General features: G+C 41.1%; 2 protein-coding genes across 6 annotated transcripts; one reads left to right on the plus strand and one right to left on the minus strand.

Annotated features, from left to right (window-relative positions):
* The first annotated feature begins 4,848 nt into the window (after positions 1-4,848).
* Positions 4,849-22,490, plus strand: LOC135223865 (protein LSM14 homolog car-1-like). Of its 5 annotated transcripts, XR_010316604.1 has the most exons (9): positions 4,853-5,280; positions 10,477-10,649; positions 10,930-11,260; positions 14,309-14,447; positions 15,830-16,312; positions 16,828-16,980; positions 17,126-17,248; positions 20,384-20,580; positions 22,340-22,490. XR_010316604.1 is itself a non-coding variant. In XM_064262764.1 (8 exons), exons 1-7 carry the CDS (start codon positions 5,160-5,162, stop codon positions 17,244-17,246), a joined length of 1,521 nt encoding a protein of 506 aa, XP_064118834.1. In that variant the 5' UTR covers positions 4,853-5,159; the 3' UTR covers positions 17,247-17,248; positions 22,340-22,490. The 5 variants fall into 5 exon arrangements, 4 of the variants coding, with proteins under 4 accessions (XP_064118835.1, XP_064118834.1, XP_064118833.1 ...); XM_064262764.1 differs by lacking the exon at positions 20,384-20,580; XM_064262765.1 differs by lacking the exons at positions 20,384-20,580; positions 22,340-22,490 and having other exon boundaries at positions 4,849-5,280; positions 10,930-11,104; positions 17,126-18,450.
* LOC135223864 (alpha-mannosidase 2C1-like) lies at positions 21,271-57,030 on the minus strand. Its single transcript, XM_064262762.1, has 17 exons — positions 56,774-57,030; positions 56,015-56,256; positions 55,381-55,522; positions 54,834-55,029; positions 53,949-54,150; positions 52,884-53,141; positions 28,575-28,723; positions 28,123-28,278; positions 27,469-27,702; positions 27,147-27,316; positions 26,627-26,833; positions 25,939-26,177; positions 25,261-25,568; positions 24,775-24,950; positions 22,976-23,057; positions 22,322-22,453; positions 21,271-22,018 (listed from the first exon to the last, which is right to left on the minus strand). The coding sequence occupies exons 1-17, from the start codon at positions 56,910-56,912 to the stop codon at positions 21,841-21,843; spliced, it is 3,210 nt and encodes a 1,069-aa protein (XP_064118832.1). The 5' UTR covers positions 56,913-57,030; the 3' UTR covers positions 21,271-21,840.
* Positions 57,031-57,251: the final 221 nt, after the last annotated feature.

Consider the following 57,251-nt stretch of genomic DNA (forward strand, 5'->3'; position numbering starts at 1 on the left):
TCATTTTATTCTTTTGCTAAAGGTACGCAATGACAGGTACTTACCAAAATTATTAAGACAGCATATTGGCACAAAAAAAAAAAAAAAATAAGTAAAATTTCTTTGTAGAGAGGGTATGACCTACTATGGTAGGTTGAACAACCCTTTCCAAGTTCTAAGGAAGATGACACTTCAGTCCCTGATTGTGAATATGACAGACATCACCAAGTAAATTAGAGCTGTATTCCTATTCTATCCATATAGGGTAGAAACATCACAGCAGGCCAAGCAGGACACCTACAATCAATGCAAGCCACCCTCCGAAAAAGTACATTATAACGCGTCCTGACACCCGAGATGGCCATCAGTCGCGACTTCTTGTTGGTGAGAAACGGAGCTAAAGACCTCTACTCTCCTTTCGAAGTAAGTATTTTCTCCAAAGTTAGAAATTAAGGCCAAATTTTAAGATTTAAACAGAGGGTACTGAAAATGGCGCCCACGGCAGTGGAAATCTCACACCAAAACGCTTTAGAAATTTTTACTTACAACTAAAAATGTTTCGAAGATTGACGCCATCTCGATGTTTACGGAGTCGCTTGTGTCAACAAACTTTCCATTTCCTGTGATAAATCCGACACACTTGTACCCACGAGACGCTGTAGCACTTTTATCACAACAATAAATAACGAAACACGATTTCTCATCAACAACAAGCCAGGCGTAAACAGCTGTTTGGGTAGAAAGATGACGAGAAGCGTGCTCTTGGCTAATTTTTAAATAAGTAGTAAAACATCATTTTATTTTACATATTTATGATGATTAATTTGAAAATATTCGTTATTGAAAAAGTAACTCGACTCTGACTCAAATTTAAGTAATTATTTTTCTGAATTAGAACGTTCTTTCAAGTTTGGTATTATGACGTCACGACATCTTGACTTTCGTACCTATTGTATAATTGCTATACTCACTGTCATTGCAGAACAGTTTACCAGTTTATTCATGCAGATTGTTATCAGCTATACATGTAATTGTTATATCGTAATGCGCATATATATCTTTATTATTTACTCTTTGGATATATGAAGATGTTTTACTGCTGGATTATTGCCGTAGTGTGACGCAATCGTTTTCGGTCCATGGGCCTCTGTCTGTTTTTTCGCACCATAAGAATTATGGGGCCGAATTTGCAATGACCAGAAAGTCGTTAAAAGAGGAAGTTAGCATTGAGGGGCATATGTTTTGACTGAGAAAAATACAAATTTATTCAATAGCTAGCTTGTAAAAAATACTTGGTTATAAAAACTTGATTGACAACTAAGCAGCATGTCTACTATGGGTTTCGAGACAGTGCAGCACGTTTTTGGGCAATACCTATTTCTGTAACGAACACTCTTAACAGAACGAGATTTTGCTATAGTGCATTACACCCAGTGCCGTAATTTATAGGGTATCGTGAATCACTAATCGTAAAAGAATACGACACTTGTCCTTGTACCAAGAGAACAAAAACTCCATTATGCAGAAATGGATACGAACACGCGTATAAGCTGCAACCTACCACTCCCCAACCCCCCCAACCCCCCCTCCACCGCCATCCTTTTCTTCTTCGTTCCTCCGCCTTCCTTTCTCTCTCTCTCTCTCTCTCATCTCTCTCTCTCTCTCTCTCTCTCTCTCTCTCTCTCTCTCTCTCTGTTGCCATTCGGTATGTGTTGACCCTCCAAACTGGGGTATAAGACTACACACAAAACGTTGAAATTGGTGAAATTAGGCTATGTATTGGAAGTATATATACATAAATTATAAAGCAATTTTATCATTATTGCATTACTATGACAACTAGAATTCATGGAAACAGTTTATAACCTGTTAAGCGTCACCCACGTAATAGTACGTTTACCGCGATCTACTCGGTAGCGCCTTCAACGGATATTACGTTCAAGACTTTAACTGTGCTTGTCAAGCCGTCAGCCCCGTAATAATACGTTTACTCATATAGAAAGTGTAGGAACATCATTTGGTAACACTCTCAGCACATGGGAAACTAATTTCCAGCCTGGCAACTCTTTCCTGGTGGTCGCTTATGCTAGAAAACTGCCTGTCCCTGTTGGTTTTCTTTCAATAAAACGCTTCGGGCGTTTATCGAGACAAATTGGATTTCGCGTCTTTCACAATGAATGTCCCAAAGAGGAGGCATATTTTCTTCAGGTGAGATCAATCAAATACTAGATGAGGAGTGTGATATTGATAACCTATTTGATGATGAGAGCTCTAGTTCTGAATCCTCCAGTGATGATACAAACTTTTTCAATTGCGGAGTGAAGATGACTTTCTTTGCCGAGTGACTGACTCCGAGAGAGAGAGAGAGAGAGAGAGAGAGAGAGAGAGAGAGAGAGAGAGAGAGAGAGAGAGAGAGAGAGAGAGAGAGAGAATTTCCTACAGTTAATTACAGTATGAATAACAAGCATAAAAATCAATATTAACTTTGAAAAACTATCATCAGTGCTATGATCGCTGATTACAAAAAAAAGCGTGACGGTACGTTAGCAGCGAGCTCATCAGGGGCGGACGCATAACAGATGATAATGGAACGCGTATGTGTGAAGCCTCCACTATGTGGCAACGATGATTTGCCATTCTTAGCATGCAAACATTAAAGGGTACATTTATTTCTGGCATACGATTATTAAAGAAATTCAAAATACTAATAAAAGACTGAAATCAATGAAAGTGCTAGCAAAACAAAAAAGCAAAAAAAAAAAACGTAGTCGTTCCTCTGCACTTTTCCGTATTCGTTCCTCTATGGTTTTTTCGCAGCCAGATGTTTACGAAACGTTATAAACATTTGATTTTATCTACTTTAGAAATATCTGTAATTTTTCGGGTAATTTGGTTGCAAAAAAGGGATAATATACATGAATTAATCAAAATTTTTTTAAATAACAAAGTAAATTTAAACTAAATAACGAGTAAAGTAAACAGTTTAAGGGAATAAAACTTTGCAGTTTCGTCGTCTGTCGTCGTCTGCTGTTCGAAATTGTGTTATGGCGCGCACGCTTAAGAAACCAGACAGCAACGTGTTTTAAAGTGCAATGTGGAGTGAACTGAGACCAAAATGTGTATAATAACAATCAAATAAGCACTGTGGAGTTTCAGTTGTGATGGCAGTAAGGATAAAAACCGCCACTTACAAGGTAAGAATGAATTCAGTTCAACCCATAACCCGGAATAACAAGTTTCATACTTTCACTAATATAGGCAACAAAATGTTGTTTTATTGTGCTGATTACAACTGCAATCTTGAGTAAGATCAATAAACGTTACATACATACGCTAACATTGTTCAAATGAGTGCTGGGAAGGCTGGGGAAAGATGGTGGCCGTCACTGATGAGAACCGTCCATGCAAAACGTAGCCGCCATATTGGATTTCAAAACTGCCTTGAAAACATATTTTACGAAGAGCTCACATGCTTATTTTAGTTCGTATGGGGCTTTCATATATCACAATATGTTGACGAAACTTCAGTCTTTTAAATGGTATGCTTAGAGTTGCAATTGTATTCATGTTTCACCAATTAAATATCGAGTGAATAAGACCCGTCTACCGTGATGAGGGTTGGCCTGTCGTGATGTTTCCCCCTAATCCAGCACCATTTCTTAAACCTTAACCCAGCCTGGGGTATGTTACCCAAGGTATGGTGGTAGCCTAATTACGAAAGTTAACAGTAAAAAAATATAATTCTAACTTGCCTGATGACCCGTTTCATAATTAAATGAAGCTCTTGTCTTAATATATAAGCAATGACGAAGACTTTTTAACTTATATAGGTAAATAAATTAGGTTACTGCAGTATTACGTACCCTATGCAATTAGGCTAGGTAGGTAGCCTGCAACCGAGGTTAGGTAACCAGTCACCTAAAGGAGTTTGTAACCTTAATAAACGCCTGGTATAAATTGGCTTATATAAACACAAAATACGTTACAAGTATAATTAATTCCTAAGCTGCCTTAGCCCCATTTTAGTATGAAAATGACTTAGAAAATAATAAAGTATTATCGAGTCCAACCCAAAACTACCTGATAGGACTGTACCTTAGCCGGGTTACGAAACCGTCTCTTTTCCTTCCCCTTTCGCACCAAAACTTCTCCAAAGATTTTAACGCACGGAGCGGACAAACCACAAATCAGCACAAAATCGACCGAATTACTCACCTGGACATTAATCCCAGAGGCTGGAAGCTTTAAAAGTCCAGATCGAGCTATTCGGGTTGCCGTCGCTGCCATCCCTCTCAATGAGCAATACGCAATCGTCGTAGGGCAAAAGTAATCGTCCCCGTCAGTTATGGAGATGATTGCCAGTGCACAAAGTACTCATATTTCATGACGTACGACGCCCATGGACTTGATGTTTTTAAACTATGAACACCCTCGTGTTCTGCATGGTATTTTCCAAGGGAATAAATGGACCTCTGGCGTTAAATATACGCTGAAAATGGGTGAAAGTATAATTTTTTCGATTACTCTTGTCATGTGTATCGAGAAAAATGTCAGCTGTTTCGTTGAAAATCTTAAGAAGGATTTCTTCAGATGACATGAAGCAGTTTATTTTCGTCATATTTATATAATTCCATAACAACTAAACTATTTTGAAATTCATTCCGATGTATCTTAAAAAGTGTTGTTGCTTACAATGGAAATTTTGTCAAGAAAGTTAATTAGAAATTAGTAATCCTTCCTATTATCGTCATGAATTTTATCGAGTGAATACTGTATATTTTCCTGACAACAGAAATGGAAAAATTATACGAAAATATTTCACATATTCATCAACTTTCTAAAAAAGAGGAAAAATATTGGAACTTCAGGGATGACTGTGGACTGTGGTGGATGTTGAAGTGTATAGAAGACTTTGCAAAGCGCGCGGCGGTGCAATTCCTTCATTTCCGTTGCTGGAGAAGCGAATTAGATCTTAAATACGTGAAATATATTTTGACTGAGTTAAATTTTCGCGGTCAAAATCGAAAATATCGTCAAAATATTCGGCTCCTCCGGTGCTTGACCCGTGACGTCACAGACCGGTAACCTTCGTCGGGACACAATGACTGGAGATCTGTTCAAATCGTAGCAAATATCGTGAGACATCGACGCTTGTTTGTGCTATCCGAGTGACCGCCACCATGAGTGGGCCGATCCCGTTCCTGGGCAGTAAAATTAGCCTCATCTCGAAATCGGAAATCCGCTATGAAGGGATTTTATACACGATCGACGCTCAAGAGTCGATTATCGCTTTGGCCAAGGGTGAGTTTTGTTTGTTTACAAGACGCTGCTGGGCTTAGCCAGCCAAGTGTCAAAGGGGGGCGAGGGGAAAGCCGCCTTCTCCTGCCTCCCCCTCCTTCTTCCAATTTTATGATTTTATTTTAGATTTTGTGGATGACGCTTCTTTAATTATTCCTGATTTTTTAAGCGTTTCGTCGCTCGTTTTATTTTTGGGCTTTTGCGATGTAGGAGGTAGCCTCTCACACTCACTCACTCTCCGTCCCCCTCTTTCTCTCTGTCGGTTTTCCGAATGACGTCGAAAACTTCGTCGAAATTCGACAGACGTAGAATATTCACGTCCCTTTTTCTTGCATTTTCAGTCGAAGACGCCATTCATAACGAAGAGAAATTTGAATTAAACGCTAATTTTTCTATTTTCGTTGTCATTCCGATAGGCATACGCTACGCTAACCCGTTGGAGATACCTAGGCCTAATTGAGTCTTGGACCTCTGCCGTAACTACTGTGGCCGACCGTAATTTATATTAAATTCGATCAAGGTTATTTGTTTTACGCAATTTTTAATAAAGCTAGTTTATAAAAAGATTATTTTATTAATGAGTTTAGGCCTACGACCTACTATTCGGGAAATGGACCTAGGCTAACTGTCAATTTTTATTATTATAGGCCTAGGCTTTGATTTTTGGGGATAGGGGGAGACAAAGTAATTATCAACAGAGGTCATTGGGTCTGACCTGACTATGGGCTCTCCTCTTAAGCAGTCTTTAGCAAAGTCTTAATAAAAGCATAGGCCTACTTTAAAGTTGAATTTTGAGTACCTACTACCTAATTTGCAGTAATGCTGGGTGTCGACACCAGTTCCTGTGTGGTTTTTAACGCCCCAAATAATTGTTTGTCATTTCCTTAGTCTTATGGTTATTTTGTGCTACCGAATTAGTGTACAAATCAATGGGCCTAGCTAGGCTAGCTACCAATTTTATTGATGTGGTTTGGAAGTCGCGTAAAGCCACTGGTCCAATTTTATAGTCTTGAGACGATCTAGCCTAGTCGTAACGAGTATTTTTAATGGTTACATTGAGCATATACTAGCTACTCTACATGTTGTGATACATTATGCAAGAACACTTATAGTGATCATTTAGTTTAATTAGGGTATTATATTCAAGAACAGTAAGGTATTAGCATTTACCGCATTGGCTTATGGTACCTTTTTAGAGAACAGTTATAATAAGCTTAAATTTACTTATGGTACCATTTTGCAAGAACAGCTAGGTATAAATGGCCGTAAGTTTACTTTAGGTGCCATATTTATTCATTTATGATGAGCATAAGTTTACTTACGCCATGGTACTGTATTAAAGAACATTTATTAGTATTTACTTTATGGTAACATATTCAGGAACAGTTATAATAAGAACAAGTTTATTTATGGTATACTATATATTCAAGAATAATTAGGTAGTAGCATCTACTTACCATATTGTTATATAGGCTGGTGACTATAAATATATAATTAGTATTTACTTTTGGTAATATCCTAGTATAGTTATAATAAGCACAAGTTACTTAAGGTACTGTATTAAACTACTTTTATTAGCATCTACTTATGTTACAGTATTTAAGAACGATTGTTTGTGTGTACTTATGGTACCGTACTCAGGAACAATTATTAGCTTCTACTTATGGTACTATATTCATGAACAGATAAGCTACCTTATGGTAGCATATTTAGGGATAATGTACCAGAGGGCAGTTGATCGACAAAGTGAGGGCCAAAGCCATGAGTGTCGGAGCAGAAAACTAGTAATGGAAGATTTTCTGAATTTTAAATTAAAAACTGTTTAAACTGCCATCATCTAAGTTATATAAAAACTGGTTAAACCGCCATCATCGGAGTTACATTCTGCTGTAGTCTATACTCTGTTTTTTTTCCATCTGTCCATCCGCCTGTGGTGTTTTCGCATGGTAACACTGCGTCCCGGACTTTAGATAGGGTAAAAAAAACCGCATGGTACAGGGGTGGACCATGTTCAATCAATGTGTACAACCCCAAGAAAAGTACATTATAACGCGTCCTGACACGCGTCTGATGCCCATCTCCGATGTCAGGACGCATTATAATGTCCTTTTTAGGGGGTTGTACACATTGATCGTACATGGTCCACCCCTGTACCATGCGATTTTTTACCCTAGTTACGCTATGTGTAAGTTTTAGGTAAATAAAAGGATATCTGGGTGTACATTTGCAACTGAAAGTTTTGATAAATTACTGTATGGTAATTACACTGTTAATATTTGAAATAAGATTTTACTATCATTGTTGAATGTAAGCTGAATGTAACTGTCTAAAGCCCGGGACGCAGTTACCATACAAAAACACCACAGGCGGATGGACAGATGGAAATAAACTAGAGTATAGGCTAATGTGATGCTTGTGGGAAGACGTTGAATAGGCAAATGAGGTGGCAAACTGCATTTTTGGGTAAGGAGAATTACAGCCACAAAATCTTAATTTACGTTTGACACAAAAAAAACCCCGCAAATATATGACGCCCGTAAAAATGCTTATACTTAGAAGACTATTTTGATTGTTAAAACTCCAAAAATTCCTCTAAAAATGCTTGTCCTTGACTAATTTAATAGTTGTATTGTGTAATGTAAATTTACTCGGGAAAATACAGTAAATGTTGATTACTTCTTTATGAAAATTCTATGAATACTGTGGATATATATTTAAAGTAAAAATCTGCGAATAGGTGAAGTCGCAAATTCCGAACCGCAAATAGGCAGGGGTCCACTAAGACGTTATGCAGTATGGGTGAGATGATACTGAGAGGTCTATAGTCTTGTGTTCATCCCCAAGGGGTTGGTAGTAGGCTATATATATGGCAGAAGCAATTTGGTGTATGCAACTTGTCTAGTGCCAGCCCCTCTGGAGATTTTTGGGGGGGGAGAGTTTCATGTTATCTCTGTTAATTTATCTAATCTTATCTGTCTGAAAATATCAATAAACTCAGTAAACTGTCTCTTTTGCATTTATCAGCACAGCAACATGCTCTGGCAATGTTTAAATAACGAATAAAATATATTAGTGACCTACAAAGAAGTTAAACTCAACACTTATGATTAAAAATTAATGCCAGGTACCTGGAGACATTATGGAGGTAGTAGTCTAGGTAAAGGGTTGGGAGATTGAGGTTTTCAAAGTCCTATTTGGCATAAATGTTTCGCTGCAGAAACCCCTAGGGTTGGTTGTTAACAAGTAATTCTATGCCAGGTTTTCTATGGGCTTTATTACTAGTATAGTCCATCTTTGGTTAGGCTATTAGGTCTAGGCATAGTTTCAGGCGATGTATTACCCAGCTGTGTAACGAGGATACTAAAGTAATAGTTTAGTTAGCCTACGTATAGTTGCTGGCAATAGGCATTTAAATGCCATGCAAAATATAATGTATGCAAATATTGTAACGTAAATCGGTTCCTTAACTTTTTCTTTATAGAATGTTCCACAAAAGACCATCCTAGTCATTGGATGTGTAAAAAGCCTGCAGTAGTGTAATATGTTGAATTAAAACTTCTTGCAAGAAGAACTATCATTCCATTGGGTGTTCTGAGCTGCTCCAAAGCTGACAGATCTTGTTTAATTTTTTTTTTTTTTTTTTGTTTTTTTTTTTTTTTTTTTACCACAGGAGATTATGTATATATATGGAAAATTTATGTACTGCTTAAAATTGCACCACCTTGTTGCAAGATTGTTTGTAGGTATAGTTCTAGTAAAATATATTGCCCTATTGCACCACCATGTTGCAATAATGGTTGAGGAATAGTTGTAGTACTAAAATATATTAAGTACCCTATTTATGTCTTGTAAACGGATAGTCATTTACATATGCTGGTACTGGAAGGACTGATATCCAGTGTTAGGTAAATGTACAGTGCTGTACTGTTCAATTTTAATAGAGTACAGGACTATAAAGGTAGATTGAATGATTGTTCAGTCGCTCGTAAAGTGTGTGTAGGTTTCCCTATCAGAAAGAAGATTCCTTATTTATGAATGTAATCCAGTACAGTATACTGGTGTGAAGTTGGTTGCTTTAGTCTGAATGTGTTCAAAATGGTTAAAAGATATACTTTTGTGATAAACTGCAACACGTAGAGCTTGGTTTTTCTCTTGAGCAAGTTAAATTAACATTTATGGTATGAGGATATAGTGATGTAATCATACAATACACATGCCCTGAAACTTCCTGAACTGTTTTCATACAACTGACCTTTGTTTAAGACTTGGGACTGATGGCGAATTAAATTACATACTGCATTGAATAAGTTCTTGCATATTTGAGAGTAATTCCAGGTGAATGTAGTTTAGCCCCTAAATAAACTTGGCTACGTCATAGGCACAGTTACCCAACCAGGTGTTACGATACTTGCCTGAGCATAGGAATTGATGTCTTGGAGAATTATCCTTTAAACAATAAAGAAGCTACAGGAGATTTTTGCCATTATTGAACCAATGAATTGTCAAATAGATTTACAGCTAATTCATTTACGTACATTAGTTCTTGAATAATGAGACTTACGGTTAGGATTGAAAAAGCAATTAAGCTTGCGCTTATGCCTCAATCAAGCTGGCTTGTCCCAGACATGCAGAAATAATCTATAACTACTTTATAACTTTTCTTACGTGTTGTATTTTTCGGTTTACTCTTCCAAGTTTTGCCATTAATAATTCCTAAATTTATTTTTTTATTTTGTTCTTTATTAGATATACTATTATACAAAAAGTTGACTTCATCCTTACATTGTAACATTATCCGAGATGCTATTTTCAGACTAATACTGTACAATATACATTTTATTCTTTAGTCCCCTTTAGATGATGTGCTGTACTGCAATACCTTTTGCTTAGTTATTCATCTCTCCAGAGACCCCCAGTATGCAACCCAAATTGTGCTATTACTGTACCTGTACTGTCTTTCTGATATAATTATTTATATTAATGAATAAAATAAGAGAAAAATTACTCTGCTTTTCATTTTGTATCTGTCCAGGAGCATTATTTTGGTATATTTTTATGATAGGTCTCCTTCAATAATGCCTTTTGAAATTAAGTGTTTTTAACCAGCTACTTCAAATACATTTTTTAACATTCTAGGTTTTCAATTTTTTAGGTACTAAAGAACATTACTTTTTTTTTTTTTTTTTTTTCCATTTTCAGTCCGATCGTTTGGTACGGAGGATCGGCCAACAGAGATGCCAGTCCCAGCTCGGGATGAAGTCTATGAATACATTATCTTCAGAGGGACAGACATAAAAAAGATTGAAGTATGTGATACTCCAAAGCAGCCAACACTTCCAGGTGGCCTACACAATGATCCAGCAATTGTTCAAGTAAGAGGGACAAGTGAACAAGAATTAATGTTAACAGATTTAGCTTCTAAGTTATGGGATTTGGTAATTTTTTAATTGTTTTAAAATCTTAAAATAGTCTTGTAGGTTCTTGAAAGGTCTTGTTAATTATATTATATATATTTCCACATGGTTTTTCTCATTCAATAGCACTGTAAAGCTAGATATTGTTTAATTATTTCTAAAAAAAATGCATTTACCACATTATTGATGTAAGAAATGTTTTAAAGATGAAGGATAAGTAGAATTCTGTACATTCCAGCACTCTGCTCCAACCGTTCCATCGTCCTTCCAAGCAGCGCCCTTCTCCCGTCAGTCTCTTGGCCCCATTGGAGGTGGGTTGGGTGGCATTTCATACGGTGCCTACGGACAGTCAATGACCCAGCAGGGATTACCTGGAACAGGTGGTTTCCAGATGGCCTCTACATCACAGCCCAGTGAGTTAAATACTGTGGCTGGTGGTAGTGGGGTGGGTAACCTCGATCAGCAGTCTAACACAGCCCCAGGGGGGCCAGTGCCTGCTCCAATAGGTGCCCCACCCCAGTCAGGTACTACTGCACTCCAGTCTGGTACTCCTGCACGCCATCAGGCAGGTAGGAACAAGTGCCATTTATGCATTCAAGCTTAGCTCTGACGAGGCTGCTGCTGTACTGGCTGCTTTTGATAGTTGCATCATGCCAGCTTAAATATGACTCACGTGTGCGACCTCATTTGGCATTTGTTCCTAGTAGTTCACTAGTGACGGTAGTAAGTTAGGTTAATAGTCAACACAATCCACATTGAGCCTGTTGAGACAGGCTGCTGGTGATTACTCCAGTTTTTAAAGGGAGCGACGGTTTATTTTGGTAGAAATACTAGTAATATTAGCTACTACTAGTAGTACAAGATAGTGGCATGCATAGTAGTTTTGAAAATAGTTCAGGATTTTACTGACTTAGTTTTGAGTAGAGCAGTTATTTGATTTGTACATCTTGAGATTTTGTGTAGTGATTTTTGCATAGCAGAAAAATAACTATTTAGCCGTTCAGGTTACCCCAAATATTTTAGCATAGTATGATTAGTTATTAACTGTAATTTCTCAAGATTAGAATATGGTAAGTTAGATCAATTTTTTAGTTTAAATTTTCCATTTCCAAGGAAATTATTTGTATCGCATGAAGTAGTACATATCTATTTTGGGGGAAAATCCGTAATCCTTTTGAAGGCCAAAGTTGAAAATACGTACAGTACGTATTTTGCATACAGTTGATTTTCATGAGTTAGGTGAAGGCATTGTTGATAGTGCTGTCATTTACATGTTACTGTAATCTCCTTGAAAAGTGATCACTTTTTAAGGTCAAGGCATTGTGGTGTTAGATACTGTGAAGACCATTTGCTTGGGTTTTGACAGTGGGAAAGACTTATTAATTAATTTGAAGAAAAACCAAAATTAAATTTTTGTAGATCAGTCCACCAACTTACAGGTGAAAGCTGCTGCCATCTGGTCAGTCTGTGTTAAGCTTAAGGGCTGATGCAAAGCAGACTTCTTAACCTCCGTCATGGTGAAACTTGGTCCTGTCCACAACCTTGGTAAATTATAAGAATGGAATCATTTGTTTTGGTGATAGAAATATGTAGTTTGATGTGCTGACAGTCTGATATTCTTAAGAGTTTGGGGAACCAACATGAGTCAACATGTCAATGCCTCGTATAGTCTTTTGATAGAGCTTCGTCATTATGCGGTGGCCACCCACATCAGCAACTCCCTTGATTTCAAAGTCATTGAAATCTTATCTCTGTGGTGTGTAGTTAATTTGAACTTCCCACAGCAATTTGTCATAATGTGATTTTTTTTAAATAATTATAGTTTGTATACATTCCTGATTTTCAGTCTTTGAAGAGTCTATACTTGGCCTCTCGACTCGCTGCCACGTTTATTCTATTTCTGAAGGACCTCATGGTTGCTGATAATTTCATAATCTAGGAGAACATGACCTGCAAGTCATGTTGGCTTGCTATCTTTAATGAGAGTAGATTTATGCCTTGAACGTTTACTTATTCTGCGTTTGGAATGGGACTCTTATCTTGGAAGATCTCGAGCCAGATTTTTCTTATGGCTAAGTTAATGTAATATGATATTTGTTGTTGTTGTGAGGGGTTTAATTTTTCTGTTCCATAAAACCATTTTACAATAAAAACTTATTTTTTTTTTTTTTAAGGAAATGTGTTCTTAAAAATTTGTCTGGTCTCCTCCTCAACCATAGCCTGATAGTTTTTATCGGAACAAAGAAATTTTGAATTTTTTTTTTTTTTTTTGAATTTTTTTTTTTTTTTTTTTTTTTTTTTTTTTTAATAGATGTTACGAGACTTACAGCCTAATTATTCTTATTTTCTTTATGAAACACAACCTAATCAGAATGTCAATTGAATGTCGCTCTCTGTTTCAGCCTAAATATTCTTATTTTCTTTTTGAAACGCACATAATCAAAATGTCGATTGAATGTAGCTCTCTAGTCCGAGTTTTATCTTTTATAGCTAAATAGGTTTTGAAGGTGCAAAAGGTAAAATGTTTAGGTTCTATATCTTGTGTAGTATAGCTCCCAAAAGATTTTTAGACTTTTTGCTACAGCTTATATTGTAGTGTGTATCGGTCTTTGATCATAACTTCGTAACTTCAGAAATGGGTTCAATTAAGCTTTTGTTGTGAACAAAGAATATTTTTTGCAAATTTTACTGGTTGTCTGTAGAAAGATAATAACTAGTATAGCAATTTTACTTCAACACTTTTGCTAATTTTCACACTTCTAATCATCTCGGACAAATTAATTATATTCACAAAAGTATGCGGAGGCAGTTAGGTTTTGGTGGGAATGGTAAAGGGTGAAAGAAAGTGAATTCTGGGGAATGTAGGGTTGTAGAAAGTGCCATAACTGAAATAACTAGTTCCTAGTTGTGGTAATAAATGAAGGGGCAATGGAGGAGTGTGTTAGACTATTATTACATATATTGTAGAAAGTAATGTCAAAAATCAAGGCTCACACTTATTGAAAGTGTGTTTTTTCATGATCAAAATAAATGAGAGGCTAAGTTATAGATAGAGAGGCTAAGTTATAGATACTAGGGTGGGGGAGGGGGAAGAGACCAAGAAAAACGGCAGCACGGCTTAATATGTACCTGAAGAAGTGGAATCCTACAGTGCAACGCAAGACACTTACCACCTACAGTGTGTGCTGCACAAGTCACAGTATGCAAGTTAAATGGTTGTGATCCCACTTGATGTTCTTAAATGGTGAAGTATTGTAATCTTAGGGGCTTACTGATGAAATGGAAGCCCATGGATGAATCTGTAATTTATGTAAAATGGGTGGAGCTGACGATATTGCTTAAATCTGTTTGTAAAACTGAATTCCTACATTTTGTGTATACATATTAGTTGAAGTTCGAAATTGTTAGAAATCCAGAACCACTCAACGTTATCTATAAGTAGTTTGGTTTGGCCTTTTATTACATAAATCTTAATGTAGCTAGTTGTGTAAGCGGTATTTAGTGTTTGAACTGTAGATAAATAGATCACAAAAGATAGTGAAAGACCAGTCAATGTAGGGGACCATAGTAGTTACTGCTAAAGGTTGAAAAGTGTCATTTAATGTTTTTAATTTCAGAAATTATTGTTGGGTCACGTTCTTCTACCCCAACTGCCCGAAAGTCTCCTGTATCTGATGCGGGTGTCCAGGTTTCTCCGCCTCCAAGAGATGACAAAAAGAAATCGCCACAAGGGCAAAGACCAATGCAGCAGGAAGGGTGGGTTTGGACAGTGGACTAGTTGATTGAAAGTACTATTTAGCAGCTTTAAACAGAATGTATTTGGTGCCAGGTTTCTTGGTAGTTTCTAAACATAGTATTTTCTAAGATGTGTTAATTATGAAAAATATTAAATTTTAATAACATTGTTTGGACATGTTGGAATCTGTTGAAAATTTTACTGCAATAACTTAGTGTTCCTCAGTATTTATGGTAATAATTATACTATAACCTATTGTTATATTTTGTATTATGGAAAATAGCCTAAGGCTAAGGCCCCACCGAATCCGTCGCGGCGCGTCGCGTGCGTCCAACACGGCTGCGCGTCGCGTGCGTTTCGATCAACTGTCATAGTTCAAACACGAGTGGCCCCACATGGCGCATGAGCGTGCGTGGCGTCAGGTGCGTTATCGGACTAGACGCACAAGGAACAGAGTTTTGTTTTTAGCCGCACGTGGACGTGCGTCTCCGTACTGGGGTCCGCATGAAGGAAGAAATTGTTAGACCTACAACAACCTACATTTGAACCACCTGCCCAACTTTGAATTATAATCAAATGTGATGATTTGTGGTTATGATAAAGGATTAAAGTATCTTTTTATATTCTAATGGATACATTTATGTAAATATCTTTGTTTCAGAAGTTCCTGTATCAAAGTGTTCAGTTCACACACAATTCTACGTATCTTAATTTTTGTATTAAATAAAATAAAGTGCAACTTTACGAATTTCGAAATCGGTAATCCTTCCCTCAGAGTTACTACAAGTTTCTTACATTGATACGGATCTTCTGTAATTGGTATCAAATTTTGATATTCGAGATATAATCCCCTCGCGAATTAAGTCAAAAGGTTTTCGGCGTTATCCAACAATATTAAAATAAAAAAACTTGTCTGGACGCTATCGTCACTTATGAAAGAGTTTTGCATATTCTCCACTCTTTCCTCTTCTAAATTTATGTCATAAGTCCAGATTTTCCTACTGTTCAACCCCTCTAATTTGGTTGACAGCACAGAGTCAGAGGAAAACCTTGCGCGCTCCCTTCATAACGGCAAGTAATGCTGAAGTTTGAATTGTCCGTCTTATAACAGTCACTCGTTTGTCTGGTTGGGCCACACGCGCAGAAGACGGACACACTTGAAGACTGATAGCCGTGTTGGACGCACGCGACGCGCCGCGACGGATTTGGTGGGGCCTTAGCCTAAATCCGTCTACACTTTTAAATTAGGAAACTCCCAAAGTAGTTCTGTTTTCTTCAGAGGAGACTTTGGTTGAGGGTATTTTAACTTGAGCACTGAGCTGAGTTTGAGGAAATGCAAAATTTAAGTTAGTGTTGCAGTTACATGCTGTAAATACTTATATAATTTTAATTTTTGTTATAGTGGTCAGAGAAGCAGCAACCAGGTAGGATCCAACAGAAAGAATAGCCAGCCCCACCAACAACAGTCGCAGCCAGTGCAGCATAATGCCAGCCAAAATCAGTATCACAACCATTATCCGTATCAGCATCATCCCATGCAGTACCAAGGCAGAGGTGGTGGAATGGGTCGTGGTCGTGGGACAAGAAGACCAACAGGTGCTAGAGGAAGGGGTCAAGGTTTCAACCAAGCAAACAGACAGAGACAGTTCCAGGATCAGCAGATCTTCGAACAAGAATATGATTTTGAACAGGCCAATGAGGAGTTTGAAGAATTGAGGAATCAGTTGTCCAAGACCAAGATAGTTGAGAATGGGGAGAAGAAAGATGATTCTGGCCATGAAACTGGCACTGGAGATGAATCCACTGAAGATCATTCAACTTTTTATGACAAGAGCAAATCTTTCTTTGACAGCATCTCCTGTGAAGCTATTGAACGAAGTAAAGGGTAAGTTGTTGGGGTTTTTTATGGGAACTTCTATGGGTTAGGATTCATTGGATGTGCTTGAGGGTTCAGTATGTGATACTTAGTCTCATAAATTAGTTAATAGCCCTTGGAGTCTGCATGAGGCTACAAAGTATGAAATTTTTGAAGTTGGATATTTTCAGTTTTAATTTGGATTGTCAGGATGTAATGTTTAGGGACAGACGAGATGCATTAGAGGGAAAATGTGCTCTTTATTGGTACTTGGTAAACAGTCAGGTGCATCTCATTGTTTTCTCACATATCCATTTAGAATTAAAGTAATGTTGATTTTAAGCATTTAAGAGAAAGAATGGGGTATTTGGTTATTAGTTATTTTCTTGAGCTGATAATACAATAAACTGGTTAATCTTGAGGTAGTCCTCTGTTCAAATACCACCCAAGTAAGTATCCAGTATCTTTGTGGAACTTTGACCACAATGTACATAGGTGGTTTTAATTTGGGCCAGGATGGACCTAAAGTTCATGGTTGATTGCAGGAAAAGTCAACGTCCAGATTGGAGGCTTGAAAGAAAGATTAATGTTGAGACATTTGGTGTGAGCTCAGCAAGAAGAGGCTACTTTCCAAGAGGAAGAGGGGGCTATTATCGTGGTGGATATCGTAATTATAACTACAACCAAGGATATTACAGGTTAGTCGTTCGTCAGAAATTAAATTAAGAGTTTTTTTTAGAATTCCTTTTGAAGTGTAATGGTAAAGAGGTTGTTTGATAGTGTATGTTTTTGTGGGAAGTGGCAGTTTTATACAATAGTTTTAATATTTAATGTTTATTTTAGGGGGGGTGGTGGAGGCAGTGGCAGTACTGGTTACCGTGGAAGAGGAGGTGCATCCAGAGGAGGTGTAAATGGAGTGTCACAACGAGGAGGGGTAGTCAGGAATTCGACCCCAACGAAGTAGTTGTAAATAGAAAGCTGCACCAAAACTTAATCTAAATTAATTTTTTTATTTTTTTAGTTTTTAAGGATTCATTGAAAGAAAAGATTAATTTGCTTCTTTAAAAGGATCTAATCAAAGCTTCAATGATAATAGCAATTGGACATTTCTTAAGGGAATTTGGTAACTACTTAGTACATTTAATGCAGCAGTGTAACAGGTGCAGTATTATTGATGAGGTCAAAAGTTCTAAACTGTTAGAATTATGCAAGTAAGCTCTTTCTGTTGTAAAGGAACCTCTATAATTTTTTTTTATTTTCTTTGGAAGAGAAATTACAAATTGAGATTTTATTTATGGATGTTGTGCAACAAGATGTGGATATGGTATCTGGAGTCAGATATTGTACAGTTTGATCAAAGAATTTAAATGGAAACTTGTCCTTGTTCAATTTGGAAAGAAGTGACTGTAATGGAGGGTTTAGGATTGATAATGGAAACGGAATATGTTGGCATATAACAAGGGGTGTGGACCAGATAGAGGTTGGAAATGGGAAAGAGATATGTATATATTGGAGGCAGTGAACAGGAATGTTTCAATTTTTTTTTTAATAGAGCAATGAGCACTTTCAATTATATTATTGAGGTACAAGAACCTTCATCAGTCCATCCAAGGGCTGTGGAGAGTAGAGGAAGCCCATCAGATTACAGTTCCTTTTATTTTGTATGGAATATGGTTTGTAAAACATAAAATGTACAAATACTTGTAACCTGGTGTATGGAAACTGATAGTGCTTCATGAAGCTCTGCAGCCTGCCACCAAGTTAATGGAATGTTGTAACAGTATTTATGTCAGGGGGTGGGAAGATTAACAGTATTTTATTCATGCTACACTTCGATAAAATGACTGCAGGCGTTTTAACAATAAACCCCTTCTTTTGATATGGGCAGGCAGCGATTGCTCCAGGATGAGATGAAATTGAATTATTCGTTATGTGGTTAAGAATTGAGTGTAGCTCATTTCAAGGCTTTAAATTCATTGTGGTTTGCAGTTTCTGTGAACAGTTACTGTCCCTGGTTTTCATTGGTCAAGCATCCGGCAGCATTGGATTAATTACACAGGGATAGATAATGGACATCCCACCTAAGTCCAAAGGTTTTGTGGTTATCACCTTCCACAGAAAAAGAAGTGCTTTGAACATCTATTTTTACAATAAACAGGAAAGCACCAGACCTGGGTTTTTTTGCCTCCTAAGGTATGAAGAACTTTATTTGTATTAAAGGAGTGTTGGTTGGTATAGTAGCACAAAAAATATTGCTATAAAAGTTGAAGGTACCTGTCACAAGATTACGTAGTTGGATATTATGGCAGAAAAAATTACTATTTTATTGTGTCGGATTAAAACCATTGAATTTACCCTTATTTTTGAAGAGTAGCCCATAAAATTATTACAAAAAAAGTTGAAAGAATCTCACAAGTGCTGGGCTGAACAATTTAGTAAGGTTTATATCCTTACTTCGAAAGTTCGAGTGTCAGACCCGTTAAAGGTCTTCATCAGTGTGGAATTTCAAATTAATAAGCTATGCTAATTGAAAGTACCCATGAATAATGCAGAACATGTAGGAGTGTTAGGCCCTGTTAATTCTAGCAAGCACTGTCTGACGGACAAACACCTCCCATAACCCATTCCAAAATGCTGACCAACAGAGTATTGAACTGGAGTGGTGCAATTGTCTGGTAACACTGCTTCAGAAGCAAGAGAAATGCAGCTAAAAGTGTCCGCTAGTGTGGACAGGCCTTAGAGAGTGAATTTGTTATAAGTTGCCAGTAAGAAAAGTTATGCCACCATTTGTTCTCTTGAAGTTTTGGAATGGGAAAAAAGATTCTAGATGAACGAAGGGTTAGGTAAGTAACAAATGAATTGCAAGATTTACAAAGCTTGCTCGATAATGTGTTGTTTAAGGGAAAATGTGTGGAGTTGTAAATGTAAGGAAAACTGACTAGGCAAAAGTATGTGTATCTGTGTATGATGTAGCACAAGTAAATGAGTTCTTTATGTAATTGAGTGGGAGATTAGAATGTGCTTGGCAAATGTTCAGACCACCTCAGGGTAATATGTGATAGGAAGAACATTGCAGCTGTTGGTGCCTTGTGAGTTGGATGACTGACCTATTTTGATGAGAACTAGGACACTGAAGAATCGTTATAGTAAGTCCCGGTAAGATGGCGCCAAAACTTCAGAGACCCTCCGTTGTGCAGCATAACTGATTCAAAGGTACCGTATATTGGCAGGATAAAGGCAGTAAAATAGCCTTTTGGTATACTTTGTGTGATCTTTCTTCACATGTAATTTTGGGGTTAGTTTGAAATGTTAATGAATTTGAAATCTAGGCTAGTTTTGAGCAGGTCACTAATGGTATCTGGTTGGTTGTCACATCTTGCAGCCTCATAACTGATCCAGCTGGATCTACCCAGCCTCAAGTATGGACACTCGTTGGCACTGTGAATTGCAGATCGGCATGAACCAGCTATCGTCTCTTTTTGGAGGCGCCTTGCTGGTGTAGCTCATGTTCCTGTTGGCTCGAAATGGGAGTGGTGCTGTCAGTGCACTTCACGTGGTGAATTGTAGCCTTTACCAAATGTTTGCAGCAGCATTTTGACCCCTTAACTTTGCACACTTTATAACTTAATGGTTTGGCCATGGAAAGCTGGGGCGGTAACATCCAAAGTTTTGTCCTTTGTCACAACCCTTCATTGATTCAATCCTTGAACCTTGGTGTCGGACAAAAGGTTGCATTTCAATTTCCCATTGGTTGCTCTGGCTGGATGGTGGAGGAGTTCTAGAACAGTAAAACTAATTGGGTCAACCTCATTGTATGTACACTAAGTTCCTTTAGTCAGAGTTAAGCATTGAGAAAAATTGGGCTATTAACTTATTCCCAGTTTTACAGCCATTCCCCAAGTTGAAGGCATTTGTTATGATATAATGAGGTTGTCACTTAAGGTGATCAAGGATGTACTTGACTGACTGCAGTTGCATGATAAAGAATGAAAATTTTTGAGAAGGCCAGGATTCCCCAAAATTTTATTGAAGTTTCTTGGCTTCCTTGTACAATTTGAGGATGCATTAAAATTGCCTATAGTTTGATATTGACATTTTCAGGAGGGGCTAATATATGGAGGAATATGACCCTTGGGAGAAAATTTTATCTTGCCACCTCGCATCTGCATCCCTACATGACTTGCCCTCAACATTGTAAAGAGTTTCTCAAGTCTATGGACGTCAGCGCTGCTGCTGCTGCTTTCTCGTTCTACTTGCGTTTCACCCAACAGACTAATAGCTTTCATCCAACTCCCAAGGTGCTGGAAACGTGATTAAAATGAATAGCCACATCACATACCGAGTAGGCAAATTGTATACGAGAGATTTGACAGATTTTTGGTGAATATAGTAAACGGTAATACATCCTATCTTTGGCTTGGCGGGAATAAATTCCCCAATTTTGTTAGCCAGACAGTGTTGATTAACCTCGTTGGTCCCAGTACATGACCTTTTACCTAAACTTCGTCCATTCCCTGACTTAGGGTTTGCCTCATTATCAGTTTATGATTGCCTTATCTGACCACTTGTTCATGACACATACGCCCTTCCCTTCTTATTTGAATGTGTTCTAGTCGTTAGTCCTTCCATCCGTCATTCCCACATTTGCTGCACCTAATTTGGGTGAATCTCCATGCAAACAGTTTGTGCTGCTTGGTAAGTGTATAAGGTATTTTGTCGCTTGCTTTTTAATTGCAGGCTGACCTTAAAAATTTAGTACATTTTCCTTATATGATCTCAAGTTTTCTTGGCAGTGGAGCTTGTCCTCGAGCTTCTCTCCATCAAACCCAGACATGTATAGGAGAGCAAGTGTGTGTGTAAGCTTGTGTATTGATTTTACAAATTTAAAGAACTACTACTGTATTAGACACGTTACAACATAAAATTCATGTGTCTTGGTTACTGATGTTCATTGTACACTCCAAGACAAATAAGGACCAGCTAAATAATTTAGAATTCTGAAATTTTTATTATTGGGTTTTACCAGAAGTTGTAATAATTTTTCATGAAATTTATAGTAAACATTCAACAGCTAATGGACATCTACCAAATATGTAAGAAGTAATTTGTTAATTACCAGTGATGTTATGAGAGAGAAACCAACTCTGGTCTATACATACTCTATTTTTTCAGACCATAATTACATACTACTTGGTTGTCCCAAGCATCTTTAATCCTATTTTAAACTAAACTGCTTCCATAAATTTTCAATAAAATTATGACTCATTAGCAGGAGTTTCAAAAACAGTGGTTGGAGATTTTACTGATACATTGTTTAAGCTAATGCAGATAAAAGGTGAAAGCTACTCGCTCACAGTAACGTAAGTCTGGAAATGGAGAAGCATATCTAGTTATGTATGGGTACATATTTTTTTAAGATTCTACAGAGCTTTCAAGAATTTGTCAATTCCCCTTTTCAATTGTAGACTTGAAAAGGTTGAATTGAACAGATTTCCAAAAGCTCTCTTAGGGATTTATCTTGAAATATAACTGTGGATAGTATTAGCAGATCTTCATCTTCACTGAAGCACACTGGTAGCTGTGCCAGGTGCTAACCTCAGGCCTTTAATGGAAAATGGTGTCAAGCTAACAGGAATAAGTGTTATCCCTCCTTCTTCAGAGAAAGGTACATCAACTCCTGAAGCTTCCATTCCATTGCTTTCTTTGACAGAGGCTACTGCAATTGACAGCTTCACACTGAAATTGATTCACATTGTAATTAGAAGACAGGCTAATAATTTCCAGAATTATTTTTAATAGAAGCAAGAAAGTTTGCTTATTAAAAGGAAAGCCTACAAAAATAACAAATCACTATCCAAATTCATAGACGTATAATCTGGTACTGTATGAAGATTCAAAGCAAATGCAAACTAGTAAAATAAAATAAAAAATGCTGTGCCATTTTACTATTAAAGGGTTTAAACCGGACAACTATTGCAAATTCTTCAGTCTCTTGCTTTTACGAAATAGTTTTTGCAGGTATATTTAAAGACAACTTACGTTATTTTTGATTTACAGCCATGGCTCTCAAACATGCGAATGATGATGTCTCCTGAGCCATCATCAGCAGGTTTGATTGTATGGAGGACTGCCCCATCTCCCTCTACACTCACCCAGGAATCTTCAAAAGTCCTATAGTAATAAAGAATAATTAATCAACCGTTTAACATTAATTGAAGAACTTACCAAAATATCTACAGTGGTGTAAATTACCTAAAATTCTTAGATCCAACACTCCAGTTATAGTACTATACTATTTCTAAAACTAATAAACCTTCACAAAGGTGCATCTCGAATAGCTTACCCTATTTATGAATGAAAACTTAGGAGATGCCCCTTTTGCTATATTCTTAACATTAAAAGTAAAAGGCTCAAGATATTTTTGATGATTAACAGGCTTATTTTTCAGAAAAACCTAGAAATGAAAAAATCTGAACCTGACAGTTGCAACCATACAGGTTTTAAGCTTCTGATGAAAGGAACTTATAGTCATGGGTGCCCACACCAAGGGCCCTTGCCTTTCACTAAAATCCTGCCAAAAATTTATTTACTATATAGCTTTATTCATTAAAGAGATGTAGGCACTGATACTGTTTATGGAATAAACCTGTAGGTGCCCCTGCTTACAGTAATTGTAGTACAGTATGTACTCACACATCCAATGGCAAATCAAATTTCAAGAGAGGATTGTTGAACTCGTACGCCCGTCGCACTACTTGTGCTTCCTGTAGGGTACCTGAAAGTAATAAGAGTAAGACCTTTGATCCACAAGCGTAATTCTAGCAAATACATTAATCGGCAAATGAACTCAAAGACGTGGTTCGGAAGTCACGTAAAGCCGTTGGTCCCGTTGCTGAATAACCACCGTTTCCATGCAACGTAAAAACACCATACAAACAAACAAACAAAATCTCGCCATAAAAAAATTTAGGGACGTCACCAACAATTCCAGAGGGCTTCTCGAAAAAGCTCCAATAGTAATACATACCACAAAAAAAAAATCTTAAGTTCTAGCCCCTAATAATTAGGAAGAGTGCTGGTTCCCCCATACAACCAATGCTTGCTTATTCAGGAGGGCAAGCCCCTCTGCAAATGTCCATTTCCATAGGCAACATGGAAAAATCTCTTGGTGAAAGGAAGACTGGCACATCCTTTATGACCTTTGTTACAAAGAAGGGGTAATGGGCCTGGGAACACCATCCTTGAATCTTTTGCAACACTTATTTCCAGGTCAGGCAAATTAAAACTTGAGACTTCACTAGACAGTCACAGATAAACACTTGCCCTCCCCTTGCTGTGCTGTGGCAGAAAGTAATCTCAGGTAAACATGGAAAGATGAGATAAATCAAGAAATAGACCTAATGTAAGGTTAGGCAGACATGCATAACAGGAGAGGAGAGAGCTTGTTTTACATCTCATTCCTATAAAGTGAAAAGCTGACATTACCTTCACGGTGATTCATGGAAAGTTCTTGGGTTAATAGCCTGTTGGGGTCTTCAGCTGAAGGCTTTATTAAAGAAAAGAAACACCCAACAAGAAAATGCAACATTTCCAATGAAATAAAAGCCTCACTTCTTGTACCCCAAAAATGTACATTTATACTTTTAATACCATTAATACATTTGCTAGAACTTGTCATCACTCTTATGAGGAGCGTCATGCATTAGAAAAATTATAATGAAGCATCAGAAAAATAAATTTATTTGAAATTTCACATTATCAGAAAGATGGTCATATCTAACAAAGTAAACACTGTATAACTTATCCCCTTGAATTGGTACATGGAGGTAAAAGATAAAACGACAAAAATACAGAAGTATAAAACAGCGCACTGAAATTAAACTAGAAGGAATACAGTAGTACTAGTTTTAAGTCGAACATATTCAAAACATGCTTTTAGGAAGTGGTGGGATTAATCCCACTTTATGATGTTTGAACAAACTGGAAGATGGCATTATACTCTGTTTTTTTTTCATCTGTTCATCAGCCTGTGGTGTTTTTGTATTGTAACACTGCGTCGCGGGCTTTAAATAGTTACGGTATGTGTAAGTTTTAGGGAAATAAAAGGATATCTGGGTGTACATTTGCAACTGAAAAGTGTTCTAATACTTTAACTGTATGCGAAGTACACCGTTAATATTCGAAATAGGATATTAATATTATTGTTGAATGTAACTATCTAAAGCCCGGGACGCAGTGTTACCATACGGAAACACCACAGGCAGATGAAAAAAAAAACAAGAGTATAGGTGCTCATTATTTATTCATTGTTAAAGGTATTGGTGCCTTTACACACTTCTAATTGGAAATACAATATGTACTTACATTAAACCCTGCAAAACTTGTGCCTCTATTTACAGATTACAGAACATGATGACTAATACATGAACATTATTACAGAAATGAAAGAATAAGGAATTAATGGTCCCCCAAATCAAGAACAGAAAACTTACCCTTGTGAGGCATAACAGCATACTTGAAGGAATGATCTTTCATGTCTGCTGTGTAATCAGGTGCTTTCGGAGATCGTAAGAGAGAGAGAGAGAGTTGATGACCACGGGCCATCCAGCCATATTTGCTTTCATTCAGAATGGCAAAACCCCAGTCTGGTTCAGATATATCAGCCCACCTAATCAAGAAAAACATTGTTACTACATGATCCCAGCTGAAATGTCGAAATAGTCATACAACCCAAACAATTAATGTTATTTTAGCCAATTACTTTTTATCAAGCCTGTAATACATTTATGAAAACCAAAAGCATTTTGCTGGTATCCTCTGTTTTCCTAGTATAAACCAATTTGCAGATTTTCCCAGCTACACTATCAACTTGTTTAGGTGACAAATTCTGTCCACACACAAGTATTTTAATAGAAGACATGAATTATGGTTGTATTTTAAGCAGCTTTACATTGGGTGACTGTATGCACAATACTTACTTGTGGCCACAAACTTCATATCTGGCAGTATCCCAAGAGGTATTCATATGAGTTGGCCTTTGCAGATGACCAAACTGAATATCAAAATTTGCCTTGTTAGTCTGAATACCTGTATCAAACACAGTTTTGAGGATTTTGTGGTCCTCATGCCAGGAGACTGATGTGCTGAAGGAGAGGTAGTGAGAAGCAGCAGCAAGTTCTATTTCTTGGGTAAAGGAAGAAGACTTGCTTAATTCGACTCCCCATCGGAGCTTTACCAAGAGTGGCCCACTTTCAACAATGGTTACTGGTGTAATGGAGTATGTGCTCTGTAAAGAAAGTAACAATTTCTTTTTTATCTTGTTCAGTACAATAAATTTTTATAAATATACACAAAAGCACCTTCCTGCTGAAAAGCCATATGAATGTTTTGAAAATAAAGTTCAGTAATTTGTTGTCTATCCTCAATTTACAAACTTTATTTGCTTATGCTGGTTAATTAGATACTATACCCCAGAAAACATAATTTTCTTGAACAGAGGCTTTGGTAAAATAATATCTGCTGTTAATTAATGACTAATGCATAGTGCTGACATTATATGGAGTGTATCCATAAGAGACCAATGGGCTTCTGAAAAGTGTCCAGTAAATAATGTATAAAATTTACGTGGCAAAGATAGGCAGTGTAAATAAACTTACATCTTTAGCATTCACAACTTCTGGAGTTTCAAGGTGGTAGTCCATGACGTCCCATGCATCCCAGTACAAAGGCTCATCATCAAAGATTGTTACCTGGTTCCCAAATAACTGGGTACCATCCGTGTGACGGAAAACATCACGGTCATCTGCAGCCACTTTTAGACTGATAAGCTGTCCAGTGGAGGTAATTTCAGCTTGCACGATACCATTGTCCAATACAAATACATTATCCACTTCATCTGCAACGACAAATAAATGTGAAAACTTAAAAACTAAATTCATACCAGACAACATAATTCATTTAAGTCTGAGTATATCATCATTTCTTTCAAATCTCTATCATCATTATTCATTTGTTCTCAATAACAGTGATATGTAATCTCAAGATAAAGCAAAACATAGAAGCAGCACTTACTTGTTACTTTCTGCAACCATTAAAGCACAGACTTCAATCATGTACAATTATTTGTAGTAGTACAATATTTCTCTATTTTAAAATTAAATTATTTTAATTTAAAATTGCCTTTTACCTGACATGTTTGAATCAAGCCACACGACTGTTCCAGAGTAAATCAGTTTACTCTAGCAACCACACCTGAATTCCAAACTTTTCCCTGGACTTGATGCATTCTAGCTTCCTTGATGGAGTAGAATGAAAGAAGAAATTTGTTGTCTCATGTATACTTACTGACAGTGACAGGGAAGGGAGGTGTTCCTGCTTCAACCAAGGAATATCCCATAGATGGAGCAGAGACAAGGACATACTCTTCAGCACCATCTTGTATCTTTTGTGTGACAGCCCCTGGTTTCACGGTTCCAACTGGGAGCTTCAACACTTCATCCCTTGACCACTGTAAACTATTAACCACCACGTGTGACGTTGTCACGGTATCTCCTAAAGTAAAACAAATGTTAAACTAAGGGGTACTCCACACAATATATTGTTAATGCACTTGTGGTTTGCCATCTCCTCAAGGTTGATAATAATGTTCTACATTAAATGGTGCTAAATGTGTAAAGTAAGGTAAGTAACATCCACTTTATCATACAGGTAACCAAGTAACGGCTTATCAAAAGGAAAATGCAAACATACCCAATAAATGATACAAAAACACTTACATACTGATTCAAATTTTTCTTACTTCTTTAATATTCGTATAACCACAATGAAAAAATAAGAAAAAAACTAGCTTTTTTTTTTTTCTTACCAAATATTGCCTTAATGGCCTCATCTCTAACAGAGGTAGCTGTTAACAGGGCCTCATTGTATAATTCCTCAGCTTGAGGATATACAATTTCAATTGAAGAGCCTGGAATCACATCATGGAACTGGTTGAGAAGCACTTTCTTCCAGCTTATTTCCAGGTCTGCCAGCGATCTGGAAAGGTAACCATATGAAACAAATTATTGTTTGAATGCCATATTATGATTACATATTTTTCCATAAGATGCTGTAACATCAAGTTAATACCAATACATAACTGAATATTTGGGAAACACATGTTAACAAATGTACCATCAAATACTTACTGTTGAAGGAGTGGTGAAGTAACTGATATTCCTAACAAACCAACGGCCATCGACAAATAAAATTCTGCATCTCTCAGGGCAAATTCTACTTTCCGACACAGTCTCTTCATGGCAGCCTGGGTTGTGTAAGTCCCATTGTGAAGTTCAAGGAATAGCTCGCCAACCCATCGACAAAAGTTGTGCTTCTCTGATTCTAACCGCTCAAACATCTGGTCAGGGGTCATCATTTCCATCCTGGTTGACAACAACCGCGGCATTAGAAAGCTACTACGTTATCCCTAATACATGGCATAAACTAACAGTAAAAATGATCAGAACTGTTCTTATCTTTCAATAAGAAGATAACGCACCACTGTATTGAATATAAACCGATACCAAGATTTTAGTGGGTGTCATATGAATAATTAACTGACCCAATAAGGGGGCAATTATCAATAAGCCTATTGGTACTAAAAAGCCAGCATTATACAAAAGGAGAAAAGCAAAGTAAAATGAAACTAGGGCAATATAATCTCTATGCAAAAATGGACAGTATATGTATGAGCTATGGATGGCTGTAGAAAACATATTTTTCTCTCTGACTTGTGGCTATATATTTAACCAATCAAGAATAAATGATGGGTGTAGCTTTCCATGAAAGAATCTCATATTTACTTCGGGCAGCCATCAGTATCGGCTAATCTTCTGCGTCTTTCCATCATGTCCTGTGTTGGGCCTCCACCTCCATCACCAAAACCAAAAAGGAAAGCAGAAATTCCTGTTCTGCCCTTGTCCTGCAAGTTCTTCTCAGTCCATAAGGCTTCTTCTACCCTGCAGAACATCCAGTTAACATTTGCATTAAAAGTGAATTTGCAAACATCACACTGGTACATATATACAATCTCAATATCAGTATGTAACTTATTCAAACTTCTAAGAAATACATTAATTACATACTTGCAACATTAAAACTAGGTGCCCGATATATACGTACTATAAGCAAAACCAATACATTTACTTTTAGTATCCCCTGCAACTTATGGGAAATAGATACCAAAATAACTGGACTCACCAATCACATACAGTACCAATTGCACTCACAAAAACAATACAATACTTAAACTTACGTTAGATTCATATGGTATGAATCTCCTGGAGGAAAATGAGCTAAAACACTACTGCCATCTATTCCTTCCCAAATAAAGTTGTGATGGGGAAATTTATTAACCAGGCTCCAACTCATCTTCTGGGTCAAAAACCGTTCTAATCCAACATGCTTTAAAAGATGAATACATATCCTATTAAGATTTAGTTTATAAGTACAGAAAAGAGTATTTTAATTAATCATTTAGCAACCACGGGTGAACAATAAGTCAAACATTTTTACTGGGCACCAAATGCCTCAGGGTCTCCACTGTATTCATACTATACTATACTATACTAGTACTACCTCTCATTTACTTTCATAGTTGACACATTCCGCAGATTAACCTAAACTACCAACATTTCTAATTTTAGTCTTTATTTCTAATTTCATCCTTTTCTTCAAATGCACAGACTGATGAGATACGCTACTTGAGGCCATTATCTAGCTCAAACCCAATGGAAAGACATCAAAGTAGGAAATGTAAAAAGTACGTAATATATGCAGTCTACGTAACTCTCAATGAAGTGATAAAAACCACTCTAGGTAATGAAGCACACAGGAGTCGGGAAAAATGGAAGCATGGAACTATTTCCAAAGTTTGGCTTTAGCCAGAAAAGCTAACCAAAATGATCTGGAAAAACTCTCACCTTCAGCTCTACCAGACAATGGACCATAGGCTCTGTCGTGAATTTCGAACTGATCATTCGAAATCCCCGCCATTTAACTTGACAAGTGTTGCGTTAAATTGGGGCAAGACTGAGGGATCTCGCGGGCGATTCATTGAACAGACAGTTTATGACGCAATTCCTAAATGCATGGCGGGGAAGGAGCGCGTCTTATAGAAAAGAAGACTTTATGAATTTTCATTAATAAATATAATTCGCTGATCACTAGTAAGAGATAAATTATCTATGTATAGATTTGGAGCCAAGGACTCCATAGTCATTCAAGAATTTGCAGATTACGGCCTTCAGCCAGAACTTTAAGTCAATTCCTTGATCTTAAATAATAACGTAACAGTCATATTTCACATTCAAGAATAAAATAGATTTAGTAATATACGTAATGTCGAAATAATCGATGGTTCCCGCTTGAACTTCAAGGATTCTGTAGTTCACGCGGGAAAGCGTAAAGGCGCTGTCACACTAGCGAAATTTCTGTCGACTTTTTCTGAGTTTGTCGTCGACTTTCCAAAGAAGTCGACGTCATTCCGTACTGTGGTTGTCAGTTGTCACACGCGTTCTTCTTCATACCGTGGTTGTCGCCGTCAAAACGTAAACAAACCATCTGAGTTGTGTCTTCCCGGAATGATAAAACAACTATGCTTTGTAACACAAAGCAAGCAGTGGGTCGTGCTTGCATGTTTTTAATGATGCTGCATAGAATTAAAAAAGAAAAAAGCCTTTGGGTTCGGTCTTGGTTAAAAAGACATGAAAAGTTTTATTTTAAAATATAAGCTAGGCCTAGCCTAGATAGGCTATTCGTAATCTTGTTTACACATCCACAGTCAGACTGTATTACAAATTGAGCTAGAGAAACACTGCCAAAATTTTAAAGATTTTTGTTTATATTATTTGCAAACAAAAAATGAGAGCAGACCTAGGTTATATATATAACAATCTGATATTCACGATATAGCATGCTTATCGGTTTAAAGATCAGCAAGTTCAGGAAAGTTTTCCCTGAGTCGCATGGTGATCTCTAGGTAATTTTTTTCATTTAAGACCCTTTTTCATAAAACTATCATGCTTATGGTCCCATAAGCATCGTCTCTCCCCCATATCTTCGACCAAAAACTGTTCTGGCAGTCTTGTCCACTGTACCAAGAACTTCATCCTGCATCTGATGACTTGAAATGCGCGCTCTCTGAGATATAAACAAACAATAAAGTCGACGGTAGCGATGGGTTGAATTCGATCGGTACCGTTTCAAAATTCGTGACGACGACATCAGAAAGTCGTCGTCAAAACATGAAAAGTCGACGTCAAATTCAAGTCAGCGGAAATTTCGCTAGTGTGACAGCGCCTTAAGTTTCCTTTGAAGAAGGGCGAAGTGACGCGTCAATCCTGCCCAGAATCTGATTCGTGTAAGTACTTTAGAAATTTGTCTCTCTCAATTATCAGACTCCCAGCTGTCGCCATGCATTTGCTAGTCGAATTCCGTCTTAACAGTAAGTTAACTTTATCCACGTATATATGTGCCATCCCTGCGATGAGGGATTCGATTTATGCAGCAAAAGAAAGCTGTCGGTGCAAAGATGTTATTTGTTTGTGATATTGAGTCTATGGGTCTCTAATTGTGCAGATTTTTCGTCCAGTTATGGACTTAGTGTTTTGCCGACACGTGACTTCAAAGACCCTTTGTGCTACCCCATAAGAAAGCCAGAAAGTTTTCAGTTTATTTGTATTAACTGCGTGAAAGCAGTACGAAACTGCGTGAACTGTGGAATTCTGCTAGGAACGTTAGTTTCGGTGTATTGTTATTGTATTTAAATGTTTATTTTTTCGTAATAAAATTATGTTGACCAAATTTTATTGTATCTCGCCCCAAGAGTTGTAGAGTGCGCGCCTCCTCAAGGCCTTGTCATCTGCCCACAACATCCGGGCACGAATCATATAATACAAATCGAGAAAATTCCCGACATTTGGTCCTTCGAACCGGATGACAAGTGCGCTCTAGATCTTGAAGGGAAATTTCAATAAAGTTTGGTCTATAGGGTAGATAGGAGGAAACGACCTAGCAAACGATCACCCCAAAACCGTTTGGGATAATTTACGTACTCTTATTGAACGCTTGAGGTAAATTTGTGACATAATTGCTATCTGCGACGCAGAGATCAGAGAGTATCTCCCTGATAATCGTTTTACTGTAAATTCTGTTGAAAATGTCAAGAAGGTAAAGAACTTTAATGCGAGAATCTCCAAATACTGCTACAATCGGTAACGCATTCCTCAATCGTTTAATGAGATTAACCAGGAGAGAGAGAGAGAGACAGACAAAATAACTAGGCTCAGCTTGTTCCAATGTGCAATTAGCCCCACAAGTCACTATTCTTTGCACCCCGTCTTTATAACGTAAGAAAAATCTTCATTTCCTAGTTTGCAAAACCCCCCCTTTGAAGTAGAGTAAATAATACAAAATGGCAGTGGCTATGATTGTTCACTTTGAGGCTTCGCTGAGTCTTGCCGCGGACTTACTTGCCGAATCGCAGCGTGCGTTAGTAGAAACTTATTCTGAAAGCGTGTACCAAAATTTGGTCACACAGTTGAGACAAGAAAAAAGTCAGCTTCGAGAGCTGTACAAACGTCAAGTCGTTAAGTTAGAATCTAACTTAGATGCCAGAATCAGGCAAACCTTAGCAGAAGCTGTGAGAGCTTCTACCCTTTTGTTGAATCGAATCGATAAACTGAAAGTCATACAGACAGGGAATGTTTCCCTCCCCAACCCCAAATTGAAACCGCTGCTCTCCCCACCTTTGAAGGGGAAGTGCAGAATATGCTTCTTACAGAGAATTGTTCACGATCCACGTGGGATCGAAGGGCAGATTTGGACGACGTGTCCAAATTTACTTACTTATTAGGGACTCTGGGCAGGGATCTGCTTAGGATTGTTAAATCCCTAAGTGTAACTGCCGCGAATTACCAGGTAGCGTTAGATCTCTTAGATAAGCAATATGGTAATGTACACCAAACGCTCGTGATCTTGCATCGAAAACTTGCCAACATTTTTGTACCCTCGTTGAACCCCGTAGAGCTGAAGAAGTTCAGGTTTGAGTTAACAGTGATCATTGAGCAAATAAAGAGGCTCAGTACTAATGATATAGGCCATGGCATGGTCATGAGCCTTATCAATCAGAAGTTGTCAGAAGGTAAGCTCTATCGAAAGGTGGTCGAACACCTCAGAAAATGTGACTATAATTTAGAAGAATTTTTTGAAGCTATAGACTTCATAATTCACACGTTGGAAGATGACGCATTACAGCGAGGCGAAAAATTAGAATCTGATAAGAATAACGATGTCAGCGTTAGGACCCAAAACGAAACCTATGCAGTAATAATTCTTGTCCCTTTTGCAATGAACGGCAACCCGCCTTCACGATGCCGCCAGAGTAAGTGACGAGGCTGCCAGACCGCCGCATTCTACTTAGGAAGGGCCTGTGTTTTAATTGCCTTCAGTCAGGTCACCGTAGTGATAGATGCACTAACCCCAATTCCTGTAAAAGTTGTGGAAATAATCATAATACTTCCATTTGTGATAATAGCAGCTTTAGAAAAGCACATTCAGTTCCCTCCACTTCGTCCCGAAGTAATCCCAGTATAGTAAGTAACAGTCAAGCTACAACCTCCCGCCCAGTAGTAAATGCGACGACCAGGCAGCACGATAGAAACCCCCGTCCGCCCAAAGCGAAAGTAGAATCACAACCGTGTAAGAGCGCTAAAGTAGCCCAAACGTCTAGTGTAGATCTTCCCTGTACAATTTTGCCAACGGCCATGGCCGAGATCAGTCATAAGCAAGGGAGTAAACGAGTTCGCTTGTTTTTGGACACGGAGTCAACGAAGTTTTATCTCTGCTAAAACTGCTAAGCAGTTAGGCCTGCCGGTGGTAGGAAGAGTGGCATTAAACATTGCTCCCTTTGGTTCAGCAGAAATGATTGGCCAGTATGACGTAGTGAGTTGCCGGGTAGAAATGGGTAATAGAATTGTTCGAATGAAACTAGTTGTTTACGAGAACGTAGACGTCCCAATTCATAACGCAGGTTATGTAAGAGTAAGACAACACCTAGTGGGGAAAGGAGTCACGTTAGCAGATCCTGACAGTAAGAGAGATAAGTTAAGAAACGTGCACATTCTTGTGGGTGCAGACTATTTTAATTATTTTATTATTGGAGTAGAAAGGATCGATGGGATAAGTCTTTTTCTGACCCATAATGGCCTATAATTTGCTTCTAAAGTTTCGAATGAATAGATAGCCATGCTTGCAGACATAAGCAAAGCATTTCATAGAGTACTGTTAGATCCCCGTGATGCCAAATATACAAGATTCCTGTGGCGAGAGGTAGCAGGTCGAGTGCTGACCTTCGCTTTCAGAGTCGTGGTGTTCGGCATGACGGCTAGTCCCTTTTTGTTACAACAAGTGTTGAATCATCATTTGTTCCGATACGTAATACAAACCATCGGTCCTTTAACAATAGGAAGTAGCTAGCGGCAGCTGGAACGGTCGTAAGCTTCGAACAAGGGGAGAACGGTAGTTAACTGCTTGTCCGACAGTCGCAGCGGCTGGGAGGTAAACAAATCACTTTTGCTTTAGGCCGCGGGTGTGAAGGACGTGTTCGTCATCGCTCTCTGCCCGCTTCAATCGTCCTATCTTTGTTTATATTGTTTTCTACTAATGGTTTGTTTGACTTGAAAATGAAACTGTAAGTACACTGTTTTCATTTTCATTACTTAATTATGAACCAACATGGAGCTATCGCCGTAGATGCAGCGATTTCCTCTCCACTACTACCTCCACGGCCGCTTATGCTGCTCCCCCCCGCCTGGTCTTCACTCCCCATGCTGTGTCGGTGACGCCGTCTGCTGCTACTAGGGCCGCCGCCGTACCGAGGGGGGGTTGCCGCCGCCGCCTGTTTTCTTCGTGTTGCCTGCCCCAGACTTCCGCTGTTCCAGCAGCTCGCCCCTGGACCGGCCGCCAGTACCCAGGTTCCCGCTGGCTGCCGATGATTCTACGAGGCGATCGCTGGGCCTGCCGTACCTGCCGCTGATGTGATTCCCGCTGTTGGCTTGGCTGTCCCTTCTGGGTCTACCGCTGCCGCTGTTCCTGCCGCTCCTGAGCTGGTTGCTGTTCCTGTCGCTCCTGGTTCCTGAGCGTGTCCATGCTGGTCCTGCCCACGGTGTGTCTTCCCCAGTCCCAGGTCCTTCCGGACAGGTGCAGTCTGCCGTGTTGCTTCGGCAATAGCCCCGCTCCGCCTGGATGGAGACCTGACGACTGTCCTGCGTGAGCTGACGGAGAGGAGAAGAAGGAGTGTCATCTCGTTCTTCATCGTCTGCTGCTGCCGCCTCTTCCCCTTCGACTTCTAAAGGCCCCATAAGCCGAAGAAGAAGAAGGCTGCCTTCCCCCCTAAGAAGTCTCCTTCGGGAACTTCTAAGGGCCCGTCCCACCCCCGGTGGGACGGGGGGTCCTTCTGCTCCTTCGGGAGCGGGGCCCGTCTCCCCTTCCGTAAGGAAGAGATAGAGACTGCCAGAGGAGTATCGGTTAGCTCTGGTACTTCCTCGCCTGTGCTAGCGGCGATGCCGCTACGCCAGGTTCCGGCTCGGTCTCTCGTTCGCGAGAGATCCCGAGTGGACGTTCTCCCTCGGGAGACCGTGCAGTCAAGTTTCGGCGCCAAGACGCGGCACGGAGCAGAAGGCTGGTGAGAGCCGCTCAGGTGACTCGCCATGCCAGCGGCCGCTCTTGCAGCGACCAGCTGGTAACCCGGGTTTTCCCCCCTAAGAAGGCTCCTTCGGGACCTTCTAAGGGCCCGTCTCGCTCCGGCGATTCGGGGAGCTCTTCTGCTGGTCCTCCTGCTCCCTCGGGAACAGGGCCCGTCTCTTCTTCTACCAAGGAGAAGAAGACGGGGACCAGAGAGTATCAGCTTCGGCTGGCACTTCCTCGCCTGGTTCTAGCGGTTCTGCCGCTAAACCAGGATTCGCCTCGGCCTCTCGTTCGCGAGAAGTACCGAGTGGACGGTCTCCCGCGGGAGACCGTCCAGCCAAAGTCTTGACGCCCGAGCTCGCTCGCCGTCAAGACCGAAGCGCGGAGCAGAAGACTGGCGAGAGTCGTGCAGACGACTCTCGCAGCGACCAGCCGGCTGCTCGAGCTGACGTGACGGTCTCCAACCGGCCACGCGCTGAGGCGAGGAAGGGGTCCCCGCGGCCGTCGGTGCCAGCCGAGCAGCTGGTACCGGCGGCTCGACGCGCCGAGAGGACGCTCATCCGGTCTCACCGCGACAGCGAGCCTAGCAGGTCACCTGACCGCCGCTCCCACAGGGACCGGGCGGATAGGGGGACCAGCAGCAGCTCCTCTGCACACGAGATCGGGGCCGCTGTTCTCGGTCCAGCCGTTTCCCTGGGAAACGGCTCGACTAGGCCTGCAAAGTGGCGATCGCCTGCAGCCCTCCAAGCCCGCTGGTTCTGCCAGCGAGCGAAAGAGGTGCGTCATGTCTTCCTCTCCCGTGCCTGCAACTTCCTCGGTTTGCACCAGGAAGAGCGAGGCAAAGCGGGGTGATCGTGAGGGGCATACCCCGCACGATCCCGTCACGACGCCGTAAGTACCAGGTACGATCTTTGGACCGACCAGGACGTACGCGCAAGTGGCAGGAGGAATCCGAGAGGGGTCTATCGCAGTTCCTCCTCCTTAAGGGGGAGGTTCTCGGAATGCTCTTGTTCGAGGGGCTTGACGGTCCTACTCTGCAAGAAATCTATGACTTCCGAGATCCAGAGAACTTTGTCGAGGGTTATGGCGCTGATTCGTCAGCGCAAACGACCTCGGGGAAGGATTGCCGCTCCCACCAGCAGGGCAGGGCCCACGTCTCTGCTCGAGTCGTTTTGGGGCCCGAGAGGGAACCCAAACCGACGGTGGGTCTGCCGCGATCGGAGCTTGCCGATTCTGTCTTGAACCAGAGTCTCTCGTCTCCGGACAAGAAGGCTCTCTCAGTTCTGGCCGGTCGATCAGGCTACTTCCACCTCCTCTACTGCGACAGCGGCGTTTTCTACGTGTCTTCGGACACCGTATTTAATACTCCTTCGGTCCTCCTGAGAGGTTTCGACCTCTGACGAGGACTGGAATGAGTCGGAGGACGGTATCGGCTCTCTCCTGTCAGGTGTCGATCAGCCCCACCCAGACGACGTTCACAGTGGCGGCAGACCCTTACCTACAGTGAGAGTTCGTAACCCTCCCTCCTCGGGAAAACTTTTTTCTCCTGACGATACATTTTCCCAGACTCTGAGAGGCCGGCGATGGCTGCTCCTACTCTTCTCCAACTGCTAGTTCCACTAGGAAGGAGAGTGAGTATCCAATTCCTCCCCCATTCCTCTCTCCTTACGGCTACGAGGGAAGGGGAGGGAGGGAATCCTACAGAGATTTCTCTGTAGGATCCCACGTTGGGTACTGCGCTACCGGGGCGACCTTCGGGTCCTACCTGTCGTAAGCCCCGGTCGTTGAGGAGGGATCTGCCCCATTCTCGATTTCTAACGGGAATCGAGAGGACCACCAGCCGATATCGTTGACGAATTCGGTGGGGTTTCGCAGACTGCTTAGAATTCTACGGAATTTCTAGCGCATTCAGTGTTTTCAAGTTTTTTAACGATCTCCAAACACTTAGGCGAGACCACGGTCCAAAGTGAGCGAGACGAGAATCCCCTATATGTTTTACACTATATCGGGAACCTCGCCTATGCTCGAGTTCCTGGAATTTCTAGCATTGGAAGAAGACTGCTGCTGAAAAGAAGACTATCTCACAGTAGGTGACCAACCTGGAATAATGAGAAGAACGACGGGAATATCCAGTTTGGCTTGAACTATCGTCTTAGTATTCTGTTCACCATTGAAGCTTTCCTTCGAGAAGACTTCTCCTTCACCTCTCTTTAATAGAGATCGAAGTGGTCGATCTCCAATCCTTATTTTGTTTTCTTGAAGGAAAGAATTTAGGATGGAGATCGTTGTTCAGAATCCTACAAATATACTACGTATATTAACCTCGCGACATGATTTCTGCTAAGGCAGTTGAATTGGTCCGAGGGTAGGCGCATATCCTAGTTAATCTACTGGATTGCGACTTAGACGAGAAGTATTCTAATTGAACTGCAACTCGGAGTTGCCTGCAACCTCCCAGGAGTTTTCAGTTTCAATTTTATATACTTATGGTTTTGTCACGACAACAACCATTTCAACTTTTATAGTTTACCGAAATTCGTTTTCGCCTAAATATAATTGCTCGAGCATATCTTTTATGCTCGGTGGTTCTAGCCGAACGCATTCCTTCGTGGAATAATGGATTACCTGGCAACTCAGGATGACGAGTCACGAGAGCCAGGCTCAGCTACTGTATTGAATTGCCTGATAGCAGCTCAGTATCAGCTGGGCCTCCGAGATGCACGGTCAGTTATGTCTCTCTCTCCCCTGCTTTGATTGACTACCGAACCGTATCTCTGCCCAACAATCATGGACTTAGGTCTCTGATTTAACGGGGATTCTCGCAATAATGAAGGACCATCTACTGCTGTGACGCTAGATTCCATCGCCTTCGACATTGCAAAAATTTTCAACAGAGATATCTCTTGGACCTCTTTCATCTTTCTGTTTACCGCACGGTAACAGAAGTCCTGTACAAGTCCTCCCGCTGCATCGCACTGCGATAATGCGAATGATTTTGCAGACATCTGAGTTTGTCTCAAAATATCTCTTATTCGTAGTGTACAATTGTTCATGTTCACCCGAATTAACAGATGTGTCAAAAAGACATCGCCTACTCTCCGACCTGACAGCTCTACTTCCAAATGTTCAGCCCCATGAGAAGCAGTTCTTCAGGCTGCTTTCCCCTGTGTTTTCATTACTGAAGAACGCCCCGCTTTCATTGCAACTACGACTTCTCACCGGACAGCAATGAAAAAGCGGTTTAGCGTTTTCAGTCATTTGTAAAGCACAGGTTATGAATCTTGAGAATCCTTCTCTCGATTCGTCTGTGAAGACGTAGGTTGCATTCAAATATCTACCTTCGTCTTCAACGGTACATAGTGTTGTTTCTCCTTAGCTGAGATTCAAACAACTATGAGATGTTTTGCCTTCAGGGACCTCGTCTCTAGAGGCAATTGACTTTCGCCTGTTGGGCACATGCCTTAAGAGAATCATCACCTCGCTGTCCGGCATTGGTGACAAACAAATACATTATTTGTTGGTCTCTCGGCATAACCCTTAAAGGCGAAGGTCACGTGACTTACTCGGATGCTTGGACAACTTGCCTCCTACCAAACGCAGTCAGTCGGCAGCTGTCAAGAAGCGCCCGAGTCAGTTTACGAACTACGCTGTTTTGAGTTAGTCGGTTTGTTACAAGAGCAATCATTACTTCGTTTTTAATAGTTTGTCACAGTACCCATACCATCGACACCCACTATGGAGTGTCGGTGTCCTATCCACTACCGAGAACTTCGCTGCATGGGGATAGGAGGATGCGAGAGACTTCGTGGCAAACGGACAGACCAGTATGGGTACTGGACATCACTGAAGTAGAGAAAGAGGATAGGTCATGCGACTATTCCCTTCTTTTCCTCTGAGGAACTGCATGACTTCTGCTGCGAAGTCAAGCATCCAGGGGACGGGGATCCGTGACGCTCGATTTCGTACCGAACTTCGTAGCGAAGACTCGGGACCCTTCGGTCCTGAAGATTGGTTCGAGTCGTTCACAGTCCCCTCCCTAATGGACTTCACCGCCTTCGATGCGAAGGAGATGCTGCCTTGTCCGCAAGAACTTCTCCGTGGCGCAGGTACTGAAGGCAGGGGCTGGTCCAACCAGACCACATGCCCCTCCTTCTACCTTCGGGATATTGCCCACAGGGTCCTTGGATCTTTTCCCTGGGACCCATGGTGGCTGCTCAACACATTGTGTAGCGAACCCAGACCCTCGCAGGCTGAACAGCATCGAGTCCTGGTGTGACCGTAAGAATGGAATGAGTGATGAGAGCGTGACTGGCTCCTCTTCCCATCTTTTTCTTCCCCTCTACCTGTGGTTAGAGGGACACGGTCGTCACCCTGCTGGATAAGGACAAGATGCAGGTGAGCTACTCAACAGAGCCCCATCCTATCCCTTTCACTAGGGATAGGAGCGTATATCCACCACTTCCTCCAACAAGGGGGAGGAAGTGGATGCCAGCTTGAGACAAACCCATACTTTATGTTGCCTCTTGCAAACAGGAACAAGTTCTTGCTTGCCTGGTACGAAGAGATACGCTTGGCCTCTCTCTTAGTACTCGGCCCAGAGGTCTGACCATTGATCCTGCGTTGCACACCCCGATCATCGGACAGAGGCTTGGATCCCTCCCTCGCTCTTACGACAGGGAGGGCATTCCAGGGATGGACGAACACCAGTCTGTTCATCAAAGACTCAGATTCCTCCCACCAAGAAGTGAGTCTTCCTATTGTTAAAGGACCGATGGTTTGTATTACGTATCGGAACAAATGACAATTTGTCGAAAATTGCATTTTCATACAATCAACTTACCTGTCAGATATATACATAGCTAAGACTCCGTCGTCCCCGACAGAAATTCAAATTTCGCGCCACTCGCTACAGGTAGGTCAGGTGATCTACCGGCCTGCCCTGGGTGGCAGGACTAGGAACCATCCCCGTTTTCTATCATATTTTCTCTGTCGCCGGTGGTATCAACATTGTTGTTATTACCTCCTGACTTAGATTCATTTTTCAACATTTGATCAACGTTTTTTTCGGCTTTTTGGTGACGTATTTGGATCGTGTTTTGCATTCGCTACTGTGGACTGTTTTTGGAATAACTCTTTTGGATTTTTCTCAGTATGTCTGATTCTAATGTGAGTGTGAGAATGTGTGTGAATGTAGGCTGCAGGGTGAGGATACCGAAAGCTTCGGTTGATCCTCACACTGTATGCCGTAAATGTAGGGGGGGTTCAGTGTTCTGCTATTAACACTTGTAAGGCATGCGAGGGTTTGAATGCAGAAGAATGGAAGACTTTGACTTCTTATTTGAAGAAGTTAGAGAGGGATAGAGTTAGACGACTGAAAGGTGTGAATTCAAGGCCTATTGATATCAGACTTTCACGGATAATTCTAACCCTACTACTGTAGATTCTCCCTATAAATCTCATTCTCAGAGTGTCTTTTCGGATTCGGCATCGGAAATCGCCAATCTGAAAGCGACTATTCGAGACATGAAGTCCAAGATGGCGGACTCGAAAGGTAAGGCTAGTGATAGTGACATTTTAGTGAAGTGAGTCCCATCAGTGTTGTGGAGGGGGCGTTGATCGTCCCTGCGGCGCTCCCAGGCCTAGACCTCTTCCAAGCTCACATGCCCAGTAGAGAGAAGGAAAGTCGAAAGCCTTAAGGAGGTCGTGGGGAATCCCCAACGGTCAGACGTCCCTTCAGCTAGCTCTGCTTCATGGCAGCCAGCTCAAGGGCGCTATAGAAAAAGCGTCCTTCGCGAGTGTTTCTCGTCCTCTCCCTCTCCCTCACCTAAACGAGGGTGGAAGGAGTCGGACTTATCGAGACCGCTGAAGCGTCATATGAAGCAAGACATTGATTCCAGCCCAGAGCGCTTCTCGGATGACGCCCCGTCTGCTATTAAGAAGGCGAAGGTGGCGTCAGCGTCTCCTGACGCTTATGAGGAAGTACCCCATCATGCTTCTTCCCCGAGTGATGACGAGAGGCGTCATGCACTAGATGTAGGAGAAGCGTCAAGAAAGATAATTATGGCGGTTCAGGACAACTGTCATCTCTTGTGGGAGTGTTAGCGCCCCGTCGGAAGGACGTGACGCTTCCAATTAAGAAGTCTCGTCTCTCGCTCCTGCTCGAGAGAAACGGGGGCTGACGAGAGGGTTGTAAGACAAGAGAATCGAAAGACGTCTTTGAGAAGTGAAGCGTCATTTCAAGCGGATCTTAGACGTGACGCTCCGTCCAAGATTGTGACGCCGAGTAGGAAGCCCTTAGAGAGCGAAGCGTCTTCCAGACGCGAAGCGTCATCAAGACGTCAACAAGAGACGTCATATATGACGCTCGGAGAGCGGGAAGCGTCATACAAGACGTCTTCTAAAGCGCGAGAGAAGCCGCAGGTTGTGACGCCTTCCAAGTCGATCAAAACGGGAAAAAGGAAAGACTTTCATTCCCTTAGCCCCTCTCCGATCAGGAGTTTGTCTCCTCCAGAAGGAAAAGTTCTGAAGGAGAACAGAAACTCAGGATTATCACGAGTTGGAGCAAAACTCGATGATGACGATCATGGAAGAGAGGGCTTGTCGAACTATAAGGTGTTGACTACCCTGCTTTTGGAGGAATACGGAGACGAGTTGACTCCGGCTGCTCCTCCTTCTCCGCGCTCGCTCTTTTCGAGTGCGAAGGCGAAGAAGCCTTCGTCTTTTCTGAAGATGAAGCCCACCATCTCGATGAAGCGGGCTTTAAACGCCTTAGATTCCTGGATGAAGTCGAAGAAAGACTTAGTCAGGACAGTATTTTGCATGCCTCCAGCAAGGTTAGCTGGGAAAAGAGGCATATGGTACAAGACGGGGAGGATATGGGTATCGCTCTCCTTCTACAACAGAGGCAGACTTTTCGACGTTAGTTGACGCTTCAAGGCGTCCTAGTCTTAATTCTGGCTCGGATTACATGGAGTATTTCAGAACTGATCATCTCCTCAGGGACTTTTCCATGTATTGGAAGTCTTCAACTTCTTAGATTGGTCCCTTGGGGTGATCCAAGAAAGCTCACGATTCACAGGGAATCGAACCTGAAGCCCTGTTATGCATTTTGTCTTGCAATCGACAAAGCGGTACAGGATGGATCTGTTGAAGTCGCTTCATTATTTGGAACAGGTCTTTTAAAGAAAAGGACGGTGTATGGCGCCTTCTTAACAAAGGCAGTATCGCATGCACAGAGGGCAGCTCTACTGTATGCACCTCTATCTGACTATTTGTTCCCCTTCTCAGTTAGTGAAGGACGTGGCTCACTCTTTAACTGAGAAGGCGACGCAGGATCTTCTGACGCAGTCAGCTAGGAAGGAAGAAACCTGCTTTAGTTTCTGCAAGAAAAGAAAGCCTAGCACTTCTATGCAGCCCTTTCGAGGTGGTCCGATCTCCAGACCTCCCGCAAGAAGGAAGGCTCCAGAGAAGAGAGGTAGGTCCGCCTTTCGTCCCTTTAAAAAGGGAAATGAAACATTTCTCCTCCAAACACCAGTAGGTGCCAGGCTCCTGGGATTCGTGGAGGCCTGGACACTGATAGACGCAGACGCGTCTTCACTAAATATCATAAGGAAGGATATCGTATCCCTTTCCTGAATACTCCGCCCCTAACGTCAATACCAAGGGAACTATCAGCCAAGTACAAGGACCCTGTGCTGAGGGATACTCTTCGATCGATGGTGGAACAAATGTGGGACAAGAGTGCAATAGAACTAGTACTGGATCAAAACTCCCCGGGGTTTTACAATCGCCTTTTTCTAGTGGCGAAAGCCTCGGGAGGCTGGAGACCAGTACTAGACGTCAGCTCTCTGAACAAATTTGTTCAGAAGGAGAAGTTCTCCATGGAGACTTCTGCTTCAGTCCTAGCGTCATTACGACAAGGAGATTGGATGGTGTCTCTAGATCTCCAGGACGCCTACTTCACGTCCCGATCCACCCTTCATCGAAGAAGTACCTCCGTTTCATGACGGGGGGAAGGATCTTTCAGTTCAGAGCCTTGTGTTCGGCCTGTCCACAGCTCCTCAGGTCTTCACAAGCCTGATGAGAATGTGGCGAGATTTCTTCATCTCAAAGGAGTGAATGTCTCTATGTACCTAGACGACTGGCTCATCATCCAGCCAGATCGGAGAGACAGTGTTTGGAGGACCTAAAGTTAACTCTCTGATTTGACCAAGGCGTTTGGGATTGCTGGTGAACCTCGAGAAGTCTCAGCGACCCCCAGACAAGACCTAGTCCTATCTATCTGGATTCGGATGGATTCTCGGGGTTTTCGAGTTTTTTCCTTCGCAAGAGAGAACCGCAAAAGGAAAGGTTTTGAGGATAATCTCTCTCTTCTTAGAGAAACATCAAACGTCAGCGAGGGAATGGTTGAGCCTTCTGGGGACGCTTTCCTCGCTGGAACAGTTCTTCCCACTGGGAAGACTTCATATCCGTCCACTTCAATTCTTCCCTCAAGAAGTCTTGAGCTGGAAACCGGACAACTGTCGGACGTTTTTCCCATTCCAGTGGAGATAAAGGCACACCTACAGTGGTGGTTGCTACCTCTGGAAGAGAACAAAGGGATCTCTCTAAGAACACAGAACCCAGGACCTAGTGTTGTTCTCCGACGCGTCGGAGACGGGTTGGGGAGCGACATTAGGCTCAGAGGAAGTGTCAGGCACCTGGGAACCAGCACAGGTGTCCTGGCACATAAACTGCAAAGAGCTCTTCGCCGTACACCTGGCATTGAAGAGCCTAGAACCTCTGGTGAGAGACAAGGTAGTGCAAGTAACGTGACAACACCACCGCACTTGCCTACATTCGAAACAGGGAGGGACACACTCCTCGTTCCTTTACGAACTCAACGAGAGATCTATTAGTTTGGACGTCTCACAGGAACATCTCCCTGCTGACAAGGTTCGTACAGGGAGCAAGGAATGTGAGGGCGGACAGGCTCAGCAGGAGGAACCAGGTCCTTCATACAGAATGGACTCTGCACGAGGAAGTATGTCTCGATCTCTGGTCTCTGTGGGGAACTCCTCATGTGGATCTCTTCGCAACATACATTTCAAAAAGGCTACCAGTGTTTTGCTCGGTCGTGGAAGACCCAAGAGCGATTATGGTAGACGCCTTCCTGCTAAACTGGTCTCGAGTGTACGTTTACGCTTTTCCCCCATTCAAAACTCCTGGGGTTAGTAGTGAAAAAAACAAAAAGTTTGTGGCGTCAAAAGAGACGAGGAGTGACATTAATAGCCCCCTTTTGGCCGGCCCAGGAATGGTTCACGGAGGGAGGTGGTAGAGTGGATCGTAGACTTTCCAAGATCCCTACCAGGAAGGACGGATCTTCTCAAACAACCACACTTCAGGAGGTACCATCAAAACCTCCCCGCTCTCGCTCTGACTGCCTTTCGACTATCGAAAGACTTGTCAGAGCGAGAGGCTTTTCTCGCGAAGTGCAAGCGCGATCGCGAGAGCTCGCAGAACCTCCACTACGAAAGTATACCAGTCGAAGTGGGAGGTCTTTAGTAAGGTGGTGTAGAGCCAAGAAGTTGTCCTCCTCCTCTACCTACTATATAGCGGAAATTGCTGATTTCTTGCTATTCCTGAGAGTAAAGTCTCATCTAGCCGTATCCACAATAAAGGGATACAGAAGTATGCTCTCGGCTGTATTCAGGAACAGAGGTTTAGATCTGGCAAATAACAAAGATCTCCACGATCTCGTAGATCTTTTGAGACTTCAAAGTCTAAGGAACCAGTACCTCCGAACTGGAACTTGGACGTAGTCCTCAAATATCTGTCTTCGGATAGATTCGAGTCCTCCGCATCTGGCATCATTTAGAGACATACGAGAAAATGCCTATTTTCTTTTATCGTTTGCGACGGCAAAAAGAATTAGTGAGGTTACAAGCTCTGCAGGATAAAGTAGGATTGCAAGGGAGACTCGGCTATTTGCTAGTTTAAGACCCTGTTTTTAGCGAAAAAACCGAGAAACCCCACGAATCCCTGGCCTAGGACATTCGAAGTCAAAGGAATGTCTAGTCTCGTAGGCAGAGAAGCAGAGAGGTCTCTATGCCCTGTTAGAGCTCTGAAGTTTCTATCTTCAGAGGAAGCGTCAGTTGGGAGGCTCTAGACAAGGTCTTTGGTGCGCGGTAAAAGACCCCACAAGACTGATGCCAAGAATGCTCTAGCGTTCTTTGTAAGAAACGTCATTACGGACGCTCATAAGGTCTGTCCTGACGAACAATTACAAACTACTGAGGGTAAAAGCTCATGAAGTAAGAGCGGTTGCGACGTCTCTCTCGTTTTATAAGAATATGTCGTTTAAAAACATTTTAGATACGACATATTGGAGATGCAACTCAGTATTTGCATCTCATTACTTGAAAGACGTGCGTGTGACGTATGAGAAGTGCTTTTCTCTAGGTCCTATCGTATCGGCAGATACGATTCTGGGTACGGGAGCCGACACCAACCTACCTTAAAATGTATATACTGTTCTTCTGTTTGGATATGGTCGAGAATCTCTTCGAACAATGGAGGATTCAGGCTCGCACGGGCGGCCGTCTATGTTGTTCATAAGAGAATTCTCGTCAATATCCAATTAGTTGAGTATAATTTTTTTTTGAAAAAATTATGTTATGTGTGCGTTAGTGGTTTTTGAGTTACGGTTTTTGTTGTGACGAGTTCGGGGATAAACTCGTAACAATCCTTTTGTTCTAACACATGGTTAGGATCAGGTGGTCGGGATGGTTTTGTGTGCTCCTTCATAAGGTTGATTGTCTATAAGTGGATCAGCACCATTGAACAAGTCCTTTTAGGCTCTGCTGAGTAAGTGCGGTAAGACCCCCATCGGCAGACCCACAAGAACTCTTGGCCATAGATCATATATCTCGCTAAAGTTTCTTGAGGTGATGCAGACTACTGGGCAAACAACCCACAAGTCTACCACCTATCAGGTAGGAACCAAGGTTTTATTTATACCTACAACATATGTTGTTTACCTGTCTATTCCATATAGTAGCTGTCTCTTACCCTCCACCGAAGGGTGCCAATCAGCTATGTATATATCTGACAGGTAAGTTGATTGTATGAAAATGATATTGTTATGTTACAATAAAGTTTCATACATACTTACCTGGCAGATATATACAATTAAAGGCCCCACCCAGCCTCCCCGCAGGAGACAGGTGGAAGAGAGAAAATATGATAGAAAACGGGGATGGTTCCTAGTCCTGCCACCCAGGGCAGGCCGGTAGATCACCTGACCTACCGGTAGCGAGTGGCGATTTCGAAATTTGAATTTGTGCGGGGACGACGGAGTCTTAGCTATGTATATATCTGCCAGGTAAGTATGTATGAAACTTTATTGTATCATAACAATATCATTTTTCCTAACTATACAAACCTGAGGTCCTTCACATATAGTCCCTCCTCATGCCACCCCTCACTCTGCGTATTTTGCATGGGCCAAAAGCAAAAGTTATTTGTTTACCTTGTCGGACAAGCAGTTAACTACCGTTCTCCCCTTGTTCGAAGCTTACGACCGTTCCAGCTGCCGCTAGCTACTTCCTATTGTTAAAGGACCTCAGGTTTGTATAGTTAGGAAAAATGCAATTTTCGACAAATTGTCATTTTAAGTTAGAAGGAAGACCTGAATTAAGCAAGTCCTTTTATGTTGATAACTATGTCAGTACATTTGACAGTTTGGAGGAGATGAAAAGGGAACAAGAATCTGTGCACGCAATTTTGGATAGGGCCAGAATGCCGTTAGAAGGGTGGGCAACAAACAGTATAGCCTTTGATAGCGAGAAAGAGTGGAAAGAACCTGTGAATGTGAGCGTGCTCGGGCCGAGATGGGCTCGAGACGTCGACCGTCTGTGTGTGAAAGAGAGTGAGAGGATTCGTGAATTGGGGGAGGGATGGGGACTATCTCTGTTAGTATCAATTTACGACCCACTAGGTCTAGTCAGTCCTTTATTTGTTAGGGGAAAACTGTTTCTCCAACAGCTTTGGGAACAAAAGATTGGATGGGATAACTTGTTATGTAAGGAAAAGGCTAAAGAAGCGCGAGAACTGCTAGTAGAATTGAAATCAGTCTGTGAGTTAACATTTCCGAGAGCGGCAGGAGTCAGAAGATCCGAACTCCATATATTCACTGATGCCAGTAGTAGGGCATACGGTGCTGTAGCATATGTCAGAGATGAAGAAAGTAATGTAAGATTACTCACCAGCAAAACGAGAATCACTCCGAAAGGGATGCTCAAAATCACCATCCCTAAATTAGAACTTTTAGCATTGTTGCTAGGTTGTAGGCTAGCAAAAACAATTAAAGGGCTAATAGAGCCGCAAGAAATTAGTATCTGGTCAGATAGCAAAGTTGCCTTGGCATGGGTGGCATCCCCGGATGCCAAGGACAACAAAAATATCTTGATATCTAACCGTGTGGCGGAAGTTTTTTTTTCTCCGCCAGGGTTGTGGCGGAAGTTGTTTTTCTCCGCCAGGGTTGTGATTTCAGATTGAAGTATGTGCCCAGCAAACAGAATCCTGCTGATGTCTTGTCAAGGGGCGCAACAATCCAGCAATTGCAGCAGAATCCTCTTTGCCGACAAGGTCCAGAGTTCTTGGGAATCCCAGGAGAGCCTGTCCCCTTCAAAGAGGAAGATCTAACGAATATCAACCGTGGTAGCGGCGGTGCAGGAACTGAGGGAAGAAACAAGGTCTATTCCCCCAGGAGGGAGGGTATGGGAACTACTACTCAGGGAGGGGTTGAGTTCCGAATTTTGATTAGAGTAACCAAATTAGTGTTAAAGTTTGCAAAGTGAAAAGGGATCCTTTTCGAGTTCTTGTCTTAGAACAAAATTCTATTTTACCTACTGTGTATGCATATTTGGAGGTTGAGGTCAGACCCCCCTCTGTGTGATATTGAATTTTTGTGACGGCAATTAAGTCTAATGATCAGTAGGACAAATTGAATTTGCACTTAGGGGACGAGGCTCGGGAGTGGGTCCCAAATGAAGAGATGAAACATTTGAATTCCCTTTTGCCTGCTAAGGGACAACTTAGTCAGAGCATACTTAACGTATTTGCATTGTTTGCACCTCCATTGCAACATCAATACGCTAATGGCGATTTTTCGACAGAAATGCTGGACGCCGGGCCTGAGGTCAATTGCTAAGCAAGTTGTACGGAAGTGTCCAGAATGCGTGCTAGCATTCCAACCGCTGATGAGACAACCACCACCACCACCCCTGTCTAAGGAAAGAATAACCTTGCAGAAGCCATTTGCCGCAGTCGGCGTGGACCACACCGCAGCCATACAAACTGAAACGCGACCAGGCTATATCCTCCTCGTGACATGCATGGCCCACCAGGCCGTGAATTTAGATTTCTCGCCCCTCCTTGGATGCAGGAGGGAATTTGTTCTAGCTGACTTTCGAAAGATGTTCAGCGCTACGCATGGAGCCCCGACACCATAATCACTTCGGATAACCACCAAACGTTCAGACGGCCAGCAACAATCCTCAGGGACTTTATGAAGAGGATGAAGTCCAGCAGTTCCTGAGTAGGACTAGCGTAGAATGGCGATTACAAACACCCCGTGCGCCGTGGAAAGGCGGTTTTTTCGAGCGTCTGATTGGTGTCACAAAACGTGCACTGCAGATAGCCCTCGGGAGAAAGCATCTCCCGGAGGCCCACGTATTGACTCTAGTGAAAGAGGCGGAGGCGGTAGTGAATAATAGGCCGTTGATGTATAGCGGTGACAAGTGCGAGGACGAGGTCCTCACCCCCTCTCATTTAGTGCAAGGTCACTTAATCAACTTAATGGCACCTGTTTTGCCAGATGAAGACCTTAATGCTACCTTCACCTCCAGGAGGCTACGAGATCGATATCTTAAACTAACAGACACTTTGAAAGCCTTCCGAGAGAGGTGGAGGAAGGAGTACTTGAGTGCCCTAAGAGCCCGACACGATTGTCAGTCTGGGGAACCCACCAAGCTGCACCCCGGAGACATCGTATTGGTAAAGCAAGAAAATCAAAAGCAGGCAACGTGGCCCCTTGGACGCGTCTTGGAGATGTACCTGGACGACGACGGTGTCGTGCGTTCGGCCAAGGTATTGTTCGAAGATGTTGAGTCCCTGCGTGCTGTCAGCCACTTGGTCCCCCTGGAACTTGCCCCCTCAGATGACGATGATGGCGTTGGAGACGAACGGCATGATGATGTTGATGGTGCGACGGAGGAGATGGTGCGTGACGATGACGGCGACGAAGAGGTCCGAGACGAGGGAGCGTACAGCCCAGCAGTAGGTATTCCAGGAAATGTTGTGACGTCTGGGGACGACCAAGGGATGGCACTGGCTGCCACATCTGAACAACCAGCCACAAAGGTCTTGAGTGACAAAGACGCTGACGATATTGGTAACGAATCGAGCGATACTAATACAGTAAGTGAGAGTGCTGAAGTGAATGATACTGAGGTATCGAGTGATAGTGACGTTGACGTTCTGCACGCCCTTTGAGAAAGGCTGCTGCTAAGCAGCGTGAGTTGATGAAGCGCTTAATGGATAACGAATATATTTAAGTTATGGCTAGAAACAGTAAAAGAAAACAGGAAGGTCCTGTATTCTGGTAGGCAGGGAGGGTGGACCCAAGTAAGTGTAGGTGAGTTGAATCCTCAGAGGATGGAAGTGCGTCGGGTTAGCGTAAGGTAGTGGGAGCCCCCTCTCGTGCAAACAAGTCGAGCGTTGTGCAGAGGTAGCCCCCACCCTCAAAGTAAATTAAGAAAAATGTATATGAGTACTTGTAGAGAAGTGAAAGCGTTTTGAGGGCATGTGTCCCTTAAAAGAGTACATACTGAATCAGTTGTAATCTATGTTTCCTTAAAGGCAAATGGCCTGTCTATCTGATTAATGCTTGTTGATTATTGAAGGCGAGTAGCCTAGAATAACATGCGTGTTGCATGAAGATTAAAGATGAAGAGCTTAATATAGAAGTTACTCTTGCATGTTGTATTGCAATTTAAGGCGAGTGCCTAAAGTCCATGCTTGTTGCATACAAAGTTGTCCATATATGACGGTTTCATTTTTCATGCCATTGATTGAGTGAAGGCAGAATGCCTTATGAGAGTATATTCGTGTTTCCTTGATCTTAATTTTACATTTATACTTTGATCTTATTGCAGGCCCATTGCCTATTAAGTTTCTGTGCTGATTAATGTCTACCTTATGTGTATGGGTACATTTATGTATATATCTGCCATTGATGTTTTATTTGTATATGACATTGATTACCCCGGGTGTAATGTTGATGTATAATTTCTTTGACATGTCATGTTTTTTTGTGTACTCTGTTAAGTGTCGCTGCGGAGCGCTACGCAGCGAGCCTGACTGAGTAGTGTAAGAGTAGTTACTCTCTCTCTCTCTCTCTCTCTCTCTCTCTCTCTCTCTCTCTCCCCCCCCCCCCCCCCCCACTCCCCCCCCCCCCCCCCCCCCCCCCCCCCCCCCCCCCCCCCCCCCCGAGCTCAGTCTTTCCTGAATTGTCCAACATTTTAACGCCCCATACTTCGGGTGTGGAGTATGTCGTGAATTTCAAACTGATCATTCGAAATCCCCGCCATTTAACTTCACAAGTGTTGCGTTAAATTGGGGCAAGACTGAGGGATCTCGCGGGCGATTCATTGAACAGAAAGCTGTCCAATATACGACAGTTTCTGACGCAATTCCTAAATGCATGGCGGGGAAGGAGCGCGTCTTATAGAAAAGAAGACTTTATGAATTTTCATTAATAAATATAATTCGCTGATCACTAGTAAGAGATAAATTATCTATGTATAGATTTGGAGCCAAGGACTCCATAGTCATTCAAGAATTTGCAGATTACGGCCTTCAGCCAGAACTTTAAGTCAATTCCTTGATCTTAAATAATAACTTAACAGTCATATTTCACATTCAAGAATAAAATAGATTTAGTAATAGTATACGTAGTGTCGAAATAATCGATGGTTCCCGCTTGAACTACAAGGATTCTGTAGTTCACGCGGGAAAGCGTAAGTTTCCTTTGAAGAAGGGCGAAGTGACGCGTCATTCCTGCCCAGAATCTGATTCGTGTAAGTACCGTAAAAATTTGTCTCAATTATCAGACTCCCAGCTGTCGCCATGCATTTGCTAGGTCGAATTCCGTCTTAACAGTAAGTTAACTTTATCCACGTATATATGTGCCATCCCTGCGATGAGGGATTTCCGATTTATTTTGCAGCAAAAGAAAGCTGTCAGTGCAAAGATGTTATTTGTTTGTGATATTGAGTCTATGGGTCTCGAATTGTGCAGATTTTTCGTCCAGTTATGGACTTAGTGTTTTGCCGACACGTGACTTCAAAGACCCTTTGTGCTACCCCGTAAGAAAGCCAGAAAGTTTTCAGTTTATTTGTATTAACTGCGTGAAAGCAGTACGAAACTGCGTGAACTGTGGAATTCTGCTAGGAACTTTAGTTTCAGTGTACTGTTAGTGTATTTAAATGTTTATTTTTTCGTAATAAAATTATGTTAACCAAATTTTATTGTATCTCGCCCCAAGAGTTTTAGAGTGCGCGCCTCCTCAAGGCCTTGTCATCTGCCCACAACATCCGGGCACGAATCATATAATACAAGTCGAGAAAATTCCCGACAGGCTCTATTGATAAGGGTGCCAAGTATCTCTATGTACTGATAAGAATGTAAAGTCACCTTTTGGAAGAAACACTGACAAGACAAACGGCCTTCAATTCAGAAAGGAAAAGAAGGAAGTACTTGAATTTATTGGCAATGTTCCAAACGTTTATGGACAGAGGCTTTACAAAGTTTTATTAACAAAGCTAATAAAGTATGTACTGTACAATATTAAAATTTCAGGTTATTGTTCTTCACCCTCCACTAACCTGGGCCCAGGAGGTGAGAGCTAACTTGAACAATTATGCATGCATAGAAAAGAAGAATATCACAAATAAATAAGACTGCAGAGGGAGCAACTAATTCCAAGTTATTTCCTAATAGTTTCATGAGGAAAACTATCGTCCACTTTGCTGCCAAGCGCAAGGAAGTATGTATGTATTTCAAATGCTGTTTTGCAATTCAATTATATCTAAATACTGCACTGGTAAGAACATACAGAATGCTAGCTATTAAATATCTACTATGTTATTACAGTGTATGAACAAGGTGGGTGAACTTACAAAAGAAAGTACAAAAAGCACTGAACACAATAAAACCGGAGGCATCTTATATGGTTTAGTGAAGGTCATAGAAAAAGAACCTCAGTCAATATACCATGAAAAGAGAGTCCTAACAAAGATATATAATTAAACAAAAATCTCGTTAAACACTTGAGTCTAAAAACAACATACGTACCGGTGAGTAAAGTACTACTACTCACAAGGAACAGAGACGAGACTACAACATGAACAAATAATGCTAATGTTGATATCTGTTACATTAAATGTATACAAAGGGCTACTAAGATTCCAAGAAAGTACGTATTGTGTAAAGACCAAAATGGTGTATTATTTTCAGATATACAGTACGTATGCGGTATTCTGTAACAAGAAGTAATTCTTAAAACTGGTTCTGGATTTGGTGTTTTGTACCACAAAGAAGTTGGCTAATCATATACCAACAAGGATCTCTTATATGGGTGCACATCCTTCAGAGGATTGTGCTGTATATATTCGACAAATTTTCAAAAAAATTTTCCATACAATTTACAATTAAATATATCTGAATACTTTTTCATTCAAACACAAAATAATCCTTTTTAACACGAAGCTGTTCATCGATGTACAGTACTACTTAAATAAACACTAAAATTAAAGAAGCTTTATAATATTCTAACCTTCATAAGACCCGGGATTTGTGCTGAGTAACCAAAGGTATCAGGAAGCCAGAACTCCTTGCAGATCATGCCCAATTCTTGTTGGTAAAATTTTTGCCCAAAGAAGAACTGTCTGACGAACGATTCCCCGCTGGGAATATTCCCATCCATTTCAATCCACGTTGATCCCACTGGTAAAAATTTCCCTGCTGCAACTTGTTCTTTCACCCTCCCATACAATTCTGGGCAGTACTCTTTACACCAAGCCCACTGTTGTGCCTATTCAGTGAGATTGAAAAAAATCAGTAACCACGTATTCATCTAATTTACACTCAGTTTAAACCAACACTACAATAGATAATCTTCCTTGAATATACTAAAATGCTATCATAAGGCTTACCTATACGTATTTTGTTTTCCTGAAAATTAAGATAGTAGAGACACCAATTGTATACTCATTGCTATTCATTAGAAACTGAAAAGCTTTATAATAATAGAAACAATTACAGATGCAGGGAACAGATTTAAACTTGGCAATGAAGATCAATAAAAGTGAATGATAAAAACATGAAATTCCTTTATTTTTTTTCTTAAATACAGGTCTCAGTTTCTGAAGACAACCTCTCCAGTATGATAGTAAACAGAATTTATTCCAAGCACTGACTTCACAATTTTCATATCAAGGAACTAACCCGTGCATGAATTTAGCTCTAAACAAGAATTTGTCCTTTTTCTTTTATAGATACAAAGTTTTGCTTGATGGTTGGTTCGATAGGTGGACAAACTGAATGGGAAATCACTGATTAAAATAAGTAAAGCAGTTGTTAGAAGATATAGACGAGACCTTTGAATTGTGAGAACACCTTGTCCCAGACATAACACATATAAGAAATTCATTAACAACACAAACTAAATCCATCAACGACAGTTTATAGTCAGAAAGTAACAATGAATTAAAATCCGACTCTTCCTCATTACAAACATTCACCATATTCAAATTTTACACGACCTTTTATTCTTACCATACTTTGACCATTCTCCCCCATACAACTATAAAATAAAAAATTTTAAGTGGGGCAAGCTTACCTGTGATGCTACAAAGATATGTTCGGGGTAATTTTCCATGATCTTCAATTGAGAAGCAAAGCTTCGAGCTACCTTTCTCTTGGTTTCAGAATATGGCCACAGCCATGCTGTGTCTAAGTGGCAGTTCCCTATGGATGCTAGTGTGTGACAACGAGCTCCGTTTCCTTTGGCAAAATACTGCTCAGCCAGGGCTGTGGCACCACTGAAACAGTAAGTATAACAAAATTTTAAATAATTTCTGCATACTGAACATAATTTTACCAACTGTCACACCGTTAGGCAATGCCAAATTGTTAGATGAAAAGCAGTGGTTAGAAGACCAGTCTAATTTCCCAAAAGCTCTTGCATTTCCAGTCTTTTTTTGGAAACAAACATTGTCAACTGGACGGGTTATGAACAAAAGTGGAGGTATACTTAACGAAAATATTAAAATACTATTTAAACCTTTTTTATACCTTCATCCTACAGCCTAACAGATTATTATCATTCAGAAGATGACTTCTATTCATTTCGGATAAGGGGCCATTGTCTTGAAATTCAAGTTTCCATAGAATATGGTGTTCGTCTGAAAGTAGTTATAGAAGATACAGTTATAAAGAAATAGGTACAGAAAGATGAGATCACGTAGTATTATAAAAGAGAAAAAGATAAATTAATACAATAAAAATACCGTATAAATAAATTAGTAAAATATAAGTTGAATTATTGTAGAGTAGTAGTGCATTACATTATACATATTTGCTTGAACTTTGGTGTTCTAATTAGACTGATCCACTGTCCAAAGGTGTGAGGCCTATAAATGGCATCTGGAACCGAAAAGTTCGACAGCACATCAGGATGATTCATGACCTCTTTTGCTGCTATTTTCAACCAAACTAAGCTTACCTGTCATCACCAGCTATGATGCTATTCACCATCTGGTTTGCAGTGTACATGGCTTGGTATCCTCTCTGGTCTGGAATTAACTCATTTGCTAGTTGATATAAGACTTCTAGGTCGTGGGTTAACTGATACACCGTCGAGTCCAGCATGGCAATCTCAGCTAGACTTAGAGTAAACATCAAGTTTGGGTCAGGAGGATCTGAAAATACAAGAGGAATACTGAGGTCACAGTGGTATTCCTATACAGGTACTGATACATTACCACAGTAAAATAACACAAAAAAGCTTATCATACGAACTTTAAAATGTCGCAGCTAGACGAGAAATACTATGGCATATATGTGTCCATCCAAAGACATGCCACAGAGCGTCAAAACAAGAATTTGGATGTCTCATTCATCTGGAGACATGACATATGTAACAATATTTAGAATCATGTTCACCAAATGTATCTGAGATACTATACACCTCAGCTGGTTTCTATTAAGAATCAATAAGGTATACGTATTATTGACAAACTTCACCTGATGTTCAGCAACAAATAACTCACCAATCTGATCACCGGAGGAAGCACCAAGAAGTTTATTGGCTGCCATTTCAATATAAAAGACCTGAGGACCAGCTTGCCCTTCATAGCTCCTTGTTATTGGGTAGTCGGGTCTCTTAGCATCAGGATCTCCCGTAGACAATCCCTGTAAACAAATCAAACGTTTGAATATTAGGTCATAGGTCACTTGCAAGCTTGCACCCTCTCTCTGTATGCATATACATGCACCCACACACATACAGGAAGTGAGAGAGAACACGCACACATACAGGAAGTAAGAGAGAACATGCGCGCATACATGAAGTGAAAGAGTGCACACACACTTACAGGAAGTGAGAGAGAAAAAACGCACATACCGAAGAGCAAGAAAATCCTCACACATACAAGAAGCGAGAGATAGCACACACACATGCAGGAAGTGAAAAAGAACACGCACACAAACGGAAAGTGAAGGATGAAATATACATACATACATACACACACACATATATATATATATATATATATATATATATATATATATATATATATATATATGGCGATTCAACACGTTACTGACGAACCTGCTAAGCAGGCATAGCATGTAATACTTCATCAGTTTTAGCAGTCACGAAAGAAAAAAAAAATTAAAACTCGCCTGTAGAACATGACCATCATGACTCCAAACGGTTGCTTCGGAATTTGTCCCCCACCGAATTCTAACTTCCTTCCCAATCCATTCCTCTGGGATCTCGAACTCGAGCTTGAACCAGTGCGTGGTCCAAGTGGGTCCGAAGGAATCTCCTATTTTCACCGGCGTGAACTCCTGTTTGATGACGTCATCGAAAACCCAGTCTTGCCACGCCCCCTCTCCCCCCGGCAATGCCCAGTGGGACAAGGCTGTTGGCACAATAATTGTTTTGATTTAATTCATATGTTTGGACCAAATGTCTTCCACATACGCATACACACACACACACACACACAGAAGATAGCTGTAAAACACGATAAAAATCTAAAATTAGGTTCATTTTTTTCTGGAAAATCATTAATACTATGCAAAACCATGAAAGCATTAGGCCTGAAATAGAATTAAGAATTATAAAATCCTTGAGACTTCATTCAGCTATGCCTATTACTTTGACCAAAATCGACTTATAAAGGCGTTTTCTAACATTATCTAACATTCGATGGTCAAAGGATAATAAACAAAACATGAATTTCTAATGCGATTATTTTATACCACATACTTTTTGTACCCGGTATAGAGGCCCAACCATACCTTGTATTCAATGACCAATTGTAATTCAGTATAAACGAAGTTTAAAATTACCTAAAAATACATAATTACACAAAATTAACATTAAATATTAGGATTATTTCACCTAAAACACACGTATGTCGTTGAACTACTCACAAATGGGTCTAGAATCCGGATAGAGCCTGCCCACCAAATTCACCTCCCGGAAGCGATTGGAGCTGATGAAATTGCTGATCCTCGGCAGCGTCGTCTTGAGGTTCTTGTGGATGCTCGCCTGGACTCCAGGGTCAGCCATGTTGAGTGGGAAGAGAGACAGAGACAGAGAGAGCAATTTGCTCGACGACTCCGTGACGGAATACCGTCGAATCCGGCCTCCTTGCTTTATAAAAGTGGTGTTATCGCCCTTTGTAACGACCGCACGTCGTACCTTTGTAGTCCAGTGGCAAATATTTGCGGTGTTTGGCCGTGATAACGTAATCGCCAGTTACAATGGATGATAAATGGCATTGTCAGCCTAGGACATTTTAATTAACGGCTCCGGTGTCTATGCAGTGTGTATGTGCGTGTGTGTGTGTGTGTGTGTGTTTGCTTGCTTGTTTGTTTGAAAGGAAGGGGAAGCTTGGACGTCCAGACT

This window comes from Macrobrachium nipponense, chromosome 10, assembly GCF_015104395.2.
Source record: "Macrobrachium nipponense isolate FS-2020 chromosome 10, ASM1510439v2, whole genome shotgun sequence".
Lineage (NCBI taxonomy): Eukaryota > Metazoa > Arthropoda > Malacostraca > Decapoda > Palaemonidae > Macrobrachium > Macrobrachium nipponense.

What these genes read in the sequence shown, in the direction of transcription:
- LOC135223864 (XM_064262762.1), bottom strand. Translation starts at nt 56,912, where the DNA reads ATGGCTGACCCTGGAGTCCAGGCGAGCATCCACAAGAACCTCAAGACG. An exon ending in TCATACCATATGAATCTAAC is followed by an intron (nt 28,279 to 28,574) that starts GTAAGTTTAAGT and finishes GATGTTCTGCAG; the next exon opens with GGTAGAAGAAGCCTTATGGA. An exon ending in AAGTTGTGAATGCTAAAGAT is followed by an intron (nt 25,569 to 25,938) that starts GTAAGTTTATTT and finishes CTTTCTTTACAG; the next exon opens with AGCACATACTCCATTACACC.
- LOC135223865 (XM_064262764.1), top strand. Translation starts at nt 5,160, where the DNA reads ATGAGTGGGCCGATCCCGTTCCTGGGCAGTAAAATTAGCCTCATCTCG. An exon ending in GATTATCGCTTTGGCCAAGG is followed by an intron (nt 5,281 to 10,476) that starts GTGAGTTTTGTT and finishes TTCCATTTTCAG; the next exon opens with TCCGATCGTTTGGTACGGAG. An exon ending in TCCTGCACGCCATCAGGCAG is followed by an intron (nt 11,261 to 14,308) that starts GTAGGAACAAGT and finishes TTTTAATTTCAG; the next exon opens with AAATTATTGTTGGGTCACGT.